This window comes from Quercus robur, chromosome 8 (assembly GCF_932294415.1).
Source record: "Quercus robur chromosome 8, dhQueRobu3.1, whole genome shotgun sequence".
Lineage (NCBI taxonomy): Eukaryota > Viridiplantae > Streptophyta > Magnoliopsida > Fagales > Fagaceae > Quercus > Quercus robur.
In genome coordinates this window covers 16,715,301-16,787,389 of record NC_065541.1, presented here as the reverse complement: position 1 = coordinate 16,787,389, position 72,089 = coordinate 16,715,301, and the positions used below count along the sequence as shown (strand labels likewise).

At 36.8% G+C, this 72,089-nt stretch overlaps 4 protein-coding genes and 1 long non-coding RNA gene across 6 annotated transcripts; all 5 read left to right on the top strand.

Moving 5' to 3' along the window:
- Nucleotides 1-2,212: 2,212 nt before the first annotated feature.
- Nucleotides 2,213-5,445, top strand: LOC126694808 (transcription factor ORG2-like). The gene is made up of 3 exons (XM_050391302.1): nt 2,213-2,681; nt 3,490-3,846; nt 5,124-5,445. Exons 1-3 carry the CDS (start codon nt 2,454-2,456, stop codon nt 5,319-5,321), a joined length of 783 nt encoding a protein of 260 aa, XP_050247259.1. The 5' UTR covers nt 2,213-2,453; the 3' UTR covers nt 5,322-5,445.
- Nucleotides 5,446-11,976: 6,531 nt separating this feature from the next.
- On the top strand, nt 11,977-16,114 carry LOC126694807 (uncharacterized). Its single transcript, XR_007645885.1, has 5 exons — nt 11,977-12,249; nt 12,332-12,609; nt 13,584-15,006; nt 15,096-15,457; nt 15,501-16,114. It is a non-coding gene; the product is annotated as an uncharacterized LOC126694807 (long non-coding RNA).
- A 31,930-nt stretch (nt 16,115-48,044) lies between these two features.
- Nucleotides 48,045-57,281, top strand: LOC126694801 (G-type lectin S-receptor-like serine/threonine-protein kinase At4g27290). Of its 2 annotated transcripts, XM_050391297.1 has the most exons (8): nt 48,045-48,206; nt 48,994-50,199; nt 50,371-50,487; nt 55,653-55,813; nt 55,910-56,120; nt 56,256-56,493; nt 56,575-56,725; nt 56,800-57,278. In XM_050391297.1, the coding sequence occupies exons 2-8, from the start codon at nt 49,236-49,238 to the stop codon at nt 57,103-57,105; spliced, it is 2,148 nt and encodes a 715-aa protein (XP_050247254.1). In that variant the 5' UTR covers nt 48,045-48,206; nt 48,994-49,235; the 3' UTR covers nt 57,106-57,278. The 2 variants fall into 2 exon arrangements, with proteins under 2 accessions (XP_050247254.1, XP_050247253.1); XM_050391296.1 differs by having other exon boundaries at nt 48,048-50,199; nt 56,800-57,281.
- Nucleotides 57,282-64,548: 7,267 nt separating this feature from the next.
- On the top strand, nt 64,549-64,908 carry LOC126695955 (uncharacterized). The gene has a single exon (XM_050392746.1). The coding sequence runs from the start codon at nt 64,549-64,551 to the stop codon at nt 64,906-64,908; it is 360 nt and encodes a 119-aa protein (XP_050248703.1).
- A 30-nt stretch (nt 64,909-64,938) lies between these two features.
- On the top strand, nt 64,939-65,775 carry LOC126695954 (uncharacterized). Its single transcript, XM_050392745.1, has 2 exons — nt 64,939-65,117; nt 65,199-65,775. The coding sequence occupies exons 1-2, from the start codon at nt 64,939-64,941 to the stop codon at nt 65,773-65,775; spliced, it is 756 nt and encodes a 251-aa protein (XP_050248702.1).
- The last annotated feature ends 6,314 nt before the right edge of the window (nt 65,776-72,089 follow it).

The following is a 72,089-nucleotide window of genomic DNA, read 5'->3' as shown; positions in this document are numbered from 1 at the left end:
ACAAAACAATATCATCAATTCTTAATGAATTTTGTGCATTGAAAAAAAAAAAAAAGTAAATCTATTATATGTTCACTAAATCGATGATTTGATCCTTCTTATTAAGAATTCATTATAGTATAGAAAATACTAAATCAATAATAGTGTACAATTGTAGAGTCACCTTGTTTATTAAAATAAATTAAAAAAAATGGAAAACCAAATATGTTATATAGGAATAAGAATAGTTATTACAAGAAATATAAGATGCTGTAATGTAATACTTTTTACTATTTATTTGTTTGGTATTTAAGAGTTAGGTCCTTTTGAATATACACCACTGTAAGTTTCTTTAAAACCCTTCTCCCTTCTTCCCGTGTGTGTTTGTTAAAAATATTTAGTATTCTAAAAAAAAAAAAAAAAATTGTTTTGTGACAATACAAGAATAGAACCTTGAAAATAATAGAATGTTTAAATCAAACTGTCTAAATTGTAACATTAGAATAAAACTTAAAATATATTTTAGGAAGTATCTTATATTGTTATATTTCCTAATAAATAATATTTTTTAAATTTGAAAGAAAGATTAGTTATTTTTTATGACTTTTTATTTTCATAATTGTTATGTATATGTGGAAAGTTTGTTTATTCAGAAATATATAAAATTTAGAAATTAATATACCTACTAAGAAATATCTATTACAACCTTTTTAGAGAAGAATATTTATTCCTCATTTTAAAGACTAACTATTCATAAGGAATGACTATTTCTTGTAATAAAAATATAACCAAACTACTGAATAGCTAAACACTATAAGAATAATTATTACATTACCCTAAGTATTCTTAATTTTTTTGAAACTGTGATAGTTGATTTTTTTTTTTTTTGGAGATAGTTTCAACCTATGGCGTCCATTCTTAATAATAGCTCTTTATTATTAAACCAAGACACTAATCGGTTTTTGGTGTAGGAGGGATTGAACCCCTAGATTTCTTATTCAGCCATCTTTATCAGTTGCGCTAATTGAAACCCACGTGACAATTGAATTTTATTTAAATTAAATCACTTTAATAATTTTTAATATATTTGTAACTATAGAAAGAGAGAGCGTGCATTTGACATAACCACATATCACCTCATTTAAATTATATAGTAAAGTAATTGATATTAAAAATTAATTCTCAGTTATTATTAAATAGTTATGTAGTATATATAAAAAAAAGTAATGTGTCAAAGTTTTTGTCACCAAAAGCCTCATTGTTATTGGTTATTATGGGTGGACAAAAAAGTGAATTAAGTTATTGATTCAAATTAGAATCAATAACAACTCACTACTTAAATTTTTTTTTATGAAAATATTGTAGATATAACATTTCTCTATTTTCTATGTGTAAATTTTACCACAAAAATTTGAAATTTAAACATGTCATTGGTGACATAATTATTATTTTTATAACAAAAATGATATAGCTATTGATATTTGATTTTCTTGAAATTTTGCAAGCATGTAGGATATAATAAGCAAATATAATCCAACAGTTAAGTTTTAAAATTCACATCTAATAAAAAGATATAAGATAAGTTTGAAAGAAATTTTTTTCCTATTTAATGGGCGTATGTGTGTGATAATATGTGTTAGTGTCTACCATTTTATTTGAAAAAAAAATTGGTATCATTTAATTGGAGGGTGTAAACCGTAAAGCTATTTAGACTAGATTCTAGTTTAATTTAATTGGTTAAACTATGTATTTGGTCCCTATTTTTTACATCATATTTCAATTTCATCTTTAACTTTTTAATACCGTGTCAATTTAATTCTTACTGTTATCTCTTGGATGAAAATTGCTGACGTGGCTAACGGTCAAAATAAAAAATTAGCTTTCGTTAATGTGATAATAAACTAATTTTTTTATTTTGTCTGTTTATCAGGTTAGCAATTTTCATAAAAAAGATAACGGCATGGATTAAATTGACATGACATTGAAAGGTTAGGAACCAAATTGACACAATTAAAAGGTCAGAGACCAAATTAAAATATGATGTAAAGAATATGCATCTAAGACATAGTTTATCCAATTTAATCTCAAAATTAAATTCTCCTATTTCAACTATGAATTATTTAAATGTAAAAAATAAAGTCATTATTTATATTTTCTGGTAGTCAAAGTCTTTGCTTTAGAAACATTTAAATTTTAATGGACATTCAATGCCCACCTATGTGTCACTCTGTAGGACCGAACCTCCACATGTGCGCCCTCGTAAGTTTGACCGAAGGAGGGAATTACTGAAAAATTTCATTTTCCTTACAGGCTCAATCAGCTAGTCTGATGTACTATTCCCTTAGCAGAAACTGTATTTATAGTAGCAGTTTGTAACTGTATGTACACATTTCATGATCATCCCAAATTCTTGGCAGAAACTGCGTTAGACTAACCTCAGCTTCGATCCTTTTCACCCCTTAGAAAAGAAACCCATGAGCAATACGCTTAACAATTACTTCCATAGAGAGACTGAAACTTCAGCAGCTTCATTTGCTGAAGAAGGCCACCCTCCATTTCAGACAGAAGTCGAGCTCAATCGTTCCACGCCATCCACGATGGCTAAAAGGCTTTACCACAACGCTAGCGAGCGTGATCGTCGCAAGAAGATCAATACTTTGTACTCTACTCTTCGTTCACTACTTCCCAAGGCTGATCAAGCGGTACTAATTCTTTCTTTCTTTCATTTTTGAGTTTCTATTGATCTTCATGAGAGTTCTTAGGAAACTAGTTGAAGAAAGAATAGCACTTAGCAGCCACTAGAATTGTTTCTCACCCTACCATCATTGTACCCGGAAATTATTTGATGTTGTGGACAATATATTTGAACCTGAGTATACTTTATTTCCATAAAAAATAATGTTTTATGAGTTGGGCTAATTGAAAATCATAATATTAAGAGTGAGTTTGGAATTAGTTTTTAGTTTTAACTTTTATATACAGTTTTTTTTTTTTTTTAAATTCTATTTTTTTTAATACTTTTTTCTATTTTTTTTAAACTTTTTTTTAAGTACAAGTATATTTTAGCACATTTTTAGTAAACAATTTTTAGCAAAAAACTAGATAAACTATTTTCAAATAGACACAAGTCTAAAGAGTAATTCACTTGAGATATTCTATGCATATGGTTTTGAGATAGATAGATAGTATGGGAGGAGATATAGGATTTGAATTACAAACATAAAACACCATAAAATGTGTTATTATCATTAGATTATCACTTGAATCTTTATTATACATAAACTTTTCTAAGCAGTAGTAAAAAGTATTAGTCTTTCACGTTTTCACAACTATAAACTAAAGTTGATGTTTGGCTGGAATAAAAAATTTAAATATAAGGTAGAAGAACATGCTATTAATCCCTCAAAAACATAGTAGCATGTGATGCATTTTTCATCACTATCCTTACCATAACAATCCACTTCATTTGTGGTTTTCAGAACATTGGTGATTTTTTTTTTTTGGTTATAGGAAAAATTAAGCGTTCCAGATACAGTTTCGTGCATGCTTAAATACATACCAGAACTAGAACAGCAAGTTGAGGTACTAATTCAAAAGAAGGAAGAGCTCATATCAAGGATTTCTACGCAAGGTGAACAAATTCATCAAGAAAATCAGAGAACAATTGTAGGTCGGAGCTCTTTATCTGCTGTTTCGGCAAACTGGCTTAATGATAACGAGGTTATGATTCAAATATCCATATATAAGGTTCATAAAAGTCCATTAGCAGATATCTTGCTTAATTTGGAGAAAGATGGGTTTCTAGTGTTAAATGCTTCTTCGTTTGAGTGCTTTGGAGGAAGGATTTTTCATAATTTACACCTCCAGGTATGTGTTATGTTTTTTGTTAACTGCTTTTTGCCGTCTAAATTAAAAGTAAATGGATAATATGTACATAAAAGGTTTGCACAAAACTATACATTCACAACTTTTGGAATTTTTAGGACAATTTTATAGTAGAATTGATTTAAATTTATATATTGATAAATAAATGGTTTAAATTTTACCAAATCATCAATACTTTAAAAAATTATCATAAATGTTTTGATAAATATATATATATATATATATATTTAATAATTCAATTGTTACAAAAAGTGAGAGAAAGAGATTCAAATCCTGAATCTCCTCATATAAGCAACCAAGTAATGCAAATAAGTTAAAACATTTCACTATACACATATATTAAGTTATTGATGATATAGCAGCATCTAAGTCACTCATTTATCAATGGAGAGTGAAGATTTTAAGAACATTATGGTAGCATTAGGGTTTAAACTCTCGAGGATATACTGCTTGTGGTAGAAACTCTTGAAGATATACTCTTAGTGTATATTTAGATACAGCTTATTTTACTGAAAATTGAAAATTGAAAATTGAAAACAATAAAAAAAAATAATTTTTTTCTACTTTTTATTACTGTTTGGTACTATTCATTGGCCTAAATACACTGTTCATGGCCAATGAATAATACATAACATGCTGGTTTAAAAAAAAAAAAATGAAAGTTGACTGAAACGCAAACGCGTAAACACGGACGCCCAATACAAACAGACCTTTAGTACCACATCTATATGTTATATATTATTTAATTAGTTTTTTAGAATTGTTATATTTTATTTTCAAATACAAAGTCAACGGCTAAGTTTAACTTTATACTATTATAAAAATGGTCCAGTTAATGTATGCCTTTAAGATATTCATTAATTATCTAAAAGTAAACTTTTTATGAAAGATTGAAAAAATTATTAAAAAAAATTAGTCACTTTTTTTATTTTTCCATAAAATAGTTTACTAAAATGTTTTATTAATAAATGCTCTCACATTATATGTTAGCACAACTCTTATGAAAACAACACTATCATTAAATTATTCTTGATTGGAATTTGGAAGTATCCAAATCCAAATAAATATTAATAACTGAAGAAGTATGTTTAACTTATTACATTCTTTTGTTTTTATTTTTTATTTTTAAAAAGGCCTTATTACGTTTAGATCTTGTACATCTATCTATTACAGTATAATCTCTATTTTTTTGTGGGGCCCTACAGTATAAATTATTTTAATACAAATTTTACATGGTTTATTGTGGATATATTCTACAGACAGAAAGGAGTTATGCTTTGGAGCGTGAGCGTGAGGTGGTTTTGAGTGAGAAGCTCTTATCATTTTATGAGAAGGAGGAAGGATTCAAGCAAGAAAATCATGGCCCTATATATTTCAACGCGACAAGTTGTATTGTTCCACGTATGCAAAGTGACCATTATATAGGCGAAAGCACTTACGTGTGCGCATCGTTGTAAAACAGAAAATAAAATAACATATAACGAAAAAGCACTAACGTGTGCCCTTCTCGATACCTATGATTGTTAAAAGGTAATGTAATCATAGAGTAATATTTATATATTGGGTAGGATGTTAATGTAATCATGGAGTAATATTTATATATTGGGTAGGATATTACTATGGTCATGCTCAGGTAGGGAAGCCATACTGATCGTCCCTTCTATTCCCATTTTTTTCTTTAAAAAAAATATCTATATGTTGCTTATGGTGCACAACTTATTATTGTTGGGTATATGGTAGAAACTTAATTTACATTTTGTGATTATGCAAACAAAAACAACACACATCTAATCATAAATAATAACTCAAATAGCTTTAATAGACAAAAAAATAATTAAATAACTTACAAACTTGATACGTGAAAAGTGAATAATGCAAAACTGATCAAGTCTTATATTTGACACAATTTTCTTAAAGCAAATTTTACCTCTCATACAATTAGCGATTTTTGGAGACTCATGGACATTTGTCTTCCAAGATAAAATGATTAACAACATAGAGAAGAAATACTGCAATCTCCATGCTTAGCAAACTAAACTATCTCTTTCTCTATACAAATGTAACAAAAATATTTTCTATAAGAAACTTTCTTAATTAAAAGTAATTTTTATGAATGAGGGACAATGAATATGCACGTTAGTGAACAAACATACTATTCTGAAAAATTATTGTGCATAGACTTACTAACTCAAAAAATGAAATAATAAAATATTACTATTTGGACAAGAGAGCCCAATGCATGCATGCCTAAGCTTTACCCAATGTCCAGGTCCATGATTATATAAACTCATATATTTTTTCTTTCCTTACCTATATGAGGCTTAAGGGTTTTCACCACGTTAATACCATGGTCAAATGGACACATAAGGAGTTAATTTCTTATTCATTCCTTAACATTTTTCTAACACTTATTAGCCAACTTTGATATCCAACAGTCGTTGGAGGGTGAAAATGATGAACACAAAAAAAATTCTTTCTACTTATATCTTTTCTTTAATTAATCTTATAAATAAATAGGATCTTTACAATTTATTTACCTTAATTAATTAGAGTTTTAATGGAGAGAGAGAGAGAGAGAGAGAAATATGTCAAAAAGTCTAAATATCTTCTAAGAAAATAGCAAAATTTTGAACAAAATCGACAAACAACCCACCAGGTCAATCAATACTCTATAGTAATTATTAGAGTACCTATTTGGCGAACCATACAGAATCACAGATACAGTTGATCATTAACAATTTGACAATGGTTCAAGAGTTGCTTTTTTTTTTTTTTTTTTTTTGGGTCTGATTTTTGTGGGAGATAAATATAAAATATTTTCACCATTAATTTACATGACCTTTGAACCCTAAAAATAAGAAAATACTTCTCTCTATAATGGGATAGGCATCCCAGCTAAAGAGCGGGTTCAGATTTTTCACTAAGGATAAAATATTTTGCACTCTACTAAGGCTCAAAACACCCAAAATAAAGTTAATATGCAGGAAATGTCCTTAAGTGCAAAATGATGCATGTAGACACCCTGATAAGGCACCAAAAACTTATAACCTCCTAAACTCTCTCCCAACTTATGCAACTAAACCATTTATCAATTTTAGATCAATTTGAATCAAGTCTAGAAATTTTAGCATGCTCGATTGATTACACACATAACTTTAAATGGCCAATCGCACAAACTGCTAGTCATATAATAGAGGTAGCAATTGACTAGCAAAGACTACGCGTGAAGAATGTTAGAACATGGCTAGAGAGCATGTGAGATACAAATATGCGATGTGTTATGGTGAACTAAACGTACACACTCACATCCTAGTCATAATGGCTTGAAGGAAAATATCATCTAAAGAAGTACATCTTACAATTCCTACATCTCCTAAATGGCTGTTTGCAATAAGATTTACAAGTGCAAACTTTATATTTTATTAATTTTAAGCATTGTGACCAAGTTTTTCATTTTTACTCTTTTTTATGTGTAGTGCATCACCTTTGTATACCTAGTTTTGTGGCACTGACTTTTTCTATAAGCACAAAAGTATTTGTGATTGATAAACACTAGTTTTATGTTTTTCTCTTAGCAATGGCGGCTCTAGGAATTTTTTTTTCAAGAGGATTATTAAGAAACTTAATTTAAACAAAATTTAATAAAGAGATAAATTGAATATATAAAATTATTGACAAAAAACCCCTCAAATACATGAAGTTTTACATTTACATTTTACAATTTTTCAAAATTTGAAATCATTACATAATAGTTCAGTTGTTATTATCTATTGCTAATGTGAGTAGATGTGACCATTTTCTTTTTTTAAGTTTGTATAACAATTTAATTTTTATGCAGTTGTCATTATCTATTTGTTATTGTTTTTATAAAAATATTTTAAACTAAATGAGAGAACTCAACTCACTGGCATTGTATTAATTGTTGACCCTCACAACCACACTCATTCATACATAAATAATTTACCAAATGTCTACTTAACCGATCAAATACTTGAACAATTACTAGCTTTACTTCTTCTTTTTTTTTCATTTCTTGAACAATTAACTTTATGATAAAAAGTTATTCAATACACACATGTAACAAACCATCTCTATTTACTAATTATTAAATTATATAAGGTTGTATTATATTTAGACGCACACATCCCACACATCACAATTCATACAGATAAAATTATAACAAAAAAAAAAAATAACACATAAAATCACACATATTATATATATATATATATATATATATATTAATAGGTAAAATCTAGAGAAAGTTTAATTAGATTTTAGAATTGAGATCCAATTTTGTGCCATGTCCAGTTTTAACTTTTTAATTTTTGTGTCAATGACTTATTAAGTAAAATGAATATATAATAACCCCCATCTGAAGGAGAATCACGCAGAGCCAATGGTGAAGGTTGGTCATTTAGATCATGTGATGATTTTGTTAGATCAATATTTGACTATGTTCTGTGAAAAAAAAAAAAAGGAAAATATTTTAAACTGAAAAAGTTTATTATTTTAGAACTCAATAATTGATCATTGTAGATTTTTTTTTTAGTTTAGGAATGAGTCTAATTTTCAAAACAAGCATGCTATGTGAGAAATGTTTCAAATAGCATGCTATTGATTAAGACGATCCTCTCCATTTATGAAAAATGTGTCACCTCTTCTAGACGACTACTTGGAAGATCTCATCCATCGTGAGATTTTCAAAGACGATTCCTTATCCTTCGACTACAAAAAACTCGCCCTACACTAGCATTTTTTTTCTAGCGCTTTTCAAAACCACTGTAATAGGTCAATCTATAGCAGCACTTTTAGAGACCACTAGTATAGGATGACCTATTATGGCAATTTATAGCCGATGCTTTCTAAACTGCTGCTATAGGTCTCCTATAGTGGTGGTTTTTGAAACTGTAGGTATAAGTGGACCTATTACGGCGTTTTAAAACCACCGCTATAAGGTTGAATTTTTAATTTTATTTATTTATTTATTTTTTGTAAACAACATATTTTGGCATTTTTAAAACCGCTACTTTAGGGTTCTTCATATGTAAAACCTATTCCAGCAGTTTCAAAACCGCTGCTTTAGGTTTCAAATTAAAATAATTATTTCCTATTAATTATTATATATTTTTTTTAATTATTATTGTTACATTAATATTTTTATTTTTATATTTTTATTTTCTATTGATGGCCTATTACAGCGCTTTTAAAAGTGTTGTAATAGGATTTACTCTTTTTCTTTTGTAGATGGCCTATTACAGTGCTTTTAAAAGCGCTGTAATAGGGTTTACTCTTTTCTTTCTATTATGGCCTATTACAGTGCTGTAATAGGGTTTACTCTTTTTCTTCTATAGATGGCCTATTACAGCACTTTTAAAAGTACTGTAATAGGGTTTACTCTTTTCCTTCTGTCAATGGCCTATTACAGTGCTTTTAAAAGTGTTGTAATAGGGTTTACTCTTTTCCTTCTATTGATGGCCTATTGCAGCGCTTCTAAAAGCGTTGTAATAAGGTTTACTCTTTTCCATCTCTTGATGGCCTATTACAATGCTTTTGAAAGCGATGTAATAGGTTTCACTCTTTTTCTTCTGTGGATGAACTATTACAGCACTTTTAAAAGCATTGTAATAGGGTTTACTCTTTTTCTTCCATGAATGGCCTATTACAGTTCTTTTAAAGCATTATAATAGGGTTTACTCTTTTTCTTCTGAGAATGGCCTATTACAGCGATTATAATAATGCTGTTGTAATAGGGTTTACTCTTTTTCTTTTGTGAATGGCTTATTACAGCGCTTTCAAAAGTGTTGTAATAAGGTTTAATCTTTTTCTTCTTTTGATGGCCTATTATAGTGCTTTTAAAAGTGTTATAATGAGGTTTACTCTTTTTCTTATATAAATGTCCTATTACGGCAGTTTTAAAACCGCCGCTATAGGGTTTAAATTAGAATTTTGAATTTTGAATTATTATTATATTTTGTTTTCAAAATAACCTATTCCAGCTATTTGTTTGTCCTCTAAACCTAAAAAATGACCGAAATACCCCCCCGAAACCTAGAAAATGACCAAAATACCCATGAAACCTAAAAAAATATCCAAAATACCCCCTATGCCTAAAAAAGGAGCAAAGTACCCCCTAACCCTAAAAAATGTCCAAAACCCCCCTCCGAAACCTAAAAATTGACCAGAATACCCTCTAAACATAAAAAATGATCGAAATACCCCTGAAACCTAAAAAATGACCAAAATAATCCTAAAACCTAAAAAATGATCAAAATACTCCCCTAAACCTAAAAAATGACTGAAATCAACATGAAATCTAAAAAATTACTGAAATACACCTGAAACCTAAATATGATCGAAATCAACATGAAAACTAAAAAATGATCAAAATACCCTCGAAACCTAAAAATTGAACAAAATACCTCATAAACCTAAAAAATGATTAAAGGTATTTTGGTCGTGGTGGTATTTTGGTCACTTTCTAGGTTTCAGGAGTATTTCTTAATTGTTAAGTTTTAGGGGTATTTTAGTCATTTTTAGGTTTAGGGGGGTATTTTGGCCATTTTTTTTAGGCTTAGGGGGTATTTTGGTAATTTTTTTAGGCTTAGGGGGTATTTTAGTCATTCTTTTAGGCTTTTGGGGTATTTCGGTCATTTTTTAGGTTTTGGGGGTATTTTGGTATTTTTCTTAATGTTTCTTGGGAATTTCGTTCATATTTTAGGTTTCGGGGGTGTCTTGGTCATTATTTTAGGCTTAGGTGGTATTTTTTGGTTTTTTTTAGGTTTCAGGGGTATTTCGGTCATTTTTTAGTTTTTGGGGGTATTTCGGTCATTTTTTAGGTTTCAGGCATGTCATGGACATCATTTTAGGCTTAGGTGGTATTTTTGGTTATTTTTTAGGTTTCGGGGGGTATTTTGGTCATTTTTAAGTTTTAGGGGTATTTCAGCCATTTTTTAGTTTTTGGGGGTATTTTGGTCATTTTTAGGTTTTTGGGCATCTCATGGACATTATTTTAGGCTTAGGTGGTATTTTTGGTCATTTTTTTTAAGTTTGGGGGGTATTTTGGTCATTTTCAAGTTTTTAGGGGTATTTCGGTCATTTTTTTAGTTTTTGAGGGTATTTCGGTCATTTTTTAGGTTTCGAGGGTGTCTTGGTCATTATTTTAGGTTTGGGGGGGTATTTTTGGTCATTTTTTAGGTTTAGGCGGTATAATTTTTGAATGGTTAGATGTGGAGTAGGCAAAGGATCAGGTCCACCGATCATGTTTCCTCCATTGCTATAGTTGCTACATTGTTGGCATTGTTGTTGTTGAGGACTTGTTGGCTTTTGAGTTTTATGTTGGCATGGATCCATTGGAATATTGTAGGCGATATAATTTTCATGAGAATATTGTAGGCAATATATGATATATTGCAAAAAAATTCACTTAGTTGTAAATTTTTTTTTTTTTTTTTTAATGTCATGTTTTATGTGGTTGTAATTTGATTAAAAATATAAAATTTATTAAATACATAAAATAGTCCTTCCTTTTGAAGTAATCCAAATGCTTGGAGCCAATACCCAATATTTTTTTTCTTGATACAATATACCCATGGGCTACAATAAAAAATATCCAAATTGTACTTGTAATTTCAAAAGTGCTAACAACGAGTGTAATTTCAGATTTAATAATATTCCAGCTTTTAGATCACTTAATTTAAGGATATATAAATTAATTTATATAGGACAATAATACTTAGTATTCCAAAAAAAAAAAAAAATTGAAGGGCTAGGTCTTCATCTATTTTTGGTATTTTTTTAATATTTTTCTATTTTGAAATAACTTATTTCGGCGGTTTTAAAACCGCCCCTTTTATAATTATAGTGGCGATTTTAAAACAGTCACTATAGGTCTGAAGTAAAAAACCAGGCTTTCAAAATTTTTTAAAAATAATTTGAAAATTGCTTGATTTATTGTGGCAATTTAAAGCCACTGCAATAAGTAAAAAAGTCGCCATAATAGCTTTAAAAACTATTGCAGCGGCTTTACTTTGCCGTAATAAGCCCAAAATGTCGTTGTAATAGGTCTTAATCTATTTTTCTTCTTAGCTCATACCCGCTCCCTCTCACCAAACTCTCTTCCTCTCCCTCTCATTCGTTGCCGTCGCCGCCGCATCTCCCTCTCCTTCATCGTTGATCTACACGAGCCCACTCGCCACAAACCCACGCCGACTCATCTCCGAGCCCACTTGCCACAAACCTACGCCGACCCATCTCCCTAGCCCTTCCACCGATCCAGCTCGCCGATCTTCCTCCACTCCTCACCGGCCCAACTCCCAGAGAGAGATATTTAAGCGCAGCCGCTCCTTTTAGGGTTTAGCTTAGTTTTTCCTCTCGGACCAAAAAGTAAATCTCTCTCTCATTCTTACTATCTCTGATTTTCTTAAGTTTTTATCTCTGTTTGCAATACCTTTGTGGTTTTGCATAGGTAGCCATGGTCGAAGTGGTGGCCCCTCCTCCTCTAACAGAACCGACAGAAACCGTTGTTCTGGAACCCCTACAGCCTCACAACGTTGTCAAGCTCTTCTTGAGGAGTTTTGGTTTGGAGCTAAGTCTTAATTCTTTCATATATATATATTATTTTTTTTTCAATTGCTAGGATTCTGAAGCTCCAATGACAGAGCATGTTTCGAGGGTATTGCCGAAGAATGAGGGTTGGTTAATAGGAACAAAAGAATGCTGGGGCAGCTTTTGGGGACATTAGAGGTATGTGTATGATAGCTGCTTGATTTTCAATAGAAATTGGGACATTAACTATATTGACAATTAGAAGATGTTAGTTCAATTTACAGGCTAAAACTTATTGACTTATTGTTACTGTTATCATGGTCTTCCCTGTGTTTTCTTAAACATTTGTATATGATTGAAACTATTGTTATCGTAATGAAGTTTTGTTGAGGAAAAAAATAATTGACTTTGTTGCTGTAACTAGAGAAGTACATATGTTGTCAAAAAAAGTGGTGGGAATGATTTCTAAGTCATTGGACCTGGACCCATTTTTTGAAGTGCATCTTATTAGAGGAGAAGAGTCAAATTTACACTAGATTATTAATATATAAATCATACACTGTATAATAAAATTGGGCTTAGAAGTGGTGGATTTGCCAAGTAGCTATAAGGACACTGGTGGTTAGTAGCTTAGTGCTTTGTTGAGGGAAATTTTAATATTCTTTGGGATATATGGGCTCCCCTGGGGCTAAAACTTATCAAAAAGAAAAGGAAAATCAGTGAATATAATATAATAAATACGCTAGTGGTTAGTGCTTTGTTGGGGGAAATTTAATATTCTTTGGTATACTTGGGCTGGACAAAATAAACTTAAGCCCATTTAGAGGAGTTGAGAGTTGACAATATGTACAGAATGATACAGTGGTTTAAGACTTGATGAAATGAATTTCGTATCTGAATTTGATAACTATGGTTATCAAAACCATGTGCTATATTTCAAGGACGAAAAGAATATACATATTTTTTTTCCTTTTATTAATGAATATTTTAGGAGATAATCCACCACAAGTCAATAGTTTAAACATCTATGGTTCACTTTTTCCTGGGATTATAAGTTGTGAAGGAAGTGAGACAAGAGGCCCAAGTCAGTTATGATTGTTTTGGATGGTTTTCATCTTGAGTTTAACAATGAAATTGTTTTATGAAACATGAATTCCTTAAATATTATTCAGGCTAAGTAGAGCACGTGAAGAAAGCAAGAAGTTGAGGCAACAAGAGCGTGAGCAAAATGCCGAAAAAAAGAGTAGAGATCTGGTTTGTTGTTTATTATAACTTTGTATTTACACCTATTGAAGTTTTGTACGTGCAAGTTAGATTTGAGCTTATATAGGGAAGTAAAATAAGTTATCTAACAGTACATCTACATAAGAAAACTTGACAAGGTGCTAGCTTTCACATGACACTTGAACAAGAAAGAGAAAGTGATGGTAGGACATGAAAAAGACGCACATTTAAACAACAAGAAGAAAGTAATGTTGAAAGAAACACATGATGTACATGGAAAATCCTAGAGAAGGGATGAAAAACCATGGTTTGAGCAAGAATGTAATGTTCTTGCTCTGCTTAGATCGTATTATGTGTGAAAAGTGGTTGATTTCTTACAACAAGATTGTTCCTCTCTCCTACCAACTCTCTAATCTCTTTTCTCAAATCTCTCATTTTTGTTCTAGGGTTCTTGCCCTAATACAGCTGCATGTTCCTCTTATAATCTGAGGAATATGACTGAGTACAAGGACAGGTGTCAAGTCATAATTTCCCTACTTTAGGACCTTTGCACAGCTGTGATATTATTTGTTGACTAGAGGATAGGAATTGTGCCAATGTTGCATTGGGACCCATGGGTAGGTGGCCTTGCCATTGCTTGGGAAACAAGTCTTGGATATTGAGAAGGTCATCAGGAGTACTATGACTGATACACGTGTCTCTGATGTGGTCCAACTTTTGATCTTAGAAAGTCACCATCTCCCTTTTTGTGAGTGCTTGAGTACTATGTCAGGTGTAAATCTTACTTCCTTCCCATGGCAATCACGCCTTTAGTACAGACCAAGACAAAATCCCTTAGCCAACGCTTCCTCTTCCTTTGCTCACAACCATTCCATGTGTAAGGTCTAGATTCAACCACTTATGCATTCTCCCATGCCATAGTAGTGTTATGTACAAGCTTCAAAGGTGATCTTTTATTATGATCCTTACTCAATATCTAATTCTTGTCCTTTTGTTTTATTCAAACTCTCAAAGCACGTGTAGTTGCGAAGATAGAACAAAAAAGTTGGAATTGTTATTTCTTCAGTGGAGTGACCACCATAAAAAACTTTGCAATTTTATAAGGTAGATTTTCTTCAGATATTAATTTTTCATGGTCATTTTTTATTGCAAAATTGTTTTGGCATGTGGCCATCCTTGACAATTGAGAGCCCTAGTACGCTGTTTCTAATGAAATCTTTTTGTACTCTATTTCTATTGCAAGTTATGTTTAATTTTGGTCCAAGTGTCCATAGAACTTTATTGAGACAAAGATAAGTTTCTCTTCATGTGGATTGTAGTGATGAAGCATTTTGATCAGTGGATGGTTCCTACTTCATTGAAGGGCTTTAGGTAGAATTACATAGTTAATTAATGTCCCATATTTTACTGGTTGCTGATTGGTTGTGGGATTTATTTATTTATTTTTAATTTTTTTTCAGGACCAAGGCAGTACCTCCAATATATTATTTACCTAAAAAACCTCTAGAAGAAGGCAAAACTATGGTCCAGCAGCGAAAAGAACAGGTGAGTCCTCTATTGCACTTCTCTAATAATATGGAGTTTTACTAGAGGAATCTTAAGAAATTGGCCAATCTTTTGAATTAAAGTTGATTATCTTTTCCTGATATTTATAGGAAACTAAATTTTTTGAAAAGGGAGTAGATGGTTTACACTTGGCATCTCAACTGTAGTTTAAACTTGCACCAATGCGCTATCAATGTAAATTAGACTTAGCTTTTGCAGGATAAGAAACATCATCTTCTTTTTCTCTTAGCAGCTTTTGTAGTTGCAGCTGATGAAGGTGACTCTCTTTCTTTCTTTTTTTTTTTTTTGATAAGATGAAGGTGACTCTCTTTCTTTCTTTTCTCTATTGCATGCGTTCTTTATACTTGTTTTGTGAATTTTTTTTCTCTGTTCATAGTATTTGGTTTTGATATAAATTTTACTCAATATTCTAATATCTCAGTTGTTTCTTAGAGTTTATAGTGCATTGACATGGTATGCATGTGTTCTCCACTTCTCCTTGAGGTCATAGAGTCACAAATTTAGTGATCAATGTTTAATGCGAATGCACCAAAAAATAAATGGAAAAAAATGGTCTCGGTGGGGCAAGATAAATTTATTTTAAAGTGTCTTCCTTTGCATTTGAGATGGTTTTGACATATTTGAATGTGAGTATTATGCTTGTTGCATGCCAAGTGTTTGGTAAATTACCTCTATGAGGTATACAATTAGATTACTTGACTTTCGGTTGTGATAATTGTTATATAAGGTTATGATTTGCATTCCTATTGTGTTATTTAGCAACGTTGTCGTTAAACGAACTTGATGAAGTGGGTGATCATTCTCCTACTGCGCAAAATCAATCATCTAGCTTGTGGTTTTTATTTATTTATTTTTATAGTTTGCAATTGTGATATAACATTTTAGACATTTGGAATGTCTTGTATTAGGCATAACAATTATTATAGCTAAGAAATTGTATTATTGTATTATATTAATTTGATAGTTTGAATATGTTTGATTATTTGAATATGTTTGATTATTGTGGGGTCTATATTGGTGTGTGTCAACTAGATTTGGTAATTTATTTTATATTGATTTTTGTTTAGCTATAAACAGGTTTGGAAAACAAAATGCAAGGAAAATATTTTTGCCCCTTTTTTTTTAAAAAAGGACCTATAGCGGTGCTTTTGAAATTGCTGCTACAGGTCTTTTTAGCCTATATTACAAAAGACCTATATCAGCGCTTTTGAAACCATCGCTAAAACCTTTATTAAGAAAAGGCCTATAGCGGCGCTTTTGAAATTACGGCTATAGCCAGTATTTAAAAAAAAAAAAAAGCCAATAGCAGTACTTTTAAAACCGCTGTTATAGGCCTTTTTTAGCCTGTATATAAAAAGGCCTATAGCGGCCCTTTTAAAACTGCTACCATAGGCTATATTTAAAAAAGACCTATACTGGCGCTTTTAAACCACTGCTATAGCCTGTATTTAAAGAAAAAAATAACCTATAGCAGCGGTTTAAAAAGTGCTAGAATAGGGTTTCAAAAACGCTGGGACCTATACCGGCGCTTTTAAAAGTATTGGTGTAGGTCAGGCGAACCTATTGCCATACTCATTGCGTAGCGCTACAAAGCGCCAGGAAAAAAAGTGTCGGGATAGGCCTTTTTGGCCTATACCAGCGCTTTTTTGGGCTATCCTAGTGTTTTGCTGTTTAAAAACGCTTAGATAGCCCCAGTTTTTTTGTAGTGTTCATAGGTACTCTTGAGACAGTGTACCTTTTCTATGACAGAGCCAAGTGATGACCTATCTCCATACTTTGACCACCCACCTCAAGAAAGCCTAAGACAACACCTTAGGGTCAGTTTGGATGGACGAGCCCAAACATGATTAATGAACACTATTGAGATTCCAATCATTACATTAACACCTCCCACTCACATCTCATTATCAATATCAGAGAATTAAATCCCTAAAAGCAACCCCCATAGCAAATCTAATTAGATTCTAAATTTGATTTCAATTGGAGTCCAATTTTCCATCACATGTCCATCTAAGTTTTTAATTTTGTGGCAAGTGAATTATTGAGTGCAAAAAAAATGTAAGCGTCCATTACATATTTTAGAAATGCATGGTTTAAAAAAAAAATGTAAACTAATATCATGTAATATTTGAATCTCTTCTAAAAATTGGTATAATTTGAACTGAACAGTTATAATTATTTTTAATTGTACCCGTGCACATGCACAAGGCTATACACTAGTTTATAATAGAGAGTAAGTCACATAAAACTTACAAACATTTATTATTTACTCTTAAAATTGAAGACATGTGTGATGAAAGTGTGCAAGATTTAAATCATGGTGCAAAATTATTTTTTAAGGTAAGTTAAACTAGCAAAAAAAATTACACACACACACACAATATATATATATATATAAATTTAAGTCAGGGGGTTCATTTGAACCCCCTAAATAGTGTGTGGTGCCGCCCCTGTCTCTTAGGAATTTTAGTCAAAACAGTCAAAATGAGTAACTTAGATCTAGAATCCATATGATTAATTACTAATCAACAATCACACAAAGGACCACACAAGGCTTAACAAGCTCAATTATACATAAAGATACTTGTGGGGGGACGAGGTTTGAAAGCAGTTAATAAAGAAAATAAGATCATTTCTGAGGAGGGGAACTTTACAGAGATGACTTATTTAACTAATAAGGAGTTCAGGATGTTGTCATTGATGAAGATGCCGAGGGCTCCTACTTAACCTCGGGAAGGCCAAGAATCAGGGATGAAGGGAGCACGGTGCAACTCCCGGAGGACAAAGATAATTTGGTACTGAACAAGGAAGAGAAGAAAAAGGAAGGATAAGGCAGCTATTCCCTCCTTATTAAATGCACTACAACCACTTAACTAGCTGAATTAATGGGGAAATGACCATAAATAGTGTCCCTCACATCTCATATTCTGGTGTAAAAACCTTCTAGCAAGGTCTTGATGGGACAAGTATCAAGAAAATCTTATCACAACCCTTCAAATGTAACCTTGCTAATATATATAAAGTCAAGAAGCACCTAGATCAGGGGGACGAGAGATTGAGGAGAGAAATAAAAAAGAGAGAAAAACCATTCAATTGTACCTTCATCCTTGGACTGAACCCAAGGATGACCACTTAGCCAATTTTTAGGCTATTTCTACTTGAATGATACCACTTCACATAGAGTATTTTATTCTGACTTTCATCTCTTGTTACAGAAAGGGTACTTAAAGGTTGATCTTGTATCCCATCTCTACAAAGTAATTGCATGAATGAACAATAACTTAATTAAAATCCAACCTACTTTTCACTTGCCACAATTGGCATTGTCTGTGGGAAAGTCTCCTAAAGTACCCGTGCGAATCTCGTAGTTATGGTTGGTCCTAGGCGTAGTGGATCACTGGAGTCCATTGGCTCTCAGCGCAGAGATCATTTCGTTAATCTTGAACGTAGGAGGGATCGAGATATGGCTCACACTCATAGCCAGAGAGCACATTCTTTTCATTCTGAACGAACTAGACAGCATAAGGCTAGTCAACATTCGTGTGATGAAGAGGTCTATAACTTAGAGTAGAAGGTGGAGCGGTTATGTCGATGTCTTCGTCACCAAACTCGAATTAGGGAAGATAAGACCCCTTCTCCAGACCAAAATTTAAGTACTGGAAGTGATGGAAGTTACCGATCTAGAAGCAAGACTCCACCTAGTGAATCGTTCATGTCATCATCCCGTCATACTTCGGGACGAAAATACTATCGTAAGAAATCCAAAACCCCACCAAGGTGAGGCCAGGGGCATGATGCTATGGGAAAGGCTCTCCTTCAAATATCTCGCTCGCTATTTTCTTAGTGTATTGAGTAAGTCGAACTCCCTCGTCACTTTAACTAGCCTACTTTCACCATCTATAACGATAAAATCGATCCTATCGAACACGTTAGCCATTTTAATCAGAGGATGGCCATTCGCTCATAGAATAAAGCCTTAATGTGTAAGGTCTTCCCCTCGAGCCTTAGGTTGGTTGCCATGAGGTGGTTTGACAGCTTTGAAGGGTCAATACATTCCTATGAAGAGTTAACAAGGGCCTTTGGGGTCAGATCTGTAACTTGTAGTCGAGTTCCTAGGCCCTTAGACTTTTTACTTTCGATGTTGATGAGAGAAGGGGAGACCTTAAAGAATTATTCTAATAGATACTGGGAGATTTATAATGAAATTGTTGGAGATTTTGAGGACGTCGCTATACGAACCTTCAAAGTGGTCTTCCTACACACTTCAACCTGTGGAAGTCACTTACCATGAAATTGCCTTGGGGTATGCATCAATTGATGGATCAGATTGAGGAGCATAAAAGGGTTGAGGACAACCAGAGCTTTAGCAAGGGCAAAGCTAAGGCTTTCACCACTGACTGAAGGGATAGCTCGACAGGCCGGTTTGCGTCTTCCTGGGTGAGGAGGGAGTTTTATAGTCAAACATCCCATAATGTCGCTGGTCCTCAAGTGGTTAACTTGGTGTTCAAAGAGCCGATGTATCAAGTGCTAGAGAAGATTAAGCATAAGTCCTACTTCAAATGGCTAAATAAGATGGGAGGAGACATAACTAAAAGAAACCAGAATTTGTATTATTATTACCACCAGGACCGAGGTTATATGACTGAGGAATGTACAGCTTTGCAAGACTTCCTTGATCAGTTGATTAAAGCTGGTAAGTTGAAACAATTTTTGTAGCAACCAAATAGTCAAAGAAATCGGCTCGCGGTATGACCACATGGAAGTTTGCACCTCAGTCATCCTTAGGAATGATAAATGTTATTTTCACGACCCCAAGAAGAGAATCCCATCTAGTTAGCGAGGTAATGGTAGTGTTGCCATGAATGGCAGGATTAGAAGAAGTGGCACCATGTAAGAGGTCTAAGGTTTCGGAGCAACCAATCATAGGATTTTCTAAGGAAGACAAGTTAGGAACGATATAGCCACACGATGATGCTCTAATGGTAACCTTGCGAATAGCAAGGTTCGATGTCAAGAGGGTAATGGTTGATCAAGGCAGTGGGGCAAAGATTATGTACCTCGATTTATTTAAAGGTCTAAGACTCAGACTTGAGGATTTGGACCAGTATGATGCTTTGTTGATTGGGTTTGATGGAAACACTACGGCCCCATTTGGTACACCCACTCAAACACATGTTTTCAGTTTTTAAATAATATTACACGTATTTCCACACACTTTTTCACCAACACGTATTTCCACACATGTTTTCAGTTTTTAAGTACATGTACCAAACACTCCCAACTATTTTGAAGGGGATGATCAGATTGCTTGTTTAAACTGGGGATAAGGTGGTAAGCGTGAATTTCATAGTGGTGGATGCTTTTTCACCATATATAGCCATCCTGGCCAGACCGTGGCTACATTCCATGGGGGCAGTCTCATCCACGTTGCATGTTAAGGTAAAATATCCTACAAATGAGGGGCTGGCCGAGCTGGTAGGATGCCAATCAGTGGCTAGACAATGTATGGTAGCGGCGGTTGATCAATGTGTTGCTGAAATTGGCTCTTCGGAAGTGGTGCCGACATGGTAGAAACCATAGCTCGGGTCACCGACCTACTCGGATAGTCTAGTATCATGTGAGAAGTTGGAAAGGGTCATCATTGAGGCGAATATGGATAAATACTTTCAAGTTGGGATTCAACTCCTAGTAAAGGATAAAATGCAGCTGGTAGACTTTTTGAAGGGTAATTTGGATATTTTTGCGTGGAGTACATATGAAGCACCTGGGGCTGATCTTGAGTTTATCTCCCACCACTTAAATGTTAACCCCAAGGCTATCCTGAAGAAACAACTAACTCGGCGTTCGTCTAAAGAACATTCCGAGGCAGTAAAGGATGAGGTCCGTAAGCTTAAGCAAGTGGGAGCAATCAAAGAGGTCTTCTATCCTGAATGGTTGGCTAATATCGTGGTGGTAAAGAAGAAGTTGGGAAATTGAGAGTGTGCGTGGATTTTACAAATATTAACAAAGCCTATCCAAAGGACCCGTTTCTTGTCCCGAGAATAGATCAATTAGTTGATGTAACGTATGGACATCTTAGGTTGAGTTTCCTGGATGCTTTTTAAGCCTACCATCAAATCCTGCTAGTGCTCCCAGACCAAGAGAAAATAGCCTTCCTTACCCCGATGGGAAATTATCACTATAGAGTAATGCCATTCAAACTAAAGAATGCAAGGTCTACATATTAAAGAATGGTGACTAGAATGTTTGAGAGCCAGTTGGGAAAGAACATGGAGGCATACATCGACGACATGGTGGTTAAAAGTAAAGAAGAGTCCAAGCATTTGTCAAATCTTGGTGAAATTTTTGCAATCTTAAGAAAGCATAAGTTACGTTTAAACGCTTCTAAATGCTCTTTTGGTGTAGGGTCTGGAAAGTTTTTTGGCTACATGATCACCCATTGAGGGATTGAGGTTAATCCCAACCAGATTAAGGCTATTCACGATTTGCATCCTCCTTGGAATCCGAAGGAAGTTCAGCGCCTTACTGGGATGACAGCAGCTTTGAATCGGTTTATATCAAGGTCCACTAAGCGGTGTAGATCATTCTTTCAACTATTGCATAAATGGAAGGATTTTTCATGGTCTGTGGAATGTGATAAGGCTTTTGAAGAATTGAAAGCGTATTTGGCTCATCCACCAATCTTGTCCAGGCCAGAGAAAGAGGAGGTTTTGTATGCATATGTGGCTATTGCTTAGCATGCAATGAGTTTGGTCTTAATACGAGTGGATGAAGGAATTCAGAAACCGGTGTACTATGTTAGCAAATCCCTCCAGGTGGCCAAGGTTAGGTATCTCCACCTAGAGAAGGCAATTCTTGCTATCATCCATGCCACTAAGAAACTGCCCCATTACTTCTAGGCCCACATCGTGATTGTCCTGACCCAGTTGCCCTTACAAGAATTGCTTCGAAGGTTGGATTATACAGGAAGAGTGGCCAAATGGGGAACTATGCTTGGTGCATTTGACACTAAGTATCTGCCCTGAATAGCTATGAAAGGCCAAGTTTTGGTGGATTTGGTAGTAGAATTTATCGAGGAGTTAAGTGACTTAAAGGATGGAACAAAGCTCAAGGAAGCATTAAGAATGGGCTTAGTGGGAGTTTAGCAGGTTTGGCAGCTATTTGTGGATGGAGCAGCCAACCAGAAGGGATTAGGGATAGGAATTGTGATGATCTCATTGGATGAAAGTACTTTAGAAAAGTTTCTGAAGCTTGGCTTTTTAGCAATAAATAATGAGGCAGAATACGAAGCTCTATTGGCAGGGTTGATTGCTATACAGAAAATCGTAGGTAAGATTATCAAGGCGTATTGTGATTCAAGACTCATAGTAGGACAGGTTCGAGGTGATTTTGAAGCTAAAAACCCGAGGATGCTTTGGTACTTGAATCAAGTTAAAAGTTTGTCAAGGGGCTTTCATTCTTTTACGCTTGAATAGGTTCCTCGAAGTAAAAATTCTCAATTTGATTCGCTTGCAACTCTGGCTACCACAAGTAGGGAGAATCTTCCTAGGATTATACTAGTGGAGGATTATGCGTTACTTGCCTATGATGTATTGGTTCTGGTTGGAGTTCACTTCACTCAAATGGGCCTAAGTTGGATGGACCACTGTTTACGTTCCTTAAGAGTGAAACATTACCTGAGGACAAAATTGAGGCAAAGAGAATTCATAGGAAGGCACCAAGGTTTTGGCTATCCGAGGATCAGAAACTATACAAACGCTCATATTCGGGACCGTACCTACTGTGTATTCATCTTGAGGCTGTAGAAATACTGTTGGAAGAGTTGCATAAGGGAATTTGTGGTAGTCATACGGGGGGTAGGTTACTTGCCCATAGAGCTTTAACATAAGGTTATTGGTGACCGAGCATGCAAAAGTCCTCTCAAGAATATGTTAAGAAATGCGATCAGTGTCAGAGATACGCTCCTAACATCCATAAACCAAGGGTAGTGCTGAACCCATTAAGCAGCCCTTGGCCTTTTGCACAGTGGAGGCTGGATATTGTGGGTTCCTTTCCCTAAAGTAACAGGGAATTGAAGATATCTCCTTATTGCAACTAATAATTTCACCAAGTGGGTCGAGGTTGAACCATTGGCAAACATTCAAAATCAAGATGTCAAAAGATTCGTGTGGCGAAATATTGTGACGAGGTTTGGAGTTCCGAACATTCTTATCTCGGATAATGGGCTTCAATTTGATAGTAAAACCTTTCGGAAGTATTGTTGTGACTTAGGGATAAAGAATAGGTATCCCACCCCATCATATCCACAAGATAATGGACAAGCAGAGGCCACAAACAAAGTCATTGTGGATGATTTAAACAAAATATTAGAAGATGCTAAGGGAAAATGGGTGGATGAGCTGCCCAATATTTTGTGGATGTATCACATAACTCTTACAAGATATATGGGCGAGACCCTGTTTTCCATGACGTATGGGTCTGAAGCAGTTATCCCTATAGAAACAAGTTTCCCAACATTAAGGTCTGACCAATTCCTCGGTGGCAGCAATGAACGCTACTATCCTTTGATCTCGACTTAGCCGAGGAATAAAAATAGCTGCAGTTAGATTAGCGCAGTACCAATAGAAACTTAGGCAAGGATTTGATGAAGGGATAAAAGTCAAGGTGTTCATTCTAGGAGATCTCGTTTTGTGAAGGGTGGTCAAAAAATGTGAAGAATCCCTCTTAGGGAAAACTGGGTCCTAATTGGGAAGGGCCTTATCGGGTAACCTCTGTAGCTGGAACGGGGGATTATCGGTTGGAAGATCTAGATGGGGTTGTGGTTCCTTGGCATGGAATGTAAATAACTTACGAAAATATTATTATTAGTTGCATGTTTTGTAAACAATTATATATATGGACAGTCACGAGGTATTGATCAACTTGGTTGCATTCTTTGTTTTGATTAAAAGTGTTTTTAATATTTTGATTACAGGTTAAATTGAACCTCGGTCAAATTCGATCCCTCAGATTACCTGCCTTGGGTAAATTAACGCCTAATATTCTGGTTAAGGGTTAAACAGAACCTCGCTCGGGTTTGATTCCTCGGATTACCTGCCTTGGGTAAATTAACACCTAAATGGTTATGGGTTAAACAAAACCTAGGTTAGGTTACATTCCTTGGATTGCTTGCCTTGAGTAAATTAGCCCCTATTTGAGGTTATGAGTCATCTATTCGGGGCTGATTAGTTCATTTATTTTAATATATTCTAGTAAGTTTTCGTTTAAGTAAGAAACTTTGGGCGGTTCAGTTTGAAGATTTTTGTTCTTAGTTTTATTTATGGCAATGGTTAAACCTAGAGAGATTTGATACCCTGGGTAGCAAAGTGGTGAGTTAAAAAAAAAGTATATATAATAAAGCAGGAATTGAAGTTTTTTCATTAACAAGTTAAAATTTTCATCAACTTTAGTACAAAAAAAAAAAAAAAAAAAGAAAAAAAAAGAAGAAAAAAGATAAGGAAGGGACCATAGTACTTAAGGCCATAACACAAAAAAATAAAAAAAAATAAAAGACAAAATAGTGTTTTAGCCTAGCATCTATTATGTCCCTAGAGCCTCAGGTGTCTTATGTTTCTCTACCTCTCCTAAGAGTTGCCCTTTAGCGATAGGTTGTGATGCAAGAGGAGTTGCTTCAACCGAGGTTGAATCCTTCTCTAAAGAAGGAGTCTCGGCTGCAATTGTGGAGGTAGGAAGGGCAGACGTGTTGGACTTTGGATGTGGATTCATTCCTTAGTTCTAAAGATGGGTCTACACCGGCAACATTTAAGGCCTCGACCCAAGTCCGAAGATAGAAGCTTCGGCACACCATTGGGATCTAGGAATTGAGATGGGCTTCAGTATCTTTTTGTCCCAAATCATACGCAGCTTGCTTAACCTTATTCCTTTCCCTAGCCTTTTGCTCCAGTTCCTTGTTCAATTCAGAAATCTTAGCCTGAGCGATTGCGAGCTAACTTTCTGCCTCTCTCAAGTGGTGGAGTTGTTCTCGGGCTTGCCTTTCAAAACTCTCTATTGAGGCCTTGGCACTTTTTCTGGCCTTGTCACACTTAGACTATTTAGAGAGAGTTTAATTTTTTGTTTGTCTGAGCTTGGGCCTTCTAGGCAGCGTAGTGTTTAGACTCTTCCTCCTTCTTCTCGTAGAGGGCCTAAACAACCCATTCCTCAGCCACATGGGTTGCCTGGGTGGCCAGGGTATGTGCAAATAAGAAAAAGGTTACGAGTTAGACATATGTAAAATTGATAAGTGTGCAATAATATAAAGTAGCAGTGGTGAACGAAGAGGGAAGAAAGTGTACGAGAGCTAGATCCCTCTTTAGGGACAAAAACATTTCATACTTCTTCAAGTTTTGGAGATCAGCCATATCTCTGGGAAGAAGAAGCGCCTGCTTGACTTAGTTGGCTACGTAACCTACCTTTCTGTGATTAAAATTGCAAATCGAGGAGTCCGCAGGAAGGGGGGCACCATCTAATACAAGTGGAGGGTTCCAGCTTAGAACGTGAGATTGGCGTTCAGGTATCATTTTAGAATCTTCTCCTCCCCTCCTTTGTTGGGGTCAACTCGTCTTCATCACCTTAGTTTGCTCGGGAGGTGTCTCCTCTTGGATCTCTCCTTCCTTAGTTGAGCCATTTCCACCTTTTTTTTTTTTTTTGTCGGTTTGGTTTGTGGAGAATGAGGAGGAATCGTAGGAGGTTTGAGAACTATTGGGACTTTGAGAATGGTGGTCCCAACATGGGATTCCAGTAAAGAAAGTAGGTCGAGCATCCTTTTTTTTAGCACCATTGCTTCAGGTATCTCGGTTATCTTTTGGTTCTCACTGACAAGAGCTGTGGTTAACCTCGAACTGGATGCGATGTCCTCGGTCTCATTTGGATGATAAAAGACCTCGAAATCTTCGTCGTGGACAAGGCTTTCAGTGCTTTCCCCCGATGTATCTTCCTCGCCCTTTTTGGATTGGGTTTCAACTTCTTCATCTGAAGATAAGATTTCCTCGACTATTGGCTGAGGATCTTTGAAAGTGGGAAGATCTATGGGTTGTGTGCCTGCAGGGGGAGGTTTCTGAATAAAACCTTCAATGGCCACGTCAACTAAGGCAAGATGTGAGTCCCTGGCTTTGATCACGTGCTTGGACATTTGGAAGTGATTAGAAATAGGTTTGAAACCAAGAATGACATGAATTGCTTGAAGCTGTCTGTCTTGGTGTAAGAAAATATTGGATCTCAAAACTTGGTTTAGTAAATTAAAATTTACCAAACCGCGTCATTTGGTAGTAGCTTTTTTATCTGAAGAAGAAAAGAAAATTTTGTTACTCGTCTGGTTAGAAAAAATCAAAGTAAAGGGTAAAGAAATAAAAAATGATAGTAATAAACATATAAAGTATTTGTAGTTTTCCTAAGTAACATAAGGTCTTAAGGACATCCCTAAACTATCCCACCTAGAGTGCCATCCGTGGTCAGGCAATGAAGACTGTCATGCCATTCCCTTGAAACGATGAGAAAGTCCTTGTCCATGCCTTTGTTCTTCTCGAGGAGGCAAGAAATTAATCTAACAGTAGGAACCCTAGTTTTTAGGTAATACCCTGCCTCATTATTCTTTTGGCAACTATAGACCTAGTTTATGTCGCGGTGGGTGAGGTTTATACCCATTTTTTCATTCATCACATCCATACTATGTAATGTCCTAAACATATTTGGGGCGCACAGAGTATGGCAAAGTCTAAATAGAGTTAAAAAAATCCCTAGTGATCCATAGGAATCCTTATTCCTTCTTCTATAAAGGCTATCATCGAAATCACAACAACTTCAATAGGTATTTTCTCCTGCCATTCACCTAGATTACAGTGTTGTATTGATACGTTACTAGGGATCCTATAATCTCTCTTAAACTCCTCTTTGTGTTCAAGAGTGTCAACTAAATTAAAAAATCTACCCATTTAGGAAAGGGAAAGGATAAAAGAGGTGAAAAATCTATGAATGCGAAAGAAGAAGTAAGAATTTTTCAAAAAAAAAATGTGCACTTACAAAATTTGGGAAGGACTCCTCGGGCAAGTTATTTGAAGTGAAGAGTGATTGTATGTTTTTAAAAGGAAGAAACGGAGACAAGAGTCCCCTACCTTCCAATATATATAGGAGGTGAAAAGGTGGTGGCACTTTTCCTGCTTATTTGATTAGAGAATAAGGACTGTACGATGTTGATCTCACTGTAGAACGTGGGGGACAGCAAGCCACTTGTAGAATTTATTAAGGCATCGTGGTTTTTGAAGCGCTAGGAGCGTGCTTCAGTTAGTTGAAAGGACGTTCTTACGTGGGATATTCTAAAAGCGTGCTGCCAGAAGCAATAGTCTCAAGTAGATAAAACCTTTCTCTCCTAACTCGGGAACAGAGAGTGAGGTTGATAGGCCAAAAACGTATTGACCCCTTATGATGAATTAATTGATTAATTAGCCAAGTTTATTAATTAATCAAATGAACATGCAATTGTACGCGACAGCATAAACAAATCACCAATTAACTAAAGTAAGCAGTGGAAAATAAATTGACATGGTGATTTGTTTACGAATGGGGAAAACCTACACGACAAAACCCCACCGGGTGATTTTAAGGTCACCACTCCCGAGAATCCACTATTATTAAAACAAGCGGTTACAAGTAAAAGAATCCCAGTACTTTATACCAACCTATAGTTGACCCTTACCCTAATACCTAATTGGACTTATTCTGTAGTGACAATCTCTCATTTTTAATGCAAAGCTCCCGGTACGTGACTAACTAATTGCATGAATCCCAGTATGCGACTTGATCACCAACTAGAGAAGGATATTGGCTGCAAAGTTTTTTAGTTCATCATACGATGAAAATCATAAATTTGCTTGGTCACAAAACCTTATGGTATATAAACACAGCAGCTTTTTTAAGATAAAGAAGAACTAGAACAAACTAGGTTTCCGATCACACTCTTCTTCACACTATGGAATTGTGCTCTTGTGCAACTTGTCTCACCTTTTATGGTCCTTAAAATAATCCTTATACATGTTTAGGGTTGTGAGAAAAGAAAACCCAAACATTCATTCATGGATTGTATGAAAATCAGAACTAATAGTCTGAACTTTATAAATCTCGACAGATACCCTATTGTCAAGCAGTTGTCGAGCCTCGGGCTGAAACAGCTTTCTTTAAACCTCAATAGATCCTGTACTTTCTGACTTGATTCATAGACAGACTTGCATGGTTTTAACACTTGAACTTGAAATCTTGTTTCTTGAAACATTAAACACATTTTAGATCTACCCAATTACAAGTAAAGTGCATTTTGTCAAAAGATTAGCCAATTATATAAAATAATGACATATGTTCCTATCATTGAATCACATATATCCTAACAATCTCCCCCTTTAGTAATCCGTGACAAAACCACAATAAACAAATGAACATATGAGAGAAGTCATAAATCACTCAACTCATATTCACTTGTTGAATACAATAAAATCTATCCTAACACAAACTCTTGAAAAACTTTGCAAGAAGAGAGTTTATGGCAATTAGACTTTGACAACCTGTATTTCTAAAACACTTTAAACAAAACTCATTAAGGCATCTTAGTGTGAAACATAAATAATAGATTGCATACATTATATAAGAAACATGTGTATAAAGAAAGAAAAGAAACAACACATGTAAAGATAGGTGAAAAAACATACATCAATAATATATAAAGCAAATATAAGTACAATGTATGTCAAAACGATCACAAGACCAATATACAAGATATAATGTATTTGAAATGGAGAGAACAGAAAAAAAAAAATACATCGAATCTTCACTACATCCCTCAATATACACTCTCCCTAACAAAAATCTCCTATACTAACTCTCCCCCAATGAGTATGACTACTCTCATATCCAAAACTACTCTCCCTTTTTGTCAAGAGTGACAAAGGGTAAGAGTATCAAGTGGACATCTCGTCAGCACTGGAAGAGCTAGCATCTCCATCCTCATCATCATCATCGTTGTCGGAGTCATCATTGTCCTTGGATGCCTCGGGAGGAGGAGAGGGAGACTCCACAAAGCCACTAAGGCGAGCTTGCCGTATAGGAAAATGGCTGACACGGGTGTTCACCTGATATAACTCTATAGATAGTGTATTAAGGCGAGCATCCATGGGCTAAAGTTGTGCCATGATCGTATAAAGAGTCACACCTCTAGTAGAAAAAGAGGGAGTGGAGGTGGAAGGAGTTGAAGGAGTGGGAGGAGCTGCCAATCTGGACCGCCTTGAATGTAGCTGTGCCTCACTCCGTTTAACGGTAGCGGCATCTATGGCACACATAACATGGAAGTGGTTGGAAACGGGAAAAGGAACTGAAAAATGGCGTAAAATCCTCGTGATAGCCGAAGGGAAGATGAACTTATCATGGGTCACCGTATCCCTTTGTACATCTATGATGGAAAGAATGAAATGAGAGGGAAAATCTATAGTAAGATGCTCTAAAAGAGAAAGAAAAAATCGAGCACGGGGCTTGGTAATAGAGTTATAGTGAGAAAGAGGATGCAAAACAAAAGTCATAACCATGTTAAGAACCCTAGGGCCTTTAGCAAAGGCCGTACAAGAGGTGAACTGACGATTACCCCAATCAGAGGGACGCTCACAAAAAGAAGATATGAGCTCGTCTTTGGATACAGTCCTTAGACGATCACAATCGGGGTAGTCAGGATGTGCTACCCTTAGGACGTGGAGCACATTGAATACAATATCTGGTGTGACCATAATGCGCGTACCTTGAACGTGAGTAACAAAAAGAGGTACTGAATAATCAAATCCATGCATGTTGGAGTAGAACTCCTGAATCAGCACGGATGGACAAGTGACCGAGACGTTACACAGTGACTCCCAACCCCTACTGTGAATGACAGCGGGTAGGTCAGTGTCGAAGAAGTTCGACAAAATGATTTGACGTTTCGAATGAACGCCTCGTCGAGAAAAGTTCTCAAGGAAGTCCGATTTGGCCTTCCTATCACAGAACCAGATATGTGAGGGAGTAGGGTCAGAAGAGGTGGATGCCCCGGAACGAAGAGGGTTCTAGGACGGAGTAGATTTATGTTTAGGTGCCATGACGCAACTAACATAAACTAGAGAGAGAGAGGGAGAGAAACACTCAGAAAAGTCCCAATACAGTTCAATATATAAGAATATAGAGAATGCAAGGTACGTATGCATGAAAATTCATGAGCTTGTGATATGCAATAGTAAAGACATCATGGGCTTAGCCCAATCCAATCCTACTAGCACACATGTTTGCAACAAAGTAAACACACATCTAAGAATGCATGAAATAGTGTTATAATGCAAATGAGATGTAATGCATGATGTTTTAAGACCAAAAATACAAAACCCATCCCAAAAATTTCACAATAACTTCATCAATTTTGAAAAACCCTAACATTTTCAAAAAATCCCAAAAAGTTAGGTCAAATGCATGAAATGCATGAAAAAGAAAGATTAGGACCCTTAGTAAGTGAAGAAGAACTTGATCTAGGCTGAAAAATCCTTGAGGATGAAGTTTAGAGTGAGAGAGAGAGAGAGATGTTTTGAGAGGTGAAGAGACGAGGGCTATCAAGGGAGATCGAAGAGAAGTGAATTTGAAATCGCGCTAAATGAATATATAGAAGCTTAGTAATTCTCGATAGATAGAGAGGTGTTAAGCTTTAAAAGAGTCGACAAATGTAGCTATCGAGTAAGTGTCCAGAGGTGTCCACAGCAAAAAGAAGTTGCTATTGAGGAGACAGAAACTTTCTCGATGGATCGAGGAGCTATCAAGAAACTGTCGAGATTGCGATTAAAAGAAGCTGAAGAACTCGATAGATAGGTCAGGTGTCGAGAGGTGTCGAGGAGCTATCAAGATTGCTTAAAAACAGTTTTTCAAGTGGAGAAAAACATAGACATGAATGCAATCAAACATGCAACTCAACCAAGAATCCAAACAACATTTTAACCTCTCAAAAAAATCTCTCAACAAGAAAAATGTTAAGCACATAGATCCACACACACACACACACACACACACAAAACAAGTCTATACAATTTTATATTTCAAAAAAATGTCCAGACAGTTTAGTGAGCATACATTAACACATGTATTCCTTGTAATGGCCAAATCACATTATACCTACACATGTATCAAGAGTAGCAAAGAATTTTGCATGTTATGTGTGAAAAATATTGCAAGATTGCATAAGTGTCTATATGTTATGATGATTTAAGATATGAGAAAATCACTTTAACTCACACACAATCATAACTGTTTGATGGGAACTATCGCCTTCAAGGTATATCCTATAATTCCCACATATCCTAGAATATATGCTCGCAATCATATATAAAACATTTTTTTTATTCTTTTGGCTTTTATTTTCTTTGCATATTTTTTCTTTTAAGCAAATCATGCATGAGTATATAAGAGAGAGAAAAGAAATACCCAATTATATTAAGCATTTGACATTCCACTTTTGCTATGCCAAAGCATACAAATATCATTTCATGATTGGCAGGCAACAGTGGTAAGATGATTATTTATGCCTTTCTCTTAGGATTTTCTAGTCCTTCCCGTCAAAAAGAATGATACGAGTGTTAAGTACAAGAAATTACTTAACCTTACTCATCACAAACATGAGTCACAAAACTCACTTACTTAGTTGTGTATAGAGATACTCATCTAAGTTACAAAAGATACAAAGTTTAGAAAACTTTGTTTTAATGGACATACAAGGTACACAAGTACTAATGTACATAAACACACTGTTTTTATATTTCTGATTTTTCAATTTTTACTTTTATGTAAACAAAATAAAGAAAAAATGAAAAATAAACAAACAAAAATATGTTAAACAAAACAAAGCAATGCATAAAACTAGACTGACTCAAAACAAGAAAGCAAAGCACACAAGTAATGCAAAACAAAAACACGAAGGGGAGAGAGAGAGAAAAGTGACAGAATCACTTTGAGCCATTTTTCTTTCACACATTGGAAGAACCTTTTTGCTTAGAGAAACCTTGATCCGGCAGTGAGGGGGAAGAGTTAAAACTGTTCAAGTTTGAAAGGAATATGAGGGTTTTGAGAAGATCTCCAAGAGGAGCAAAAGAGGATGGAAATTGATTTTGATCTCCCAACACGATCATGCTATTGCTCTTTTGAGTGGCTAGCCACTTGTAGCAATTAGGTCGAGTATGTCTAGCTGCTCCACAGTGATGACAAAAATGTTGCTATTTCTACTTAGGCTTTTGAGAGTTTCCCTTCTTAGTCTTAGGGTTTTTAATCTCTTTCTTATCAAACTTTGGAGGTGCTCCTAAGATAGATTTACCCTTGTTTATATTCTCACTAGCTAATTTATTTTTAACATCATATTGTTCTTAGTTTCAATATTATTAGCAGGAAGAACAAACACAGTAGCACTAGTAGAAGCAATACTAGGAGAATAGAAATCATACCCTAAATCGGTTCGATTGGAAGTAGACTTCTGAAGACTGAGCATCTCATCGAGCTTAGCACTTGAAGTCCTTTTCAGCTAAGCTCTGACTTGGAACAATTCTGCCTCAAGTTTCTTGGTCTTCTCAGCCAAAAAATTGTTCTCAAATCTTAGTACTCCAATAGTCTGATTTGCTTCATCAAACTTTGTAGAGATTTCTTCTCGCTTAAGTTCCACATCACTAAACTTCTTGGTGGCCAACCTATACATCTTCTCATGTTTCTCTGAGACCTTGTATAACTTTGCATAGGTTGTGTGGATGTCATCTTGCTGATCCATCTTTTTAAACTTAGACTCCACCAATTCCTCTTTTTCATCCAAATCTTCAACAATCCCTTCAATAGGATTTACTATGGCAGTGAATGCATTTAGGATTCTATCATCCTCATTATCAGAATTATCCTCAAGCTCAATGTCACTCAACGTAGCAACAAGCGTCTTGCTCTTTCCAATGGTCTTGAGATATGTAGGGCATTCTTGTTTCATATGACCGAAACCTTGACACCCAAAGCACTTTGGTCCTAAGGGAACATTGTACTGACCACCATCCTTAGCTTCCTTCTTCCATTTGTCTTGGCTCTTAGACTGAGAAGAAATCGACTATATACGGTCCTTGTCAAAGCTCTTTGCATTGACATTCTTCATGAACTTCTTGAATTGCTTAGTGATGTAGGACTTCATCTTAGAATCTTCATTATCAGAAAACTCATCAGTATCATTGCTCTTGGCCTTCAATGCCATACTTTTGCTCTTGCTTGATTTTCCGATCCTTGTCCAATCCAACTCATAGGTCTGCAAATTGCCAACCAACTTTGTCAAAGGAATTTTGTCAATGTCCTTTGATTCCTCAATGGCAGTGATCTTGGTATGGAATCTCTTAGGTAGAGATCTGAGCACCTTTCTCACAATCTTGGGTTCAGGAATGGTTTCCCCAAAATTAAATGCTGAGTTCACTATGTCCTTGAGTTTGGCATAGAACTTATCAAACGACTCATCCTCCTCCATCTTGATCTCTTCAAAACTTGTAGTGAGCCTCTAAAGTTTTGAATCCTTGACAGCCTTGGTTCCTTTATAGGTTGTTTAGAGGATGGTCCATGCTTCCTTTGCAGTTTCAGTGGAGGATACCTTCTTGAACTCCTCATTCATGACTGCACTGAATAGAGCATTCAATGCTCTACTGTTGAAGTTTTCCGCCTTGATCTTAGCATCATCCCAGTTGGCCGGCGCTTCCGTAGGCTTAGTCCAGCCTATCTCCACAGCTTGCCACACTTTCTCATTTAAAGACTACAAGAAAGCTCTCATGCGTCCAATAAGCACAGTTAGTTCCATCAAATAAAAGAGGTATAATAAGAGACTGTCCTCTATCCATGACAAATAGGGGTCAATGGATCACACAACAAAGATTAACCCTAATCAGAGTGTGCTTGCTCTGATACCACTTGATAGGCCAAAAATGTATTGACCATTTGTGATGAATTTATTGATTAATTAGCCAAGTTTATTGATTAATCAAATTAACATGTAATTGTATGTGACAACACAAACAAATCACCAATTAACTAAAGTATGCAATGGAAAATAAATTGAAACGGTGATTTGTTTACGAATGAGGAAAACCTATACGGCAAAAACCCTACCGGATGATTTTAAAGTCACCACTCTCGAAAATCTACTATTATCAAAACAAGCGATTACAAGTAAAGGAATCCCGGTACCTTATACCAACCTACAGTTGAACCCTTACCCTAATGCCCAATTGGACTTGTTCTATAGTGACAATCTCTCATTTTCAATGCACGGCTCCCAGTATGTGACTAACCAATTGCGTGGATCCTAGTACGCGATTTGATCACCAACTAGAGAAGAATGTTGGCTGCAAAGTTCTTCAGTTCATCACACGATGAAGATTGTACAAACACAACAACTTCTTTAAGAGAAAGAAGAATTAGGGCAAACTAGGTTACCGGTCACACTTTTCTTCACACTATGGAATTATGCTCTTGTGCAACTTGTCTCACCTTTTACAGCCCTGAAAATAATCCTTATATATGTTTAGGGTTGTGAAAAAAGAAAATCCAAACATACATTCACAGATTGAATGAAAATTAGAGTTGAAAGTCTGAACTTCATAATCTCGACAGATACCCTATTTATCGACCAACTGTCGAGCCTCGAGCTAAAACAGTTCTCTTTAAACCTCAATAGATGCTAGCTGTCGAGATTTAAAATCCTGCACTTTCTGACTTGATTCTTGGACAGACTTGCATGGTTTTAACACTTAAACTTGAAACTTTGTTTCTTGAAGCATTAAACACATCCTAGATCTACCCAATTACAAGTAAAGTGCGTTTCGTCAAAAGATTAGCCAATTACATAAAATAGTGACATATGTTCCTATTATTGAATCACATATGTTCTAATAGAGATTTTGGGGGGCTATTATGGGAGGATGAGGATTGAAAGCAGTTAATAAAGAAAATAAGATCATTTCCGAGGAGGGGAACTTTACAGAGAGGACTTATTTAACCAATAAGGAATTCAGGATGTTGTCGTTGATGAAGATGCCGAGCGCTCTTACTTAACTCGGGAAGGCCAAGAATCAGGGATGAAGGGAGCACGGTGCAACTCCTGAGGGGACAAAGGTAATTTGGTATTGAACTAGGAAGAAAAGAAAAAGTATGGACAAGGTAGCCATCCCCTTCATATTAATTGCATTGCAACCACTTAATTGGCCGCATTAATAGGGAAATGACCATAGACAGTGTCCCTCTTAGCTCATATTCTGGTGTAAAAACCTTCTAGCAAGGTCTTGAGGGGACAAGTATCAAGAAAGTATGATCACAACCCTCCAAATGTAAGATTCAAATGCATCCTTGCTAATTATGTAAAGTCAAGAAGCACCTAGATGAGGGGGATGGGAGATTGAGGAGAGAAACAAAAAAGAAAGAAAAACCATTCAATTGTACCTTCATTCTCAAACTGAACTCGAGAACGAACACTTAGCCAATTTTTAGGCTATTTCCACTTGAATGATACTACTTCGCATAAGAGTATTTTATTCTGACTTTCATCTCTTGTTTTAGAAAGGGTACTTAAAGGTTGACCTTGTATCCCATCTTTACAAATTAATTGTGTGAATAAACAGTAACTGAATTAAAATCCAACCTACTTTTCACTCACCACAATACTCATCTAAGCTACAAAATGTACAAGGACATGAATTTATGTTAATCACCCAACCAAAGGTACATTGTACTAGTACATACAATACTCTCTATTTTTTTTTTTTTTTATTTAAAATTATTTATATATATATATATATATATATTTTTTTTTTTGACTCTAGAGTCTAGAGACATAATCATGAAAAACAAAAATATAAACACAACTAAAATAAGCAAGACTGACATAAACAAGATTAATTTAAATAAAATGAAACTACTTTTAAAAGATCTTAATTTTGGTTATACATAATAATGAGTGTAGAGCAACATATGAAATACATGAAAAACACGTCTAATCAGAGATAGAAAGAATTAAAGCATAAATATGAAATAAGACGCTTAAGCAATAACTTCCTTCTCCATCCACTTAGTTTGAGAAGTAGACTTTGTGGGTGAAAGGCTCTTCTTCGTCCGAGAACATCTCCTTGAAGGTCAAGCGGGATTCACATTCTCCTGGAACTGAGTCAGAAGGCTTAAGTCCTTGATCAACTCAGCAAGCAAAGGCACTGGGTCCTGTGCCTTAGACTGGCCTTGAGAATTTGACACGTGATTCTTCTTTTAGCTGGCAATCCACTTGAAACAATTTGAATGAGTAGTGTGTCCAGCAGCACCACAATGGTGACAAAAGTAAGGTCTCTTGAGTTGATTATTCTTGTTGGAGGGACGACGAGGAGTCGTTTTTTGAGCATTACTAATAATAGATTTACCCTTGTCTGCCTTTGGTTGTTCAACCTTAGGCTCAACCTTTTCATATTGTGGAACAAATCTAACTCTGAGTCTAGTGGATTTAGAAGCAGAAGGAAGAGAGGAATTTGACCCTACATACCCTAACTCGGTTTTGTTAAAACTATGAGAGTTCACCCCATATCATCTAACTTAGAACTATACATCCTATTCCTTTATATCTAAGTATGAGCTTGACACAATTCTTAGCACGAGCTTTTACTCTCTCAACCAAAGATGTATTCTCTGTCTTCAAGTCTATGGTCCTAGTCACTTCATCCACTTTAACAATCAACCTCTCTTTTTCTAACTCAATCTCATTTAGTTTCTTAAAAGCTAATCTAAAGGTTTTAGCATATATTTGCTAGGTTATGTACAACTAATCATAAGCATCTTGTAGGGTAGCTTTTTCACCTAAGTCCTTGCTAAAATCCCTCGCAGGTTCATTCTCCACAACTTCTCCTTCACTTTCCTCAATAGTGATCACAAAGACCATATACTTCCTTTCTTGGTCACTATCTGAGTCTTTGTCCTCAGACTCAATATCACTCAGGGTAGTTGTCATAACTTTACCCTTTTCAATCGACTTGAGGTAAGTCAAGCACTCTTGTTTCATGTGACCATGTTCTTGATAACCATAACACTTAGGGCTGGAAGGTTGACTCAAAGATTAGTTATTTTCTCCTGTTTGTCTTTCTTGAACTTTGCACTTAACTCCTTTTTACGTGGGTCATACTTTCTAGGGTTTTTATCTTTACTCTTACTTCAGGAGTTCCTAAGGAATTTTTAAAATTGTTTAGTATGGAGGGTAGCACCTTGTAAGGTTGAATTTATTCAACCATCTAATTGGCTTTATTCCGTGCCAAATTTGCTTGTAATTCAGCATTTAGTAACCCTGTATTTAGGTGGGATTGTTGTAAGGGTAGTGAGTGAGATAGTGTGAAGATTGCTCAAGAGTGTGCAAGAAAACAGAGTGTCGCGGCTGGGACTCGCGACTGGACTCGCGGCTTCAACCCGCCAGAATCTGCACACGTGCCAAGCATGCTGGAAGATGAACAGTCATGCTAGCTGGAGCACTACAGGACAAAACAGGACAACTGGCCATACGGTTAACTCGCGACTGGAACTCGCGACTTAGTCAAGCCGCGAGGTCAAGCCGCGAGCCACCCCTGTTTTGGAAAAACCTGACGTTTCGCATTCCACTCCTCTTCAGTATAAATACCCTTTTAACCCACGATTGAAAGAGAGCTTCCAGAGAGAATTTTGAGAGAGAAACCCTAAAGAAAAACCAGATTGTTTTACCCACAATCTCTACCTTAGAGTCTCATCAAAATCCCTCACTCTCTTCCTCTCCATTGTCAAATCCTTGAGAGGCCATTATACCAAACCTGGTTCTCACCATTATCATCTCTGTGAGACAGACGTTTGGAGTTCTGGGAAGCAGTTAGGAAGGAGCCAATATTCATTGGTTGATGCTACGGTGAAGTAGCGGAATCCGGAAAGCTAGAAAAGAAAAAGGTTCGGCGCAACCTCGTTGGAGCAAGAAGCTTGGAGGGCTTAGGTGCATTGGGTAGATTAGGCTTGGAGGGTCTATTGCTGTCCTTGTATCCCAACTGTATTTTCTAGTGGATTGATTACCGCTTGGAGGGCGGCGGAGAGGTTTTTCGCCGAGGTCTTCGGTTTCCTCTTCGATAACATATCTGGTGTTATCGCTGTGTTTGCATCTTCCTTCCTCTCTATCTCTGCCTTTACATTATCTGCTGTGGTTTATTTTGTTGTGGCTTAGATAGTTATTTAATCAATACCATGTTATAGCATATGTTAAGTTTCCGCACACTATTGTTTAACATATTGCGTGTGTTGATTAAATTGGTTTTTGGGGGTCTAAACGTTCAAAAGTGTTTTTGTACACGTTTTTGAACTTTCAATTGGTATCAGAGCGGGTACACAGCTGTTTGGTGTCATTACCATTTGTGTGATCCTAGACCCCTGTGTTGTGGTTGCTGTTCTTGTTTATACCATGTTGAATTGTAGCTCAAGTGTTTGTGAAAATGTCTCTATGCACATGACTGAAAGGTGTCTTACTGATGACCTTGTAGAGTTATTAAAAACTAAGAAACATGCTAGAGCTTTTGTTCACATGCTGAAATTTCTTGAGAATCAGAATCTTGTCTTACACAGTAGCATATCTGAATCAAAATCATTGATTAAGAAATATAAAAGAAAGAATAGAATGTTGTGTGAAATGATTGAGAATCTGAAAATGAAAAATCAATCTAAAAGTAGCATGAAACCTGATGATGAGTTTGTGTTTGAAGGTCAAGAGTGTCTGTCACATGTGAACCTATTTGTGCATACCTCATTAAAGGTGTTTAATGCTTGTCTGTGGTATCTTGATAGTGGGTGTTCTCGCCATATGACAGGGGATAAGTCACTGTTTAAGTCACTCAAAGAAAAGGTGGGTGACTATGTGACCTTTGGGGATGGAAGCCATGCTCAAGTCCTAGGCAAAGGAACCATTGAGATACCCGGTTTGCCTCTGTTGAAAGATGTGCTGTTCATAAAAGGGCTGAAGGCAAATTTGCTGAGCATCACTCAAATTTGTGATGACAACTTTCTGGTACAATTCTCCAAGAAAGGATGTTTGATCATCAATAAAGAGGGGATTCAGGTTTTGGAAGGAAATCGGACTACGGATAATTGTTATGGAATAGTTCCCACGGCACCAATATCATGTAGAAGTGCTCGGGTAGATATGTTGGAGCTGTGGCATCACAGATTTGGGCATGCCAACTTCAAACAAGTAGCCAAAGTCTCCAAACTTGAAGCAGTCGAGGGACTTCCTAAGTTTGGAAAAGTAGAGAAGACCATTTGTGGTGCATGTCAAATGGGGAAGCAAACTAAGGCAAGCCATCACAAGGTAAATGTGATAGCCACCTCTCGTTGCTTGGAGCTACTTCATGTTGATTTGATGGGGCCCACCAGAACTGAAAGCCTAGGGGGAAAAAGATATATCATGGTCATTGTGGACGACTACTCAAGATACACTTGGGTTGAATTCCTTAGAGAAAAATCAGAAGCTTGTGAGAGGCTAGAGATTCTGTGCAAGAAACTACAAAATGAAAAGGGGATTCCAATAGCCAAGATTAGAAGTGATCATGGGAGAGAATTTGAGAATGCAAGATTCGAGTCCTTCTGTGAGAAGAGTGGTATTAAAAGAGAGTTTTCAGCTCCCAAAACTCCACAACAAAATGGAGTGGTAGAGAGAAAAAATCGTGTGATTCAGGAGATGGCAAGAGTCATGTTGCTTAATAAGCAAATATCTCAAAATTTTTGGGGAGAAGCTGTCAACACCTCGTGTCACATTGGCAATAGGATTTTCTTTCGAGCTGGTACAAAGAAGACTGCATATGAGATATGGAATGAGAAGAAGCCTAAAGTGAAGTATTTCCGGGTATTTGGAAGTAAATGTTATATCTTAAATGATCGAGAGAATCTTGGGAAGTTTGATGCAAGAAGTGATGAGGGTATTTTTCTTGGCTACTCTACTACAAGTCGAGCATATAGAGTGTTCAACAAGAGAACAAAGACTGTGATGGAATCCATAAATGTCAAGATTGATGATGCCTTACCTAAGGTGGAAATGATTGATGATGTAGAAGGGCCGAGCACCGAAGAGCCTGATGTTGAGGTAGAAGCTTTGGATATAGAAGGTGAAGAACCTATACCAGAAGTAGAATCGACTCCCATCAACCCAAGAAGGGAAACGAGATCGATGTCTAGAACTTCAAGTCCTCTTACTCCACCAGAAGTTCATCCTCCTATCTCTCGTAGTGATGAAGTTTCCACTTCAAAAAGGCCTTCCTCAAGAATTCTCAAGAATCATCCGGAAAGTAATATCATAGGATCACTTGATGACGGTCTTCGCCTCAGGAAAGGAAATATTCTGCTAGCCAATCATGTAACATATCACTGTTATCTTGCACAGTTTGAACCAAAGAGGGTTGAAGAGGCTCTTCTAGATGAGAATTGGGTTGAATCAATGAATGACGAGCTGAATCAGTTTGTGAGGAATGACGTGTGGGAACTTGCTCCACGGCCTGAGAACGTTCATGTTATAGGCACAAAGTGGATTTTTAAAAACAAAACTGATGAAGATGGGGAGATAATTCGAAACAAGTCTCGATTGGTGGCTCAAGGCTACACACAAGTAGAAGGGGTGGATTTTGATGAATCATTTGCTCCGGTAGCAAGACTCGAATCCATTCGAATCCTCATGTCCATTGCGTGCACCTTGAAGTTCAAACTTTATCAAATGGATGTTAAGTGTGCGTTTCTGAATGGATATCTAAATGAAGAGGTTTTTGTTGAGCAACCAAAAGGATTTGAGGATCCTCATTTTCCAGATCATGTATTAAGATTAAAGAAAGCACTGTATGGTTTAAAACAAGCGCCTAGAGCCTGGTACGACCGTCTTACACATTATCTTCTAGACAGAGGTTTCAAGAGAGGGTATGCTGATCGAACTCTATTTGTCAAAAATGATGAAGATTATCTCCTTGTGGCACAAGTCTATGTTGATGACATAGTGTTTGGAGCAACTATCGAAGATCGTGCTACTGAATTTTCTGAGGAGATGAAGAAGGAGTTTGAGATGAGCATGGTGGGGGAGCTCACATTCTTTTTGGGTCTTCAAGTCAAACAACAGAAGGAGGGTATATTTGTATCTCAAGAGAAGTATGCCAGAAATATTGTCAAGAAGTTTGGCCTAGACTCCAAAAAACATGCCTCCACTCCCATGAGCTCTGCCACTAAACTGAATGTGGATTCATCAGGAGTTGAAGTAAGTCCCACGTTGTATAGGAGCATCATTGGCAGTTTGCTCTACCTTACAGCAAGTAGACCAGACATTGCTTTCAGTGTGGGCGTTTGTGCCAGGTACCAAGCTAATCCGAAGGAATCTCATCTGACTGCTGCTAAGCGAATCATTCGATATGTGAGTGGTACTGCAAACTATGGTCTGTGGTATTCAAAAGACTCAAATGCGTGTCTTGCTGGGTATTCGGATGCTGACTGGGCTGGAAGTGTAGACGATCGGAAAAGCACTTCAGGTGGCTGTTTTTATCTTGGTAACAATCTTGTTTCGTGGATGAGCAAGAAGCAGAATTCAGTGTCTCTATCTACTGCAGAAGCAGAGTACATAGCTCCTGGAAGTTGCTGCACTCAGCTTCTTTGGATGAAGAAATTACTTCATGACTATGGAATTCCTCAAGAAACGATGTGTGTCTTCTGTGACAACACCAGTGCCATCAATCTTTCCAAAAATCCTGTTCAGCATTCAAAATCCAAACACATAGAGATACGTTACCATTTCATTCGGGATTTGGTAGAGGAAAGAGTTGTGTGTCTTGAGTTCATACACACTGACAATCAAAAGACGGATATCTTCACCAAGCCTCTCGATGGTCCACGGTTTGAATCCCTCCGTAAGACCATTGGTGTCGGTACAATTCCTTGACTCTCTTGTGTGTTGTGTGCTTCACTGTTTATATATCTGTCTGTGTTGGAGCACACACTTTTTTTTTGCAACTTGTTTCTTGCTTGCTTGTTCTTTTGTGTTTGCTGCTGGTTTTGTTTGTGTTTGATTCATTCTTTTTGTTTCTTGAGTCAAAAAAAAAATCCAAAAATCACATAAAGAATTTGAAAATCAAAACACTTGATTGACTTTGTTGAGTTTTTGTCTTAAAACTCGTTTTGCCTTGTACCTTTGTGCTAATGGCTTTGTGCATTGTCGAGCATTGCTTGTTTTCATGCACTCATATCACTTTGGGAAAAATCTTGAAATCTATGTGATTGTTGTAAATAGATCTTCAAACTTGTCATGAATGATTAGTGAATGGTTATGTTGATCTTGAAACTTGCATAGACTTGTGTCTATATCTCTTCCCATTTTTTATTTTTTTTGCTACAAAGAGCTCACTAAATGTAAATCTCCAAATGAAAAGAGATATTGAGCTGCAAAAGCCTGTCGCACATTCTAGTATTTGACTAGGAAAAAGGGTAAGCGACTTTATACTAAAAGTGAAATTTCTTTCAAAAAGGCCAAAGGCCTATTCTTCAAAGAAAAATGTTATATATCCCTCTCACAATGAGAGATGATTGCCTCAAAAGATCAAATGTTATGGCTGAAAGTGGAGTCAAATGAAAGGCTCCAAGTTATGTTATCAAGTTGTGTGGGAAGTCATATATTCATATTTCTATAATTGAGATTGGTCACATGATCTAGTGCTAATTGTGTATGCCTTGGTTGAATTGATCATTGAAGCTTCACATTAGTCAAAGGACTATTTCATTGTTGTTATCCACACACAACACACAAGTTTGTGTTCGATAAATGCCATATTCATTTGTGTGATTGTACTTGATAAAATGTGTTTTCACATGCTCAAATCTTTGTTAATTCAAGCACAAAAAGATTTTTGAGTGTTTTAGGTGTTTTTGGAAAGTGTTTTGCTGAAAAATCTGAAAAATTTCAAAAATACAGTTTTGCCCTGTTCTGGCGGCTCAGTCGCGGGTGTGTCAAGTCGCGAGCCTCAGTCGCATCTTCGCTGGTCAGTTTTGGCGACTTGTTCGCGAGTGGAAGGCCCAGTCGCGAGATTCACTCAGAGATTTTCGCGGCTCAGCTCGCGACTCACTCGCGGGTAGACCTTCCAGTCGCGAAAAACACTTAGAAAAATTTTTCAAAATTTTCATCTTGAGTGCTTTGGCGGCTTGAGCTGGCGACTGTGTGGCGACTTGAACCAGTCGCGAAAATCGCGTGTTTTGGACATACAGGGGCAGTTTTTTAAAATTTTCTGTTTTCCCTCGATCTTTTTGTGACTGTTCATTGTCTTTTTCTTCTGCACTTTCCCTTTCTCACCGTGCCTTCATTGTCGATCTCCATTGTTTGCTTCTTCTCCGCTAAAAATCGTCGACTCACAGGTATGGTTCCTTGTCCTGCACTCTAATTGCCCTGTTGTTATGGTTTTCCCTCTGGATTATTCACTTCTGAGTGTGGATTTTGTGATGGGCTTTGATGTCATCGTTGTCCTTTCTTAGCTTATGGTAACCTGTGCTTCTGGTTTTGAGCTAATTTATTTTGTTGGCTGTGTTCTTCATCATATGCTTAGCTAGGGTTAGCTAATTTTTGTCTGATCTGTTGATTGCTATCATATTTCACTTTGATCTTGTGTGGTATCTTGTTGATGTGGTGTTGATTTTGGTCCCTTTACAGCTGTTTTTGTGGGCATATTTGATCTCTCTACTGTGTAGTTCTAAGTTGGGCCTTTGGTGTCCCTCATTGTTACTTTCTGACCATACTCATCCAGCTGTTAGGGTTTCTTCATTGTTCCTACATTTTCACTAACCCACTGCTGATATAGTCTGTTGGATTGTGTTTTTGTCATTTCCCTTGTTTATAATACAGACTGGTCATGTCTCCATTCAAAAAGGCTGCTGTGAAAGGAGGTTCTTCCAAAGGGAAGGAACCCGTAATTGATGTTGATGAAGACACACCTCTCCCGAAAGTGACTCGCTCTTCATCACAGCGATTCGATCCCAATAAGTTCAGATCCTATTCAGCATATCAGTCATATGAGAACTTTTTTCTTCATGCCACACCACTACTAGAGAGAGCAGTGGATCTGCCTTCACTTCATAACACTGACATCCCGATATGCTTTGCTCACAAGGATTGGAATTACCTTCTCTCGGATCCGGATATCGTGTATGAAGAGTTGGTTAAAGAATTTTATGCTAATGCAATTGTGGAGGGAGATGAACTTAAGTGCTGGGTTCGGCAAAAGAGCTTTTCTGTCTCTCCTACATACCTGGCAGAAATTCTTCACATCAACAGACCCATTTTTCGTCATTCACCGGTCTATGATGATCTATGTCCTGATGAGGAGCTTCTAAAACAAAGTCTTGGTCAAGACTTGGAATTCTCGCCCAATGGAAAATCCATCAGTGTTTCCTCCCTTTCTCCGAAACTGCGAGTGCTTACAATTGTGATGTTTCACAATTTGTACCCTTTGTCAAGTACTGGGTATATGAATCTCGGACGAGCTTTGTTTCTTCATGATCTGGTTTCTGATGAAGAAATTGACATTTGTGCTCACATCTTTCATGTTCTGCGCAAAACAGTTCTTCGCAGTGAGTCTCGGATCTGCATTCCTTTCTGCAGTCTCATTTCACGGATCTTGAAGCTCAAGGGGATCTATCCATCGACTGATGAGTCTCCTATCCCCAAACCGAGTCCGATCAACATGCGTACATACAATGCAAGTGTTGGACATAGTCGGAAGAGAGCCAAACCAGAAACTTCTGCATCTCACAGTGACTCTCAGTTCAGCAATCTCTCCCTCGATGAGAAACTTGATCGCATTGTTTCCTCTGTCCACGAGGTGAATACAAAGATGTCTGGACTCACTGCTTTTCTACACCATCAAAGCAACCGATGGGACATGAAGTTTACTTCTCTTCAGACTCAGTTGGATCAGATTCAGAGAAAACTAGAAGAGGATGACTAGCCTATTCCATGACAAAAAGGGGGAGTGATAGGCATAATCAGAGGGGGAGGATATTACCCTAAGGGGGAGTGTCACTATCTAAGGGGGAGTGTCTTTATTTTTTTTGTTTAAGTTGATATATTATGTTTTGTAAAACTGTTATTCAGGTATTTGTTAGTTTGTACCCATATGCTTATGTAAGCTTTGAGGGTTTATGTTTTATGCATAGTTTGTAGGCCTTGTGGTATGTACCATGCTTAAGTGCAGCCTTTATGCTATGTGAAATCAGTATTTTAAATCTAAATGTTCTGCATTGTGGTTTATGTACTGTCACTCTTGTGCCCTTGTAGGATTGTTCCTAGATGCATATGCCTTGTGTGCTATGCATTGGTTGAGTGTTGTACATACAAGTGTCTTGCCTTGTGCTTGTTAACTTGTATGTCCTTGTGTTCATTCCAAGTGTGAATGAACACTGTGATCACTACCTTGTGGTGTTCACTTGGTTGATCAAGCCATGGTTTGTTCATTAACTCCATCTTATGCTTGATCTCTCTTTGCCTGTTTCATATGCATTTATAATTTTCTGCTTACAATGATCATGGTGTATTGTTGTGTTTCAGGAGTTTATGTTCATATGATTCAAGTGCTTCACAGCTTCTAGAATTAGGTGTGAGTGAGTTTTGATCAACTGTTCCCAACTCACATGTTAAGTCTAGAGTCTGTTTTAGGGTTTTGTCACGGAATAGCCAAAGGAGGAGATTGTAAGGTTGAATTTATTCAACCATCTAATTGGCTTTATTCCGTGCCAAATTTGCTTGTAATTCAGCATTTAGTAACCCTGTATTTAGGTGGGATTGTTGTAAGGGTAGTGAGTGAGATAGTGTGAAGATTGCTCAAGAGTGTGCAAGAAAACAGAGTGTCGCGGCTGGGACTCGCGACTGGACTCGCGGCTTCAACCCGCCAGAATCTGCACACGTGCCAAGCATGCTGGAAGATGAACAGTCATGCTAGCTGGAGCACTACAGGACAAAACAGGACAACTGGCCATACGGTTAACTCGCGACTGGAACTCGCGACTTAGTCAAGCCGCGAGGTCAAGCCGCGAGCCACCCCTGTTTTGGAAAAACCTGACGTTTCGCATTCCACTCCTCTTCAGTATAAATACCCTTTTAACCCACGATTGAAAGAGAGCTTCCAGAGAGAATTTTGAGAGAGAAACCCTAAAGAAAAACCAGATTGTTTTACCCACAATCTCTACCTTAGAGTCTCATCAAAATCCCTCACTCTCTTCCTCTCCATTGTCAAATCCTTGAGAGGCCATTATACCAAACCTGGTTCTCACCATTATCATCTCTGTGAGACAGACGTTTGGAGTTCTGGGAAGCAGTTAGGAATGAGCCAATATTCATTGGTTGATGCTACGGTGAAGTAGCGGAATCCGGAAAGCTAGAAAAGAAAAAGGTTCGGCGCAACCTCGTTGGAGCAAGAAGCTTGGAGGGCTTAGGTGCATTGGGTAGATTAGGCTTGGAGGGTCTATTGCTGTCCTTGTATCCCAACTGTATTTTCTAGTGGATTGATTACCGCTTGGAGGGCGGCGGAGAGGTTTTTCGCCGAGGTCTTCGGTTTCCTCTTCGATAACATATCTGGTGTTATCGCTGTGTTTGCATCTTCCTTCCTCTCTATCTCTGCCTTTACATTATCTGCTGTGGTTTATTTTGTTGTGGCTTAGATAGTTGTTTAATCAATACCATGTTATAGCATATGTTAAGTTTCCGCACACTATTGTTTAACATATTGCGTGTGTTGATTAAATTGGTTTTTGGGGGTCTAAACGTTCAAAAGTGTTTTTGTACACGTTTTTGAACTTTCACACCTAAACAAGTCAATCATCATAACTAAGTTCTACTTCATCTTCTAAGGTCTTGAGATCCATAGGTTTGCTCTTCGTATATTTGGGAAGGGTGAGTTCATATCTTTGCAAAGATCTTGCCAATGCCATCACTTTGATGACATCTACATCTTTGGATTCTTCTATATCAATAACTTTACTATGAAATTGCTTAGGTAGGGATCTAAGGATCTTACTAACAATCTTATGTTCATCAATGGTTTTTTTTTATTTTTTATTTTATTTTATTTTATTTTATTTTATTTTATTTTATAATTTTTATTTATTTATTTATTTATATTTTTAAGTTGTCACTATGTATCACTCAACTTGGCATAGAACTTATGGAAGATCTCATCCTCACTCTTCCTATTTTTCTTAAACTTAGATTTGAGAATTGTCATTTAGAAGCTTTAACGAACTTCAAAATCGTGAATTCAAATCACGTCGTTTTAAATTTTTTTTTAATTTTTTTTTTGAGGGTTTGTGTGTAAAATAATCAGTTTTCTATAAAATTTTACTGACAAATAACACTTAGCCTTCGTTTGGAAAGCACATTTTGCATGTTTTCTAGCGGAAGCGTTTTTTTATGTAGGTCTTATGTATTATTCATGAAATCCATAAGTACCTTCATTCAGCAACTTTTTCTTTAAAACTGGGTCTATAGCACTATTTATACATTTAAAAATTATTTTACTATAATATTTTTAATTTTTAGTAATAAACGATATCCAAACAGTCCATTATATTTTGACTTTTAGTTTTTTATTTTTTTTAAAGTTCAAAATAGAGCTAGAAAGACAGTTAAAACTTAAAAGTCTCTAATCTACTGTGTACGGACAACAGATACAAAGTAATTTATCCAAAAAAAAAGTAATTTCCCCTTTTTTATTAGTAAAAAAAAAAAAAAAAGTAATTTATAAACAGAAACAGTCACGCCGGAGCTCTTTAGCTCTCTCTCTCAATCGAGCGCGGGCCATTTTCAGCAAGGAGCAGACCAGCCATTCGTCTACTGACCACACCGACGAGAGGAAGTGCCTTTGCAAATGCCGCCGATCGAAGCCCATTTTCAGGTATCGTACCTGTGGGTTTGATCGTTCTGGTTAGCCTTTTGGGACTGTGTGGGATTGGTTCGGTTTCTTTGGTTGTGGACATTCTTATCGTTTCTTACTTGTTATTTTAGTTGAATCTTGAAATGGGTATTGGCTTATGTGCCTGTTTTTATATATTATTGTTCTTGGCTTGGAATTATTAGTATTATTGTTTCTTACTGAATAATTTTAACGTGAACATTTGTTAAATTTTTGACCTGAGTATAGTAATAAGTGTATTTGAAATTGGTTTCTTTCAATTCTGTCACAAAGAAAGTCAGAATTTAATAAGTTGTATATTGTGAAGGTATTCTTTAAAACAGGTGGGTTGGTGCTTTGGGTTTGGGTCTTGAAATATGAATAAAGAAATAAATAATATGTAAAATGAAATAGAGTCTGGTATGAATGTTCAACAATGCCAAATGGGTGCAAAAGCTAATATAAAACTTTGAATTCTCATATAGCCCATGTGACAAAGAACCTGTCCTTTTCAATTTCAAGACAAAATTGCTTTTATTAACGTGCGGACTACGGTTATACTGGTGAAGAAAAAAAAATCCATGTTTTGTGGAAAATTCGTAGTGTGGAAAAGTCAAGGAAGGAGGCGTTGTTGACAGATTTCATCAATGCGTAAACATATCTGAAATTGCTCCTCCTTCTCATTGTTTAAGTATGAGTGATAAGCAAGGGGGGTGTGAAACTAAACAATCAATGGGCATTCTTTCTTTTATTTTTCTGCTTACTTATTTACTCTTTTTGTTCTTTAAAGTCTCCTTTGCAATAGATAGCATTACCCCATCTCAATCTATTAGTGATGGAAGAACGCTGGTCAGCAAAGATGGAAGCTTTGAACTGGGTTTCTTCAGTCCTGGTAGTTCCAAGAATCATTACTTGGGAATATGGTACAAGAGTATCCCAGTTAAAACTTTCGTTTGGGTTGCAAACCGACTCGACCCAATCAATGGCTCATCTGGCTTGTTGAAAATAAACAGCACAGGCAATCTTGTGCTTATGAGTCAGAATGAGAGTGTTGTTTGGTCAATAGGATTACAAAAACAAGCCAGGAATCCTGTGTTACAGCTACTAGACTCTGGAAATCTTGTACTAAGAGATGGAAATTCAGGAATCTTTCTGTGGGAGAGCTTTGACTATCCGTCTGATACATTTTTACCAGGAATGAAGATGGGATGGGACTTAAGGAAAGGTATTAAGTGGCGTCTTACAGCATGGAAAAGTCCAGATGATCCATCTCCTGGGGATTTCACATATGGGATAGAAATGCATCCATACCCCGAGCCTGTTATTCGGAAAGGGACCGGCAAGTTCTACCGTACAGGCCCATGGAATGGTCTTCAGTTCAGTGGTTCACCAGATCTAAAGCCCAATCCGATTTACGATTACTTCTTTGTTTCGAATGAGTATGAAGTGTACTATACCTACAACCTCAAAAATAAATCAGTAATCTCAAGAATAGTTTTGAACCAAACTAGCAATACACGTGAACGCTACATATGGATTGAAGCTAGTCAAGTTTGGCACCGCTATACATCAGTACCTAGAGACTATTGTGACTATTACGGCCTTTGTGGATCCAATGGAAATTGTATCATTAGTGGATCACCGGTCTGCCAATGTTTACAAGGATTCAAGCCTAAATTACCGGAAAAATGGAGCTTAATGGACTGGTCTCAAGGTTGTGTACGCAATAAACCTCTGAGCTGCGATAAAGATGGATTTCTCAAATTTGTTGATTTGAAATGGCCAGATACTACATATTCTTGGGTGAATCAAAGTATGAGCCTCAATGAATGCAGGGCCAAGTGCTTGAACAACTGTTCATGTATGGCTTATACAAACTCAGATATCAGAGGAAGTGGTAGTGGCTGTGCCATGTGGTTTGGTGATCTAATGGATATTAGACAGTTTCCTTCTGGTGGGCAAGATTTATACATCAGAATGCTGGCTTCAGAGCTAGGTATGAAGTTAATTTTGTAATAAGAACTCCTTATTGAAGCTAATTATTGTTTCCATTATACTTTTCATTCTGATTTGATTTTGTTTCCTGCAATCCTTTCCTTTCAGTTTCATATCTATTAGCTTTAGTTTAACTACATTTTTCTTTGTCGTGTCAATTTCAACCATGAAGAGGCAAGTCATGTTCATAAGATAAAGAGAGCAGTGATAGTTGCTGCCACCCTTGCTGCAGTTTGTGGAATGCTCTTAGTTGGCCTTTACATTTGCAGAAGCAGAACAAACTTAAAAGGTAAAATAACTTTACTCTGCAAACCATTGCATACATATGGTAGCATTCTCCCATGGAATCACTTGATAGGCCTTTTGCTTTTAAACAGGATCTCTTTGTCAATATGCAAAATCTACTTATTTCCATTTGATAATACAAAATTTGGAACAAGGATTGGTACGAGGTATACTACAATCATGTTAAATGTTTCAGTGCACTCCAAAAGAATTTCACAGACTTTAACAGTGTCATTAGACTAAGCAAACTTTGGACAATTTTTTGGGTTCTAATTTCGTGTCAGCAGAAGCAAATACACACAAACAAGAAATAAAAGCATTCACACAATACAATATTTGACATGGTTTGGCCTTTTTCATGCATACACTCATTTGTATATCAACCAAAATCCATTGTTAATGACATGGGATACAATGACACTAAATTTAGCCACACACAAAACTAATATGCTCTCACAAACAACACGCACAATTCCAAGGCTCTAATTCTTCCAATTATGCTCTCCCACCCAAGAAATAGATATATTTTTAACTCATATACTCTTCAAAAAAACTCATTCCAAGATCTTCAAAGACTCTTCTTCTCTCCCCATGTAAGAGAACCTCATGGGCAAACGACACCAAACCCTTAATATATATGACTCCCACTTTGATTCCTCATTGGGTAAGGAATAGAACGTTACTTCGTTGCCAAGCAATACCAATTTCTTGAACCACTAATTACTTGTCAAAGAAGTAATTCCTTATCTGCCATAGTCTAGCCACTTCTGAATGCAAATGACCTTACCATTAGGATGCCCTTGACCTATTCATGCCACGCATGCACAACTTTAGACACCGTTCCTCGGGCCATGCAAAGATATTTATTATAGTGCTACTATAAGAAAACGTTTAAATACTAACTATGTAAATGTTTAAGATTTAGAAAACTAAAGTGAGAAAAACTTTGGGATATACAACTCACTTGCACTTGCTTCACACTCTAGTGGCATTGTGCCAAAGTTTTAAAAAGCAAATTAATGTTCAAAGAATCAAAAAAGGGAAAGGTCCAAGGTTTGAGTCTGGTCGAATCTTAATGATATACAATTTACTAGTTAATTAAAATACAAATAATTGTGTTACATTTGTTAAAATTATCAAAATTGACCAAAAAATATCTAAAGAAATTTAAACAACTTTCAAATGAATTTTAGCTATTTTTATTAGGTTAATAGAAAATAATAAAGCTAAAATTTTTTTTTGTTTGGTATTCCTTTAAGAATAAAGCAGTTTTGTTTAAAATAAGTCTATTTTATAAATAGATTCATAAATATCACGTTGAAATACAAAGGCACAATTCTTCAATCACAAATAAATTTAGTTAATACAAATTCAATGGTACTAATATATTGAGAGAAAGAGAGGTTATATAATAAAATAAAACCTATTAATCCTGTAAGAGAACAATAAATATAATAGTTATTCCATTAAAGTCACAACAAAACCAACTGCCTTATGTAACGTGACACTAATTTAAGGGCAGATGCCTGAGGTTTGAATCCCCACAGCGTGTGTCCTTTGAAAGTTTTCTTAGAAAAATGTTACTACCTCGAACAAGTTGAACTATGAACGGTTCAACTGGTGGTTAGGGTGGTTCACTGATTTTGTTTAGCATGCAGGGTTTATATATATATATATATATATATATATAAACTGGATTGGTTGTCGCTTTGTGGTAAACCCAATCAGATTGGGCAGTCTGGTTTGGGTTTAAAAACCGTGAGTCATGCCGTCCAGTAAGCTTTGCTTGACCAGCCCTCAATGCTCCTACTCTAGCTTTGTGATGAATAGAACAAGATTATTTATAGGCCATGGAGCGATTGGTTGAGCCATGCATGGTGTTGCTGAGCAGGTCATACACCTTGTGCAACTTAAATTTTCTGCCTAAAACTGTCTTCTCAAATAGTCAAGGCCTTCATTGGGTGGTCTTGGTGTCCTTGGAAAGTTTATGAAACCTACTTTCTAGTGCCTCCTCATTTGTGTAGTTTCGTACAATGATCCTAGGTTATAGTCTTGTAAAGTTAGGTAGTCAGTGAGGCAATTTTGACCCAATCATAGATTTTTGTCGGCTTTCCATTTTAGTGCAAAAAACCTGGTAATCCAAACTTCCTCAAAAAAATCGGGCTTAGCCAAGTTGTACAGAATTTTGACTAGTTTCTTGAAGTACATGCCTTTTGAAATATCATTAAGCAATTTGTGGCAACTTAGTGCGCAGATTTAGTACCCAAAGATGATTTTGGGACTTACAATATGCATTTCCTAATTTTCAGATTTTTTCACATAAAATTACCGACAATTTGAACTTCCATGTAAAAATTCAGTTTAACCAAGTTGTAGAAAATTTGCATGGTTTAAGAAAGTTTTAGAAAATTTTACATAGTTTAAGAAAGTAAATGTTCTTCAGATGAACTATGTGTGGATCGAAACAACTTTGCGTGGAATGGTTCTAGTGCAGTCTGATTTTGAAAAAGAAATCCATGATTATCAAAGAATCCATCCACTTTCATTCTCTTAATTAACGACCTTCCTGTTGTCCCTTTAACTCAAATGACTTATCATTATAAAGCTTTAATCGTGCCAAAGTTGCACTTCCAACTTCTTGACATTAAAAGTCATGATCACGGCAACGTAACCTAAACCAGTTTTGATTATTTTTTGTGAGTGTGAGTGGTTCTTTTGGAGTTTCCATGTCCAAAGCATATAAAATCAAAGTTTTTATTTATTATTATTTTTTTTTCTGTGATCTTTCCAATGGTTTCCAGTTTGCATCAATTCGATAACGGTTGGCCCTGTTTTGAGCCATTTTCCCTTAATTTCATGATATTTTGCTTGTTCCAACTTTGATTGTAGCCTGCAAATAGTTGTTTTGATTTTTGATTTTATATTTTTCTTTCTTTCTTTTTAGAATGGAACCAAATTCATGCCGATCAGACAACAGAGCTCTTGTTAAACTTTGGTCAAAATTAGTCAAATTTGCAGTTTGACCATAACTCGATAGAATATACTGGTTTGATGCCTAGTATAGGTAAACAAGTACATTTGGACCTTAGAAAACCCTCAGTCCAACTCAGACAAAGTTGGTCAATCCTAGGGTTGGACATGAATTGATGAAATTCACTAATTTGACACATAATTACAATAAACATGTACATTTGGACATCGATAAACCCTTGGTCAAATTTGTTTGCAGTTGATTAATCCTAAGGATTGTAATTTGAAAGTCGATCGGTCAAATTTGGTTGAAGTTCATTAATCCTAGGGATTTGTAATTTGACACAAATAAATTTTTTCTCCATTAGATCGGGGCAAAATATGGGGATAGTGGGGGTGGTTGGTGTACAAAACTGGTGTTAGGGACCTATGGTGTTAGTGTGTGGAAATCCATTAGAAGTGGTTGGTTGGCCTTTTTTAAATTTCTTTGGTTTGATGTGGGTGATGGTACTAGCATACAGTTCTAGGAGGATGTATGGTGTAGGGATTGTTCTCTTAAGGACGCATTTCCAAAATTGTAGAGCATTAGTTGGGCAAGGGAGTCTTCTATGTTGGAGGTCATGCGTTTCTCTAATGGGAGGCCTCATAGGGACTTTCAGTTTTGTCATCTAGCTCAGGATTGGGAGGTAGGCTCATTGGCTTGGATGTGATTTCTTCCACGAAGGTGCGAGGTGTTGGTGCTGACAAACTTTGCTAGAAGCTAGCAATGAGTATAGGTTTTGAGGTTCGAGATTTCTATCACTCTTTATCTCCTTATTATGTCCTTTGTTTTCCTTGGAAAATGATATGGTAATTGAAGGTTCCTTTTAGATTAGCGCTCTCTTCTTAGATTAGCGATCTTAACTACAGATAATCTTTGGAAGAGGAATATTGCAGTGCTAGATTGATGCTTTATGTATAAAAGGTGTGGGGAATCGGTGGATCGCCTTCTTCTTCATTGTCCTATAGCATATGAGTTGAGTTCTATGGTATTTTGTTTTTTTGGTATCCTTTGGTTTATGGTGTATAAAGTTAGTGAGCTGCTAGCTTCTTGGCAAGGCAGGTTCAGTAGACATCGAAATATTGATTTATGGAGTTTTGTGCCGCATTGTTTGTTTTGGTGTTTATGGCGGGAACAAAATGCTAGATGATTTGAGGATTGTGAACGGCCTATTCTTGACATTAAGTTTGTCTTTTTCTGTACCCTCCTTGATTGGAGTTTAATTATGCCATCTTGTTCTTGTTTATCTCTCCCCGATCTTATTGATCATTGTAATCTAGGTTCTTAATTTGTACCGTTGTAGTACACTTCCAATGTGCTTAATTGGCTTTTTTTCTTAATAAAAATTCTTACGTTACTTATCAAAAAAGAAAAAAAAGATCGGGGCAAATTGATTTGGTCACTTTTGACTCGGTAGTTTAGGTTTGGAATTGACCAAAGATATGTTTTTGGAAACTCGGGATATATACGTGTGTGTGTGTGTGTGAATATATTTCTTTTTCTTTTTCTTTTTTTTTTTATAATTTTAAATTAAGATTGTCAAAATGGTGATGGGACACATGAAAAACCCCAAACCAAAATCAAAACAGAACTTTTAAGGTAATTTCTAACCTATTGTGTCTAATTTGAAGCGGTGAGATTTGTTTTACTAATTGCACAAAACCATGCTGCCCTCTAAAAGTCCATAGAAATTTTAAGATATAGACCTTTTTAATCTTGAGTTTCAAGTGGATATTCTTGAATAGCCAAGGTACTCATTTTAGTAGATATCTGTAGGAATGACTAAAATAGCAAAGCACTTATTATACTGGACTTAAACTGATACAGACATAATTTTGAAAGCTTTATAGTTTGTTTTTGTTAAGTACTTTGATTTATTTTAGATCACTTATATAAGCACTGCTACATATTTTATTTATTTTCGTATTAGTCTCATTGTTCAAGTGGGATACTATCTTTATGGGAGAAATAAATTGTTTATATAAGATATGAAGAAGATTGTGCTTTCATGATAGAAGATAGTCATACGATATTTTGTTTCCAGCTTAACTAGAATGTATATCCAATCTTATTATTTGTAGTTTCCTTTATATCTTAACTTTTATCTCATAATTACGCCATGCCTATTCTTTTTTTACTGAATTTCTTTTCTATCTCAGTAAAAACAGAGAGAAGTGGAATTATGGATTATCAGAACAATGAAGGCCATAACGAAGACCTTGAGCTCCCTTTCTTTGCCCTATCCACAATAGTTTGTGCCACTGAGAACTTTGCAATCAACAAGAAGATTGGTGAAGGTGGTTTTGGATCTGTTTACATGGTAAGTTTGTGATGTACAAAAGCCATTAAAATGATGAAGCACTCTTTTATTTTGTTTTGCTTTCAGAATTTAGCAATCTGCAAATGAAAATTTCAGGGTATACTAGAAGATGAACGAGAAATTGCTGTCAAAAGGCTTTCAAGGAGTTCTGGACAAGGATTGAATGAATTCAAAAATGAAGTAAGACTAATTTCCAAGCTTCAACACCGAAATCTTGTAAAACTTCTTGGTTATTGCATTCAAGAAGAAGAGAAGCTGCTGGTTTATGAATACATGCCCAACAAAGGCCTGGACTCCTTCATTTTTGGTTTGGATCCCTTAACCTAATACACTTTGCTAGTTGGTGTAATTATGTGATCAATATTTCTTAAAATGTAGAAATTTTCCAAATTTTGGTTGAAATAAGGGTATATAAAATTAACTTGAACCATATACTTACCAGATCAAATGAAAGGCAAATTGTTAGATTGGTCCAAGCGCTTCCACATTATATGTGGGATTGCTCGGGGGCTTCAATATCTTCACCAAGATTCTAGATTGAGAATTATACATAGAGATCTCAAGGCAAGTAATGTTTTACTTGATAGTGAGATGAGTCCTAAAATTTCAGACTTTGGCATGGCTAGAACTTTTGGAGGAGATCAGTCAGACGGAAACACAAAGAGAGTGGTTGGAACTTAGTAAGTTTCATTGATATTATCTATATGTAAATCTACATTTCCAACTTAATTTTTACTTAAAAAAATTGTGATGCCCTGCAGTGGTTACATGGCACCAGAATATGCTTTTGATGGACTCTTCTCAACAAAATCTGATGTCTTTAGTTTTGGGATTTTATTGTTGGAGATCATAAGTGGGAAGAAAAGTAGAGGGTTTTATCATCCAAACAACAAGCATAACCTTATTGGACATGTAAGTATCAAATTATTAGATTACTTATCTAGATACGTTGGACAAATGAATGACAACTATGTTCTTTTATTTAGGCATGGATACTGTGGAATGAGGGCAGGCCTTTGGAATTGCTTGATGAATTTTTAGGAGAATCATGCACAATGTCAGAAGTATTGCGTTGCATTCATCTGAGTCTCTTATGCGTGCAACAACGTCCTGAGGATAGACCAAGCATATCTTCTATTGTTGTGATGCTAGGCAGTGAGAGTGCATTGCCTCAACCCAAACAACCTGGTTTCTTCTTGGAAAAGGATTCAAATGAAGGGCAATTTCTCAGGAGTAAACGCGAATCTTCTTCAACCAATGAAATCACAATCACATCGTTGGAGGCTCGCTAACAATTTTTTACCAATATCATACAACATTGTCAATGTAGAATTATAATCATCATCAAATATTGTAAATTGTATTCCTACTCTCAAGTAAGAGAGTCCGCATCAGTGGATATAAAATTTTGTAAATTTTGCAAAAAAAAAAAAAAACCTACATTTTCTATTTTACATCCTCATTTTTACAAAACACTCACATCAAGTTGTGTATTCTACACATTTATTCAATAAAATATTTATCTTCACACTTCTCTCTAGAACCCTCTCATAGACCCATCACAACCCAAGCCACCATCAACAATCAATCCACACCCACCATCAACCCACTCAACCACCATCATCAAGTATCAGCATCAGTCACCATCATCAGCCACCATCATCAACCCACCATCATCAAGCACCATCACCCCAAAACCTATTGATCAAACAAAAAATCCATAAACTGATTAAACAAAGAATTAAAAAGATCAAAACCCCAAAACCCACTGATCAAATAGAAAATCCCAAAACTGATCAAACAAAGAGTTAAAGAGGATCAAAACCCCAAAACCCACTGATCAAACAGAGCTTTGGCGACGATCGGTGGTCGCATAGCGAGAGCTTTGGCAAGTGAGTTTCGAAGATTGCATCAGTGAATGAGCTTTGACAAGTGAGCTTCTATGGCGATCGACGGTGGCACGGCGAGAGTGAACTTGCTTCGGAGATTAGTGGCACGGCTTGCTTTGGAGATCAGTGGTGGCTTGCTTCGGAGATCAATGAGGTGAGAGTGAGGGACCAGAGATAAAAAGAGAGAGAGGTGAGAGTGAGATGCACTAGAGAGAAAAAGAGAGAGTGGGGTGAAGGAGAGAGAAAAAATAGTAAAATATTAAATGCAAAGCTACAGTAACCGTGTATATATGCATAGTTACTGTAGCATTTTTGCATTTATGCACAATTTTACACCCATTGATGTGGGTGTTTTTTTGGTCATAATGTGTAAAATGAACTACTTTTTGTATTTTGTAAGATTTTGCAACCATTGATGTGGTTGCTCTAAGCCATGTCCATTTATTCAAATGAAGGTAACTTTTTTCTTCTTCTTTTTGGCAGCCAAGTTCATTAAATCAAAAAGCCATGTCCATAGGACATGCCCATCGCATTCAGAAAGCATTAATACACTAGGAGGGTTTTAAGAAAATAACAAAATATAGTTTCAGATTGATCCCTTTTCATGCTAGGTCATATTCACACCTATTGGTTTCCTTGAAGCAATGGACAATCGTGGTCTACTGTACTTACTTTTGGTTATAAGCTCCCTACAATTAGCCACAATTGAAGATTGAACATTATTAGCATACCAACTACAATCCTTGCATCATGTTCCACTTCAACAACCTACGACTGAATACATAATTAAGACAATCTCTAGTAAGTCCTCGATGATCTCTAATATTGGCAGTTTAACCATGTTCCTTGATGATCTCTAATAAGACCTCCAACTTCTTCTAGCTCTGGATTTCCTAGGGACAACCAATCTATGTTGAGCTTAAACCAATTGAGTTCTAGCTTATCCCACTTGACAATGTTGGTCCACTTCGGCTGAGAATGGATTTGGGAAAATATTTTACACCTTGATGTGTGTTTGGGTGCACACGTAAAATTTGGTCAAATTGAAAACTATTTCATTGATTGTAAAATTCGGCCCCCAGACCCGTAAAATCAATTACACATGCGATTTACCTTCAAACTCAGTTTTACGGATTGAAAATCTGAAGAGAGAGAGAGAGAGAGAGAGAGAGAGAGAGAGAGAGAGAGAGAGAGAGAGAGAGAGAGCAATAATGGAAAGCCACCATCTTCGTCCACCCAAACCTGAATCTAGTCAGATCGTGCTGCCTTAACACTCTCCACGCACCAGTAAGTACTCTATATCCTTTTCTTCCTTTCTTTTCTCTTATCTTCCTTGGCTTTTCATTTCGACCTCAACCCACGATCAACTCGCCCATCTTGCTTAAACCCATCTCCGATTAGCATGATCAAATTGAGCAGCCATGTGTCGTACCTGATTTGCCCAGCTAAAAAACCCACCATCGTGACCTCAAACCCACAATCTGCTATATTTATTTATTTATGTGTATATATATATTTATAGTTAGGTATATATTTATTTGACCTCAAAATTCATGTACATAATGTTATCTACAATAAGTGTTTGTAAAGGGTTATGGCAGCTTGTGAATATTTTGGTAAATCGAATTTAGCAATGTTCTTGAATTGGGCTCAGTATTTATGTTAATTTGCTAAGATGATGGTTGAATGGGTCTACACTATCTTGTATTGCAGGAAGTTTTTTGGAAAATAACATCTTCTTGCTTACACACTTGATTGAATGGTATGTCAAATAATTTCGTATGCTAAAACTTTATGTCATAATGCTAAATATGTATGCCAATTTTGGTTTTTTAAACTGTTTATCCTAATGACCACTTAAAAGGTAAGACATACGTTGTTTTTGTTGGTCATGTGCTTGGTGTGTACAACACATGGGAAGAAGCCCATGCCCAAGTTCATCAATATTATGGAGCAAATCACAAGGTGTTTAAGCATAAAATGGATGCAAAAGTGGCTTTTATGAAGTTTTGGCAAATTGATGGTGGGAATGTGTAACATGATTCTTCATCCAGTGCATATTCTACTCCTTCCAGCACAAGTTCCAAAACTCCTTCAAGTGAAAAGAGCCCCTACTGCACAGGAGATGTTAAATACGATTTATTGAAATATCAAATACATATCGCTGGTGTTAGGACATATGTGTTTCACATGTTAGGATCATATGTCACTATTTTATGTTATTGACTAATTCTTTGACAAAACATACTTTACTTGTAATTGGGTAGTTCTAGGATGTGTTCAAATACTTCAAGAAACAAGGTTTCAAGATCAAGTGTTGAAGTCATCAAGTCTGTCCAAGAAACAAGCTGAGAAGTGCAAATTCATTAAGTCTCGACAGCTGGCTTGACAACTGCAACTATCGAGGTTTAAGAAAGTTGCTCAAGCCTGTATGCTTGACAGCTGCTCGATAGCTTATCTGTCGAGATTTAAGAAATTCAGAATTCTGATTTGATTTCTTGAAATTCGTGATTATGTGTTTAGGTCTTCTTTTCTCCTAAACCTAAACATATAAAATGATTATTTTAAGGGCCGTCAAGTAGTTCACAAGTTGCACAAGCATTAAGCAAATTTAGTTCAAGCAAATTGTGACTGGAGACGAAGTTCTTACCCTAGTTCATCTCTTTTTCTTGAAGAAGTTGCTGTGTATGTGCACCGTAGGGTTTTGTAACCAAACATCTTCTTGATCTTCATTGTGTGAATGAATTGAAGAACTTTCCAGCCAACAACCTTCTTAGTTGGTGATTGAAGTCATGTATTGGGATCCGCGCAATTGGTTAGTCACGTACTTGGGAGCCGTGTTAAAAAAGGGGAACTGTCACTACAGAACAAGTCCAATTGGGTATTGGGATAAGAGTTCAACTGTAGGTTGGTAAGGTACTTGAGATTCCTTTACTTGTAACCACTTGTTGTGATAATAGTGGAGTTTCGAGAGTGGTGACCTGAAAATCATTTAGTGGGGTTTTTGTCATTAGGTTTTGCCCATTCATAGACAAATCACTGTGTCATTTATTTTCCGCTTCATACTTAGTTTATTGGTGATTTGTTTGTGCTACCACGCATTTTGCAAGTTAATTTGATTAATTAATAACTTGGCTAATTAATCAATTATTTTAACCACAAGGGGTCAATTCGTTTGTGGCCTATCAAGTGGAACCATGCAATGAAGATTGCAAAGTTGAATGCAAGAATGCTTAACGCAGTGGCATCTCAAGTCCTACCCAATGATGAGCTCAATAAAATGCTGCATCTAAACTTGGGTGAATGAAAAAAAAGAACCATTGATTTTCTGTTTTTTGTATGTAGCTACCTTTGTAATTGGAAATGTGAAACTTGGATGTACATATGCTAATATTTTTTGTGATTGGAATTAATGGATGTACATATATGATGTGTATAGGTATTTTGAGATGCTCAATTGCAATATAGGTAATTTTTTGACTGATTTCCAGGAAAATGTTTTACATTGGGTAGCCAAATACAGGAAAATACTTTTTGGACAAACGCTTTTACACACAAGACCAAACACTGAAAATTGTATTCCGGTATATTCACTATAAACCAAACAAACATCTGAATCCATTTTCCTTTTCATAAAATATTTTCAGCTGAAAATATTTTACACTTGGAATGCGTTTTACATGTTACCAAACACTTAGTAACAATGGCGGATATGAAAGTAGTGAAAGCAAAAGTGGAGAGAAAAGAATGTAATTTTTTTTAATGTATTAGCTTCTTGTTAGTCATCATTTTATCTGATCACATTGTCATTACCAACAATTTGTAGCTTATGCAACGTTTGCATAAGAATATTCTATTACATCTCATATTGGATAGGTCCCCCACCCCCCCCCCCCCCCCCCCCCCCCATCCCAATGTGGACCCGTATCAGCTCCCCGGTTATACAGTTGGTTCACCAAAAATCCTTGGATCTTTTTCAGAAATGTGGAAATTATTAGCCCACGGGTCAACGTTGAGGAAGGTTTTGTCACTGAACACAGGCATAGAAGTCAATAGCAGCCGGTGCATGTTGATACTCGATAGGGATATTTGTCCAAATAAGAGCTCCGCTATAAGGTTTTTTCTTCAACTTACAGTAAGGAATCAAAGTTGTTAAGAGCTAGGAATCAATTAGCACGTCTCTTACATGTCTATTTTTTTTTTTTATCAAGGTCCCCACTCGAACTTGACAATATTGGCGCTTTAGTTTGTATTTATCTATAGCTTAGTTACCATAATATGCGGGAAATTTGCAAAGAGTTATGGTACAGCCAACGTGTGACAAAACTAAAATAGAAAATCTGCTCAATAAACTTTAGTATATTGTAGTGAGTACAATAAATTCCATGATATGGGAGGAGATGAGATTTTTCAACAATTCGCACAATACACAAGTCTCTCAGCTGTCACTTGAAGCGGAGGGAATTTAAACCCTTGACATTTTAGTTGAAAACATCAAATTGTGAGAGTTGAACTTAAAATGCAATTTGGTCTTGAACTCTTTTTTATTTGGCTTCTTTAAGAGTGGAAACATGGGATGTGAACTTAGAAAAGAAAAGTTTTTGTTCAAGTTCCTGCTAACCAGCTAAAACGTTTTGGCCAAATTGCATAAAGACCCCTGAGGTTTGGGTCAATTTCAAAACACACCCTCTGTACTTATAATTTTGTATCATACACCTTGAGGCTTTCAGTAATGACCCATAAATCTAGGAAAACGCTACCAAATACAAATAGCCCTCAAACCCGAGAAATTATTGGGACGTCCTGGAGGACCTCATCAGAGGTCCTCCCAGGTCCCAACACCCAATAAGAAAATGCCATGTGGCCATTTTTTAAAACTCAACTCCACATCATCACTTCCCATTAACTTAATTATTGTTAGCAAAACCAAACCAAGGTTAGAACTTTTCTCAAACACTCCACTTACCCACTTACCCATAGCCGGATTTAACCCAAAATCAACTAAACATATTCAAAATTTTTCTCAAATGCTTAACCCTATCTGCCTCTTTCTTCCTCTCTCCCTTTAACTTTATTTCGCAGAAAATATTGGGCAAACCCAGCCGATACACTCTGTGATTATGCCTGAGATGCGGAGCCCAGATGGGCGGCCAGTCGGATTTGTGTAGCAGAATCGGGAAATGTCCTCAGAAACCATCCCCGACGGCAACAACAACAGTGATCCAATCTCCCTGCTGCTGCTTCTTCTGCCTCTTCTTCTAACCACACGTGTCCCGACACACACTATATAGATCATGGAGGATATATCTAAAGAAATATCGTCTGTAGAACATTAGATTTCAAAACTTAAAGAGGTAGTTAACAAGATAAAAGAAACCTCAGATAGCCCTAAACTCTATAGATCTAAAACTGGGAACAATAAAAGATATAATAAAAGAAGAGATAACTCAGATTCACATGCTTTAGAAATAAGTCTTAAGAACTTTAAGACAACTATAGTTAAGAAAACAGATCTAAGATTATAGAAAACCTTCAAGGATTGATAGATTTCCTAGTTAAACAACAAAAGTAAGAAGGAAGAACCCAAGATTACAAACTAGAAGACAGATTCTCACCAATAGAAAAAGAACTCGAATAATGTCTCTATACGCTATGAAGGGGTAAAAATATTTCATGACGGGCCTTCGTTAAATTAGGCCTGATGGATCCTAGCTCGTGGGCCGATAGTGGGTAAGCCCTCTAGACTGGAAATACTTGCTACACACACCTGAATCATCATAGAATCCCAAAGAAAATAGGAATCCTAGCACAAAAAGAATTCCGGAAGATACGTGCACAAATGAAGATATTCTCTACAAGGAAAGGTCTTGTTCATCACGTTTGGGACTATTCAAGTAGAGTCCTATAAGGAAAAGACTTCTACATCAAGGAAGAGGTGCCAACCTTCGTCTACTATAAAAGCCCCAATGCCCTCACAAATCGAGGTACGCATAATTAACCCCTTTCTAGCATTCTAGAGTTGAGAATAGTTCTAACTTGACCTTCGGAGAGTATTTGGCTAGCGTCATACCGGTGCTCTCTGTTAGGTCACTTCTTTCTTCTTGCAGGTCACTATTTAAGCGTGCGAGGATCGTGTAACTCACTGGTGATTTTACTGTATCATCAGTTGGTGCCGTCTGTGGGAAACATCTGTTTAGCCAGACTAATCGCTTCCCGGACATAAGAGTTACATGGTACTAACTCACTTGATGGCTACCACTAACAGTGTTCAAGGAGATGAGCCGTCGCGATCCACCGCATTGGAGAGGCAGGTCTAAACCCTCATGGCAGTAGTGGAATGTCTCACAAAACAGAACCATGATCTAGAGGAACAGCTACGCCAAAGGGACGCAGGACACAACGTTCAAGAGGAAAACCAAGAAGGTACCAATGTCGAATGAAGGGACCAAGAGAGGCCAGTAACGCCCCAAGTAGACCAGAGTGGCAAAACATGAGCCTTCCATCTCTCATGGATACGCCCCCCCCCCATCTATTGTCGCAGAGATGCAGGCGATGAAGGAATAGATGGAGGTCATGATGAATGCCCTCAAAGGACAAGTGTCCAATTATCTTGATGACCTAGTAAATAGAACCGACTCATCGTTCACTACCTCCGTTAACTCCTTCCCCCTACCACAGAAATTTCGCATGCCTTAGATTGAAAGCTACGACGGGGTCAAGAACCCCCTCGATCACCTATAGACTTTCAAGACCCTAATGCACCTTCAAGGAGTACTAGACGAGATTATGTGTAGTGCCTTTCCTACGATGCTGAAGGGTCCTGCGAGAATTTGGTTCAGTAGATTAATGCCGAACTCCATCGACACTTTCAAGGAGTTAAGCGCCCAGTTCACCTCGCACTTTATTGGGGGACATAGGTACAAGAGGTCTACTGCGTGCTTGATGAGCATCAAGCAGCGAGAAGACGAGATGCTGAGATCCTACGTAACTCGTTTCAACAAGGAGGCCCTTTCAATTGACGAAGCGAATGATAAGATACTCGTAGCAGCATTCACTAATGGGTTACAAAAGGGTAAGTTCTTGTTTTCTCTCTACAAGAATGACCCAAAAACCATGTCGGATGTGCTCTACAGAGCCACCAAATACATGAACGCGGAAGATGCATTGCTGGCTCGCAAGGAGAAGCCCAGAAAGAGGGAAAGATAGGAGGACACACGACAGGATAGGGGGTGAAAGATGGCTAGAATCGGAGATCGACGAGATGAAAGGCGTTCTAGACCCCTCACTAGGAAGTTCATGAGCTTCACCCCATTAACCGCTCTGATAGATCAAGTCTTAATGCAGATCAAAGACGAAGGAGCACTGACATTCCCTGGTAAGCTAAAGGGAGATCCCAGCAAGAGGCGAAGGGACAAGTATTGCCGCTTCCACTGTGACCATGGGCACGACACAACCAACTGCTACTATCTGAAATAGCAGATTGAGGCTCTTATTAGACAAGGGAAGCTACAGAGGTTCGTCTATAAGGAAAGAACCGATCTGCCCCAGGAGCAGGCCCTACGACGGGAGAACGAGCGACCTAGACCACCTATAGGGGACATAAGAATGAACGTAGGGGGCACAACTGCTGCCGGATCTTCCAAAAAAGTCCGTAAAACCTACCTTAGAATGGTCCATAACGTCCAACTTACAGGATCCGTACCTAAAATGCCACGAATAGACAACCCCATCATCAAATTTTCAGGAGATAATGCTCGGAGACTTCACCATCCGCATGACGACGCATTTGTGGTTAGCTTGCAAATAGGGGATTATAACATGCATCGGGTCCTTGTCGACAACGGCAGCTCAGCGGACATCCTATACTACCCGGAATTCCAGCAAATGAGGATTGACAGGGAACGGTTAACCCCAACGAATGCCCCTCTCGTGGGATTTGGAGGAACGAAGGTGTTCCTTTTGGGCGCGATCACACTATCTATGACGGCAGGTGACTATACTCAGCAGATCACTAGGGTGGTAACGTTTCTCGTAGTTGATTGCTTGTCCACCTACAATGCCATTTTCGGATGACCCACTCTCAATTCCTGGAAGGCGGTGACTTCAACATACCACTTGATGATTAAATTCCCGACGGATTACGGGGTGGGAGAATTGCGAGGAAATCAAGTGGCAGTGCGGGAATGCTATATTGCCATGTTAAAGATGGAGGATCAACAGCAAACGATGTGCATAGGAGAACAATGAGCATTAGCAGAGTCGGTTGAGGAACTGGAAAAGGTGAACCTTGATAACACACAGCCGGAACGGATGACTAGAATTGGCACACTAGCTATTTGGCCGGTACGCCAAGTGCTCACGACATTCCTCAGAGATAACCAAGACGTGTTCACCTGGAGTCACGAAGACATGCTAGGAATTGACCCCTCAATCATAGTTCACAAGTTAAATGTGTCGCCTTCATTCCCTCCAATCTGACAAAAGAAACGAGTGTTCGCTCAGGAGCGAGACAAGTCTATAGCGGAGGAAGTTCGAAAATTACTAGAGGCAGATTTCATCCGAAAAGTATACTACCCCGACTAGTTGGCAAACGTCGTCATGGCTAAAAAGGCCAACGGAAAATGAAGGATGTGCGTAGATTTCACGGACCTCAGCAAAACTTGCCTTAAAAATAGTTACCCACTCCCATGGATAGATACTTTGGTGGACTCAATTGCAAGACACTAGCTCTTAAGTTTCATGGACGCTTTCTCGGGCTACAACCAGATCAAAATGGAAGAAGCTGATTAAGAGAAGACCTCCTTTGTTACAAGCCAAGGAATATTCTGCTACAAGGTGATGCCATTCGGACTCAAAAATGCTGGGGCAACATATTAGAGGTTAATAAACAAAATGTTTTTGCACCAGATTGGGAGGAACATACAAGTTTATGTTGACGACATGTTAGTAAAGAGTCTGCACGAAGATGATCACCTAGACGACCTCAGGGAGACCTTTGACACACTCAGGTCATACAACATGAAGCTCAATCCAAACAAGTGCGCGTTCGTAGTGACGGCGGGGAAATTCTTGGGCTTTATGGTGTCCCAAAGAGGTATAGAGGTTAACTTGGAGAAGATACAGGCCATAATGGAGTTAGAAACACCAAGGATGGTTAAGGAGGTCCAAAGTTTGAATGGAAAAATCATAGCCCTGAATAGGTTTGTCTCAAGAGCGATGGACAGATGTCTACTCTTCTTCCGCACTCTAAGAAAATCATTCGAGTGGACGGACGAATGTGAGACGGCGTTTGACGACTTAAAGGCATATCTTTCATCTCCATCGTTGCTCAGTCCATCTAAGCCAGGAGAAGAGCTTTACCTATATTTAGCCATTTCACAAGCTACTGTAAGCGTAGCTTTGGTAAGAGAGGAAGACGGATTTCAGAGACCAGTCTACTTTACAAGCCGAGCGTTCTAAGGAGCAGAAGAGAGGTACCCTCAGATGGAGAAGCTGGCTTTTGCGTTGGTAATCGCAGCGCGAAGACTCAAACCGTACTTCCAAGCACATACCATTGTTATCTTGACGGACAAGCCCTTGAAAATAGCTATGAGTAGTGAAAGTTCAAAAACGTGTATAAACACCTTTGAACGTTTAGACCCCCAAAATACAACTTAACCAATTCAAGCTTTATGTCAAACAACTAGTGTGCGGAAACTTAACATAAGCTATAAACAGAATTGGAAATCAATCTAAGCCAATTATAAATCACATCCATAGCAGAAAATAAAAGGCAAAGATAAAGGGAAGAGAGATGCAAACACAAGGACAACACACGATGTGTTATCGAAGAAGAAACCGAAGCCCTCGGCGTAAAACCTCTCCGCCGCCCTCCAAGCGGTCAATAATCCACTAGAAAATGTAATTGGGATACATGAACAGCAATAGACCCTCCAAGCCTAATCTACCCAGTGCACCTAAGCCCTCAAAGTTTCTTGCTCCAACGAGGCTGCGCCGAACCTTTTTCTTTTCTAGCTTCCCGGATTCCGCTACTAGACCGTAGCATCAACCAATGAAGATTGGTTCCTTTCTAACTGCTTCCCAGAAATCCAAACAACTGTCTCACAGTGATGATGATGGTGAGAACCAGGTTTGGTATAATGCCTCTCAAGGATTTGACAATGGAGAGGAAGAGAGTAGATGAATTTGAAGAGACTCTAAGGTATAGATTGTGGGTGAAACAATCTTGTTTTTCTTTAGGGTTTCTCTCTCAAAATTCTCTCTGGAAGCTCTCTTTCAATCATGGGTAAAAGGGGTATTTATATTGGAGTGGGAGAGGAATGTGAAACGTCAGGTTTTACAAAACAGGGGTGGCTCGCGGCTTGACCTTGCGGCTTGACTTTGCGGCTTGACTAAGTCGCGAGATCCAGTCACGAGTTAATCGTATGGCCAGTTGTCCTGTTTTGTCCTGTAGTGCTCCAGCTAGCATGACTGTTCATCTTCCAGCATGCTTGGCACGTGTGCTGCTTTTGGTGGCTTGCAGCCGCGAGTCACCCGCGAGTCCCAGCCGCGAGTCTCTGTTTTCTTGCACACTCTTGAGCAATCTTCACTCTATCTCACTCACTACCCTTACAACAAACCCACCTAAATACAGGGTTACTAAATGCTGAATTACAAGCAAATTTGGCACGGAATAAAGCCAATTAGATGGTTGAATAAATTCAACCTTACAATCTCCCCCTTTGGCTATTCCGTGACAAAACCCTAAAACAGACTCTAGACTTAACATGTGAGTTGGGAACAGTTGAACAAAACTCACTCACACCTAACTCTAGAAGCTGTGAAGCACTTGAATCATATGAACATAATACTCCTGAAACACAACAATACACCATGATCATTGTAAGCAGAAAATTATAAATGCATATGAAACAGGCAGTATGTGATCAAGCAAAGATGGAGTTAAGAAACAAATCATGGCTTGATCAACCAAGTGAACACCACAAGGTAGTGATCACAGTGCTCATTCACACTTGGAATGAACACAAGGACATACAAGTTAACAAGCACAAGGCAAGACACTTGTATGCTCAACACTCAACCAATGCATAACACACAAGGTATATGCATCTAGGAACAATCCTACAAGGGCACAAGAGTGACAGTACATAAACCAAAATGCAGAACATTTAGATTAAAGTACTGATTTCAACATAGCATAAAGGCTGCAGTAAGCAAGGTACATACCATAAAGCCTACAAACTATGCATAAAACATTAACCCTAAAAGCTTACAAAAGCACATGGGTACAAACTACAATATAACTGAATATAAACTTAAACAATATAAACTAAAAGTGTATAAAGTTTCTCCCGTTCAAAATGATGATAAGCTGTGATGCACTTGGAACATATATACTTGTAACCTGAAACACTTGCACAAAACACATTAGACCCTCAAGGTAAAGCAAGTAATAGAAGGACAAGTATAATATAACAAGTAAATTGCGATCAAGTAAACATGATGTGAAACATGTGAGCAACTTGATCATACACCAAAACAGTCATAAAAATGACTACAATGATCACATAGCAAAGCAAAAGATCATCTGAACAAGCATTTAATGAAGCACAATAGCATAGGGAAATATGCATGTCCAAAACACAAACACAATGTAATACAAGAAAACAAACATAAAGAGAATGTCTTCTCCCCCTTGGTATATGCATCTCCCCTATGGAATATCTCTCCCCCTACAAATGTGCATGAGAAATAGAATTTCTCCCCCTAAGGATGTGCACAAGAGTCATATAGAAATGACAAAACACTCCGACATACTCATTAGAGTATACTCTCCCCCTTTTTGTCAGGAATAGACAAAGGGTCAATGAGAAACGAGGGTAAGAGATGAAGGTAAGAACAAAGAGAATGATGCAGGAGGGAAAAATGAAAATTTTTTTGAAAACAACTTTGAAAATAACCCTCAATATGCAAAACACGCGATTTTCGCGACTGAGTGAGTCGCCACAAAGTCGCCAGTTCAAGCCGCCAAAACACTCAAAGACAAAAGATTGAAAATTTTTCTAAGTGTTTTTCGCGACTGGAAGGTCTACCCGCGAGAGAGTCGCGAGCTGAGCCGCCAAAATCTCTGAGTAACCCTCGCGACTAGACCTTCCACTCGCGAACAAGTTGCCAAAAATGACCCACGAAGACGCGACTGAGTCTCGCGACTTGACTTACCCGTGACTGAGTCGCCAAAACAGGGCAAAACTGGGTTTCTTGAAAAATTTCAGATTTTTTAACAAAATACTTTCCAAAAAAAAAAAACACCTAAAACACTCAAAAATCTTTTTGCGCTTGAATTAACAAAGATTGAGCATGTGAAAACACATTTCATCAAGTACAATCACACAAATGAATATGGCATTTATTGAACATAAACTTGTGTGTTGTTTGTGGATATCAACAATGAGATAGTCCTTAGTCTAATGTGAAGCTTCAATGATCAATTCAATCAAGGCATATACAATTAGCACTAGATCAAGTGATCCATCTCAATTATAGAAATATGTATATATGACCTCCCACAAAACTTGATAACATATCTTGGAGCTTTACATTTGACTCCATAACATTTAATCATTTTGATCTCTTGAGACAATCACCTCTCATTGTGAGAGTGATATTTGATATTTCACTTTAATGAACAAGCCTTTGGCTTTTTGAATAAACATTCTCTTTAATATAAGGTCGCTTACCCTTTTTCCTAGTCGAATACTAGAATGTGCGACAGGCTTTTGCAGCTCAATATCTCTTTTCATTTGGAGATTTACATTTGGTGAGCTCTTTTTAGCAAAAACAAAAATAAAGAGTGGGAAGATATATAGACACAAGTCTATGCAAGTTTCAAGATAAACATAACCATTCACTAATCATTCATGACAAGTTTGAAGATCTATTTACAACAATCACATAGATTTCAAGATTTCTTCCACAGTGATATGAGTGCAAAGAAACAAGCAATGCTCGAAAATGCACAAAGCCATTAGCACAAAGGTACAAGGCAAAACAAGTTTTGAGACAAAACTCAACAACGTCGATCAAACTTTTTGATTTTCTACTTTTTATGTGGTTTTGGATTTTTACTCACACAAAATAGAAACATAAAAGTAAGATAAAAAACGAAACAATGCATACAAATAAATGCAAGATGCACAAAATGCATGAAGATATGACATTTAATGCATGAAGGGTCCTACAAAGATCGAAAGAATTAGATCAAGGACCAAAAAGAGCACAAGCTTAACCATATGAACCCTTCCTCATCCAAAGGGAACGATTGTTTGGAATGAGTGTCTCAAGAGAAGTGAGACGAGGGTTGGAAGAATGAGAACCGGGGATGCACATAGTCAAGGAGTTAAGAGCATTAAACATTTTCTTTAACAACATGCTATTTTCACTCAAAACCGATTTACTCTTTTTAGCACAACTTCCAAAAAACTCAAGTTTTTCTTTTCTTTTAATTCTTTTAAAAGCATGAAACTTAGAGCATTGAGGTCTTAGATGACCAAAGGCACCACAATGGTGACAAACAATGTGTTTAGGTCCACTAGGCTTTTTGGGAAGGGATCTAGCAACATGGTTTTGTTCCCTCTTCAACTTATGACATTGAGGTCTTATATGACCAATCATACCGCAGTGGTGGCAAGTTGGAACAAACTTAGATCCATTCAAAACCTTAGGTTAAGACCTAAACGAAGGCTTTGACTTAACAACCTTTCTCTCCACCTTTTGATTTCTTTTATGTGGAGGAATGTACACTGATTTGTCCTTTAAGGTAGAACACACACTAGGCACAAAATCGGGTACCACAACATGATTGCAACACATATTTTCATCCTTTTTAACAGTAGGTTCAGCAATCAAACACTTGGCATGCATCTTAAGAGATTTATTTTCACATTTAAGATCATCAACAAGTTTGTTAGACAAAACAAGTTTAGCATCCAAGTCCATATTCAAACATTCAAACTCTTTCAGCTTTTCAAGAGAAATTTCAGCAAGTTTTTTATATTTCTCAACCAATTTGTTGGATTCATTGAGCTTAGCAATCAAATCATCCTTTTCACAAAATAACTTGCTTAAATTCTTTTGAAACTTCTTAGCATTTTTCTTCAAAAGTTTGTCAACAACACCCATAGATTCAAATAACATGTCATCACAATTATGAGGATTAACACTCATAGAGGCATTTTCACAAACACATGACATGTTACAATCAACAATATCCATAGAAGCATATAAAGCATTATCCATGGCAAAACACACAAGGGGTCAAGGATCACACTTAGGTAATAAAACCAAAACAAGTATACCCGCTTTGATACCAAATGAAAGTTCAAAAACGT

Excerpts from the sequence above, each read along its gene's own strand:
- LOC126694808 (XM_050391302.1), top strand. The coding sequence starts at position 2,454 with ATGAGCAATACGCTTAACAATTACTTCCATAGAGAGACTGAAACTTCA. Across the intron at positions 2,682-3,489 it reads TTCCCAAGGCTGATCAAGCG|GAAAAATTAAGCGTTCCAGA; the intron begins GTACTAATTCTT and ends TTTTGGTTATAG. Across the intron at positions 3,847-5,123 it reads TTCATAATTTACACCTCCAG|ACAGAAAGGAGTTATGCTTT; the intron begins GTATGTGTTATG and ends TATATTCTACAG.
- LOC126695955 (XM_050392746.1), top strand. The coding sequence starts at position 64,549 with ATGCCGAACTCCATCGACACTTTCAAGGAGTTAAGCGCCCAGTTCACC.
- LOC126694801 (XM_050391296.1), top strand. The coding sequence starts at position 48,897 with ATGAGTGATAAGCAAGGGGGGTGTGAAACTAAACAATCAATGGGCATT. Across the intron at positions 50,200-50,370 it reads AATGCTGGCTTCAGAGCTAG|AGGCAAGTCATGTTCATAAG; the intron begins GTATGAAGTTAA and ends TCAACCATGAAG. Across the intron at positions 56,726-56,799 it reads AGCATAACCTTATTGGACAT|GCATGGATACTGTGGAATGA; the intron begins GTAAGTATCAAA and ends TCTTTTATTTAG.
- LOC126695954 (XM_050392745.1), top strand. The coding sequence starts at position 64,939 with ATGGCTAGAATCGGAGATCGACGAGATGAAAGGCGTTCTAGACCCCTC. Across the intron at positions 65,118-65,198 it reads AGCAAGAGGCGAAGGGACAA|ACAAGGGAAGCTACAGAGGT; the intron begins GTATTGCCGCTT and ends GGCTCTTATTAG.